The following is a 72,089-nucleotide window of genomic DNA, read 5'->3' as shown; positions in this document are numbered from 1 at the left end:
TTAAACTATCTCAATCTCTCTTAAACTCTCAATCTCTCTCAACTCTCAATTAATTTTGAAGTGTCATCCCTAAGTAGCAATTGCAATTGTGCAACAAGAAACTTTTAGTAGAAGAAAAAAATTTATATATCACATTCGTCAGTCGATAACATTAATTAGTTTAATTAAATTTATTAACTACTCACTTTTTTCATTAATTATTTATGCACATATATTAATTATTATTTTTTACTGATTGAATTTACACATTATTTAAATTAATTGTTAATTCTTATATATTGTTTTACTTGTATTATTATGGATCCTAATATGCCTAATGTTTATGTCGATGTTGATACATATACTACACCGCATGAATCTCTTGATTCTCCTTCTAATATCCCTCATCCAACAGTTGGATCATCATCTAGGAGCAGAAGTAGTAGTGTTTGGGAACATTTTGAAAAAATATCTATAAATAATCATGATGACACAATTACATTTAAAGCAAAATGTAAATATTGTGCACGTTTACTTAGTACTGCATCTATAGGGGGTACTAGTCATTTAAAAAGGCATTCTGACAAACATTTACAAAGTAAACAACTTGATATTCGAAGTCAAATGCAATTAGGGGTTTCATCAACTGGTAATTTGCAAACATTTTCATTTGATCCTATACGTGCACAAAATTCTGTAGTTGATTATATTATTAAAAAAGAACAACCTTCTAGTACTACTGAATGTCCTGATTTTGCCAAAATGATTCATGAAAGTTTTGCACTGTAATATCAAAGTTTTTCAAGAAATACTACTAGAAACAGAATTTTAAAGAAATTTAAGGATATTAAAAGTGAATTATTTTATATCTTTAAAAATTTGAATTGAAGAGTTTGTTTAACATCTGATCTGTGGTCAAATAATGGTTTTGAATATCAATGTATCACTGCACATTTTATTGATAATGATTGGAAATTAATAAAAGAATTATTTCATTTAAATTAGTTGAACTTCCATACACTGATCATTCGCTTGGTGTAGAAATAAGAAATGTATTATATGAGTGGGTTTTACAAAATAAAATATTTACGCTTAGTTTAAATAATACATCATATTATAATCAAACTGTGACCCATTTAAAATCAACTTTACAATTATTTGTTGATGGTGATTTATTTCATGTTCGTTATTGTGCCCATATTTTAAATTTGATTGTTAACGAAGCTATGCATGTATACGAAACTTCTGTACTTGTAATAAAAAATACAGTTGTTACTATTATGTCTTCTGGTAATCGAATTTCAGAATATTGAAAAATTTGTCAACGAGAAAATATGTCATTTAGAAAATTAATTTTAGATGTAGATACTAGGTGGAATTCAACATATAATATGTTAAAAATAGCTTATAAACAAAGAAGAACAATGAATTTATTTTTTGCAACAACATCAATAGGAGGAGTACTGACACCTACTGAACTTAATTGGCGTCAAGTAGTCTTATATAAAGATTTTTTAAAAGTTTTCGATATTTCAACAAACTTATTTTCTTATATATATATTCCTACTTCACCATTTGTTTTACATATGCTAGCAGAAATAATTAAAGTTTTCATAAAATATATGAGTAATGAACTTTATATAACCATTATTACTTCAATGAAAGAAAAATTTGATAAATATTTTCATCCTTTGCCTTATCTATTACGTTTAGCTATAATAATTGATCCTAGGTGTAAAGAAATTGGTTTACAAGAATTTTTAGAGCGTATTTTCGCTGATAAAATACAGTTTGCCCCTATTATGCAAACATGCAACAGATTATTTCTAGAATACAGGGCAGCTGCATCTGTAAATATACCTACACACATTACACTAGCAGTTCAATCTCGAGGAAGGAGATTAAGTATTTTCACAATAATAAAAAGTAAAAGAATATCTCAACATACAAGTGTAAGTAGTTCTGAATTACAGCGTTATTTGGAAAGCCCGTCAGTAGATGATTCTGATAATTTTGACATTTTGGAATGGTGGAAACAAAATGAATCTCTGTGGCCTGTGGTTTCACAGATGGCTCGTGATGTACTAATCGTTCTTATTTCTACAGTTGCGTCGGAAATAGCTTTTAGTGCAGGTGGACGGATGCTGAGTGATTACAGGAGCAAGCTTTCACCTGAAATGGTTGAGGCACTGATGATATCCAGAGATCATATGCATGCGCTTACAAAAAGACAAAATTTTAGTGAAAATGAGCGAATTCAATATGATTTGGATGACATATCATCCGGTAATGCGACTGAAATGTCTCTCTCCTTCGATGATTGATCAACAATTTATTTTTTACTATTTCATTTCATTTCGTTTTTTGTTTTTGTTTTTGTTTTTGTTTTTGTTTTTGTTTTTATTTTTTAGATTATTGAGGTGGAGTATAATGCAAATGATTGGTAGGCTAGTAGGTGCCAACCTAGTTGGGATGTACTAGACCTATAGTGATGCAATTGCTATACTATCATTAGTAATCTACACCTAATTTATTTAACAATATCAATTTTTGTAATATTTTATTTCATTTTGAAATAAAAATTATTCATTCAATAAATGTTATAAAAATAATTTAATATTGTAATATTGAAAGTTTCAATTTCATATATATAAAATTAATCATTTCGAAAGAAAAAAAAATTACATAATTGTATACTTTTTTAATTATAAGTTCATAATTAAAAAAAACATAAGTCATATGTAATTAAATTTAAATGTCATCATAAAACATTATATAACCAAACAAAATATCTCATTAATCGTAATTAAAATACTCTAGTATAATTTTTTTTATTTTTTTATTTCTAATATTAAAAAAAAAGCCCGACTAGGCCCGGCCCTATTATGAGTGGGCATAGGCCCCACTTTTTGGCCCATGAACCGGCTCGGCCCGCTAAAAAACATGAGTCCACAAAGCCTGAATGGGCCAGCCCGGGCCTGGGTCATTATTACACCCTTAGTTATATAATCCTTATGGTTCTTTCCTTTTTTGTACTTTTAACTCATCCATCTATTCAAATCGTTAATAAAATCTACCAAAACAAACAAACAACCCGTCAATTTTAAAGATGGGCGGGTTGGCAGGATAATGGCAGTGATGTGGTTTCGACTGCACCGTCGTGTATGGTGATGGCTCTAAGAGCATCTCCAATGCAATACTCTCACTAAGAGGATGAAAATAATATTTTTTATTCAAAAAGTAAATAAAGAGGAGATTACTATTCATTCAAACTCCAACCACAAATTTTCATTTCCTTCATTCAAACTCTATTCAAAAAGTAATTTTTATTCATTAATAAATATTTAATTTTAAAATTTTTGTAAAATATATTTAATATTATACTCATTTTAAAGATATGATTTTATACTTTTTAATGATGTCAATTTTATAAAAATTAAATTTATAAATTAAAAGTTATTTGTAATATAATAACAAATTTATAAATGAATAGTATTTTGGAGGATCCTTCATTTTTTCATCCTCCCTCCAAATATGGAGGATGAACTCATTCTCCTCCCAAATGGAGATAAATTTGAAGGGTGGGTTGGAGGAGCAAATCCTCCATATTTGAAGATATGGAGGATGGGTTGGAGATGCTCTAACAGTTGATAAACTGGGAGGGAGCTCCCTTCGTGTTGAGTAGCTTGCTGTTTTTTGTTTTTTTGGCTTCAGCCCCATTATTTTCAAAAAAAAAAAAAAAAAAATTATCAATCTGCCAAAGATAGGTTGGTTATTTATTTATTTATTTATTTGGATAAAACCAATACAAATGGACTCGCGCACACCTTACATGTTGGAGGGATTCTATTTACACCCAAAAAATCATTAAGTACTCTCAATTTTTAAGTGTATCTTATTTAATTATTAAAATTTTTTATTTTACTCTCATTACACCTTATTATTTTTTTCAAATTACCCTCGAGGTAAACCCAAATAATAAATAATAAACAAACTAAAAAAACTAAATTATTTCAAAAACTTTTCAATGCAAAAAATAATTCTCAAATATAAAAAAAAATTAAAAAAAAAAAACCAAACTTATAAGCACATAAGCATCATAAATACAGAAAAATTCAAACTTTTACATAAGCATTATAAAACTTTTCAATATAAAAAAAAAAAAAAAAACTTTTACATTATAAATTATCCATAAGAATACTCGTGGAAAAGTAAAAACCAATCTTATAAGCCCATACGAATTAGGCACTAATAAGAAAGAATAGTTCTCAAATAATGTATTATTTAAATGATAAAATAAGAATAACTCCAATAATACGCTATTATTAATCTAACTACTAAGCCCTTTAATTTTTTTTAAAAAAACGATATAGAAAATAATTGATCCTCTACAAAAATTGTAAAACCCCTTTTATATGAATACTTACTTCGCTTTTGATGGGTTGCTTAAAAAAAACTAATTTAATTATTACTCTCATATAATATTTGATTTTATTCAAACTTTCTTCTAGGGTTTAGGGTTTCAAAATAATAAAAAACAATGATATTGATGATGATCGTGAGTTTTGGTAGGGTAGATTAGAGTTTTGGGAGGAGGATGAAGAAGAAGAATAAATAACTTTGATCTCTAGAGACAGAAGACACAGAGATTTGAATAGAAATAACTGATTAATATATACCATAACAATAAAAAAATATTTTATTTTAAAATTTAATATGTGTAGCTTTTATTAATAAATTCATATTAAAATATAATAAAAATTAAAATTTATGAATTTAAATTGAACTTACTAAAACATATTTTGGCTTCGTATAGAAACCCGCCATGTTAGGCAGTGTTTGGGCTTGTGCTGGCCTAACTCGGCAGAAAAACTCCGAGTCATCAATTTCGGAGATTGGGCCGAGCCTGATTCCAACCCAGGGAATACGGGTCGGGGCAGGACAGGCCCCATTTGTTTAGATCCAAAATAGCAATTTCGTAATTCAATACAACCTCAAGGGTATTTATTTTATCAACCATGAAAAACCCTAACCCAACCCCAATAAATAGTTTTCCTCACTCTCGCGAATCGCCTCCTCCTCATTTTTATCTAGGGTTAGGGTTTTGCAGGTCGCCCAATCTCTCTAACAATGGCAGCTCCTCCGGTAGAGTCGGTCCAGTGCTTCGGCCGAAAGAAGACCGCCGTGGCCGTCACCTACTGCAAGCGTGGCCGTGGCCTGATCAAGATAAACGGCTGCCCCATCGAGCTGGTGGAGCCTGAGATCCTCCGCTACAAGGCCTACGAGCCCATCCTCCTCCTCGGCCGCCAACGCTTCGCCGGCGTCGACATGCGCATCCGCGTTAAGGGCGGTGGCCACACCTCCCAGATCTACGCCATCCGCCAGAGCATCGCCAAAGCACTCGTCGCTTTCTACCAGAAGTATGTTGATGAGCAGTCGAAGAAGGAGATCAAGGACATTCTCGTCAGGTACGATCGTACTCTCCTCGTCGCCGATCCTAGGCGCTGCGAGCCCAAGAAGTTTGGTGGTCGCGGTGCTCGTGCTAGGTTCCAGAAGTCTTACCGTTAAAAGACCGATATATCATCACTATGCTTTTTTTGGTTATTAGTCTGTTTTGGTGTTTATGTCTCTAGAGTGTTGTTTTTTGAGAATTTATAGTTATATTTCGCCAACTTGGTTGTTTTTGGATGATAAATTACATGCTTTTTAGTTTATTGAAACTTTGTTATTGAGAGTTTTAATTTGAATGTCAACTGTTTCGGTTGCTTTTCAGTTAATTGCATTTCTCGCTGGAAGATTGATTCTACTTGCATCCAGAAATGGGTAATATTGAATTTTTTGTGCTCTGAGATTCAAACTTGATTTAGTGAGATTTGAGGAGATAGTATACATGGCCTGGAAATTGGATTGTGTTGTCGTTGAATGGTTAACTCGCTAAGCATTCATTCTAGTGACTTATAATTGATATTCTCGTAGTTAATTGGTTCTAAAATTGCGGCAATTGAGAGCCTTTTCAAGGCAAAAGTTATATTTTTGAATTGAATTAACTTTGGGATTTTTACCCGTGTTGCCGACATTTCATGGTATCATCTTGTAAAGGGTTTCTCAGTGCCTGGGTTGTGTTTCTGGAGAGCGTAGGGTTATGTATTGAAGTGTTTAACAGATGTGGGTTCTGGGTTAGTTTAGTTGTTAAGTTATAGAATGTTATTTGAGAGGTTATCTCAAGCTCTTCACTTTAGTAAGTTGTTGAGATTGTGTCCTTGGTCTGACTGAGAGTGTGATTGCTTTGGTTTGTTTACCTCTCAATGATGTGCAACTGCTGCACACTCTTGCAGGATATACAATTTATAGGCAAAGTTGATGGCTTTCTGTTTTGGAGCTTGCTCTGTGTTCTGGAACTCATTTTATTATGTATGGGGATTTGTTCATTTGACCTATTGGCTTTCGATAACTCTTGTTATTATTATTATTATTATTATTATTATTATTATTATGTATTTTTAATGTTATCAGCATCATAATTTTGCATTGGAATATATGATGTTACTGGCTTGGTGTTATTTTCTGCTTGCTTTTTTGGCTTAAGAATATGGAAGTTTAATCAGGGATTTCATTGTAGATTGTTTAATTCTTCACTTCTATTCAGTGGGACATGCAGTATGTTGTGATGTCTTGTAGGTTACATTTGGTTTGTGTTTGCTTTCTAGGGTGATTTAATGGTTGTTTTGCGCAATGATCTATGCAAGTAGCTGATAGCTGCCCCCTGGAGTCCTTAATTCCAAGTATCTGTTTTTCCCTAGTGCAATTCTTAAATCTGTCCAATTTTGAAATAAAAATTTTGCATTAATTTTTTTTTATGAGCAAGCTTAGTTTGATTTGTAAGTGATCAATTTAAAAATTTGTGGTGAAGAGCCTTATGGTCCTTTAGATATTGATGATCTCAGCACGCTGGTAGGCTACTTATGAAGGGTGTAATTGTTAAAATAGTTTCTGGGGTTCTACAGAAATGTTTTGGCAGATCACCTCTTTCAAATGATGTTCATCTCAATCTGCAAACTACGAGCATCTCAAACCATCATTCTCTCTTCTTTTTCTTTTTTTTTTAATTAGGAATTATAAACTGCATTTATAAAGGAAATAAACAAAGTGTTTAACATACATAGGGCTAACAGACACAAGTAAAAGAGCATCTGCTAGAAAACAGAATCACGAAATTCATCAAATACCTGCAGGGGAACCAGAAATCACAAAATCCAGAATAGAACAAGAACAAAAGCTAGATTACTAGATCAGAAGATGTTGTCGCTGAGATTGAAGAAGGCTTGAGTTGTAACTATCTTCTATCCGTGGCACTCTCTTTTGCTTGCCATGAGCATAGATGTGCAAACATGAGAATGCATGTCTTCTGTAGATAACCATTCTGCATGACACTTAGAGTAGTGTTTGGGTGCTGGAATTCGCTTAGAACCTCCTACACAAAAGGTTATAATTTTCTCTGAAACCGGTGGCAGTACTTGCGCTCTCTTTCACTTTCCATGAGAATGCATGTCTTTTGTAGATACCCATTCTGCACGCCTCTTAGAGTAGTGTTTGGGTGCTAGGATTTGCTTACAAAAGGTCATAATTTTCTCTGAAACCGGTGTCAACGCTTGCTCTTTGTGATCGCTAATAATCTGGGGGTGTTGTAGTGGCATTGTAAACTCCTCCAATTGTGGTGGTGATGGGTCAATCATGTTGCCTTGGGAGGTATTCAACTCATCTTCCAGTTTATGAGGTTCTGCCATAGCATCTTGTATATCTGAGTTGGACAACTCTATCTTCCAGTTTATGAGGTTCTGCCATAGCATCTTGTATATCTGAGTTTGACCACTCTTTTTTCTTAAACCTTGACAATCAACAAGCTAGCCCAGTGTAGGAATTTTCCCATCTGTTTTAAGATTTTGGCAGAATTTGTGATCAATGAGCAGAGGAAGTTCCAAGCCATCATATAACCTTTTTCTTTCGAGGCTCTGTGCGAGTAAGTTCTTTGTGTGTACCCTTTTTCGTCCCACTGTTATGGCCTTCAAACAGGCCCTCACATGTTCCTTCCTTTGTGCCCTTTTCAGTCCCACTGTTACGAGTTGCACATGGACCCTCGCATGGTAATGGACCAACCTTTTCAGAAGTCTTGCCTATATCACAATCATTTGGAAAATATGATGGGAAGGTATGAACAACATTAGCGATACTATTATTCTCCAACCCGAAATCTGCACGACGGGGCATTGCCTTGCTTTGTTCAGTAGAGGAGAAGTTCTTGAACAGATCTTCCATCACTACATCTGAATCCCAATCTTTGATCATCTTCACAGCATTTGTCCAATCAAATTTTAAATCATCACACAAGGTATCTTGGTTTAAAGCAACTTCAAGTGAATCTATATATGAGAACATGTCGAATGGTGAGCTATCTTTTAATTTGTTTTGTTTTAAATATGAGTCCACTGCAAGAACCTTACCATCAATCTTGGAGAGCCAACTGGAGTTTTACCCTAAGTTGCATTCCGAGCTGTCTCCCTTTTTTTCTTGGATATTTACACCCTTCTATTTTGGTTTTTGCAATCGCTCCTTCCACCAAGGGAAGAAATTGCCTTCCCTCTGCTGCACTTAGACCCTTTGATGTCCTTGGACGACCAACTTATTGAGGAGAAACCCTTTTTTCAACATATTGCAAACCCAAAGGACCAAATATACAACAACAACAAAAACACAACAAACTACAAAGAACACACCACAACAAACAACAACCACAACTACTAAAGCCACCAAAGATTAAAGGCAATCACACAAAAAGCTAAATAGAATAAAATAAAAGGATAGAACTTTCTTTCCTCACAGAAAATCTGAGTCATGCTTCAGCAATGAAACTACCAAGGCGACGAAAAGAAAAACATATTATGGTGCCTGCTGAAGTCGCAACAAAGCAAGTGTCAAAAATCGCAAAGCCCTAATCGCTAATGTTTTATTATTCTCATTTTTTTCATTAAATTTGAGGGAATATTTGGTTAAAAGCTTACTTTGGTATGGAACACCCTAATCCTTGCTCTTTTTCTTACTTTTTTTTCTTCAAATCTTTTTGAAAAAATTCAGACTTACCCTACAAACTTGTTTTAATAATTTTTGATAAAAGAAAATCATTTTCAATCCTTACTCTTTTTAAAATTTTATCAAATCTAAGTAAAAATAGGACACTTAAAATTTTGGTTAAGTATTCGGTTCATCATTGATTTTGGGAAAAAGGTGGAGCTTATTTTTAATTTTTGTTTAATATCAAATTTGATAAAAGTTTGGAAATACTCCAAGGTAGAATGCATTGACCTTACACCCTACTCTTCCATTTTGGATGCTCAGGATGGGGTTCCAACTTTTCGAGTGTGAATAATAAAGACATGTTATGAAAATCCAGATGTGGAAGCTTAGTAGGGTGTACAGGCACTAATCAAAGTAGATCAAATCACACCTTGTAGGGATGGCAATGGATAACCTACCCTGTGGGTATTTATAGAGACCCAACCCAAATACATGGGTTTTCATCTCTTTTTCTTATCCATTGGGTAGGGTAAGTGATATTCTTTAAATATCCATAGGGGATGGGTTGGGGATGGGTACCCACTAATTTCCCTATATGTTTGTTTTTTTTTTTTTTTTTTTTTTTTAAAGATTCACAACCAAAACTAAATATACATTCAATCTTTTTTCTTTTATTTATTTATTTATTTTTTTAGGTTCACAACCATTTTTTTTTATTTTTTATTATTATTTTTTTTTAAGATCCACAACCAAAGCTAATTATACCTCCAATCTTTTTTTTTTTTAAGGTTCACAATCATTTTTTTTTTTAATTTTTAAGATTCACAACCAAAACTAAATATACATTATTTAATCTTTTTTCTTTTGTTTTTTTTTTTAAATTTTTTTTAAGGTTCACAACCATTTTTTTTTTTTTTTTTTTTTTAAGATTCACAACCAAAACTAAATATACATTCAATCTTATCTTATTTTATTTGGCTTAACAATAAAATCAAATACACATTAATTAACATTGTCACATTATTCTTGTCAAATTTTATGCATATCTAGAATTTTTTTAATTTATTTAAAAAAATTAAGGACACTGTTTAGTGTAGGTTTCGGTTTGCTTTTCTATGTTATTTTATTTTGTTGTGTATTGTAATTTTCAGAATGGTTTGCTTGTTCTGAAATTTCAATTAACGAGTATGAATCTATTTGTTTTATGTTATCACACAATTTATACAACATATATATATATATATATATATATATATATGAATGTATTTGAAAATAAGGAAATTGTAGAGAATCAAAACAAGCATGAGTCGTGATTGGTTAGAAATGATGGGTACAAAGATTTATTTGCTAGAAAAACAAAAAGGGGATAAAAAGTCTTACTAAATAATTTTTTTTAAATTAAAAGAATTTTTCTTAGTTATGAACAGATTTAACTGAAATCAGCTTGTTTCCCAATGTTATGCTTCATTTATTTAGATAGAAAATATTTTTTAATGAAAAATATTTTTTATAAAAAAAATTAAAAATATATTTTTTTATATTCGGTGGTGGTGGTGATGGAACGAAGGTGAAAGTAAAGATTATTACATAGTGGTGGGGTGATGGCGGCAGTGATGATGGTAGTAACTATGGTAATGGTAGTGTGACAGTGAAAATGAGAATAGTGGTGGTGGTGTTGTAAAATTAGTAAAAATTTAATTGAAAAAACATTTTTTGTTTTTTAAAAGTAACAAACAACAAAATTCGTGGGGGATTAAAGGAAGAAGATGGAGGATGGATTGTGTGTGGTAATGCATAGATATCTTAAAATGAGTGGTTCAGATTTGTTAAAGGTATAATTAGATTTTGGATAAATTAAAATGAATGGTTCAAATTTGCTAAGAGAAAGATGGTTTAATATCTAAAATGTCCGTGGTTAACAGATCAACAAACAATTCCTTGTTTATGTCCTGATACAATTTAATATGAGTCTTATAACATTTTCTTCAAACATGTTCTTTCACATTTTATTTCTTCAAACAGGCTCTTATAACATTGTAATCAGGTTCTTATAACATGTAGGGGAGAGAGTGAGAGAGAGTGAGAGATGGTTGTAATTTTTTTTTTAATCTTCCACGTTCTTCCACATTTTTTTTTTCAATTACTAAAACTTATTTGATTGTCACAAAATTATATATGTGATTATTATAAAACAAACTTTTTAATTAATTAATTAATGTGTATTTGATTTTGTTGTTGAACCAAATAAAATAAAATAAGATTGAATGTATATTTAGCTTTTGTTGTGAATCTTAAAAAAATAAAAAATAAATAAAAAAATAAGTTGTTAACATTAAATATATTAAAAAAGAAAGAAAAAAGATTGAAGGTATATTTAGCTAAAACCTTTATAAAAAAAAAAAAAAAAAGAAGGTTGTTAACATTAAATATATTAAAAAAGAAAGAAAAAAGATTGAAGGTATATTTAACTTTTGTTGTGAATCTTAAAAAAAAATAAAAAAAAATAAAAATAAAATAAATAAATAAATAAATAAATTTGCTAACATTAAATATATTAAAAAAGAAAGAAAAAAGATTGAAGGTAGTTTTTGTTGTAAACCTTAAAAAAAAAATGGTTGTTAACATTAAATATAAAAAATAAAAATAGGGATTAAAGTGGGTTGGGGAAAATCCATACCCATTAAAAAATAGAGAGGGTGGTACCCATGGGGAATGGGGCATGGGAAATGAAAAAAATTTATTATAGGGGAATGGGAATGGGGAATTAATATCCACCCCATTGGCCCCCGTTACCATTCCTAACACCTTGTTTCCCACCCAAATGGAGTCGACTTCCTCATTCTGTTTTCTTGTTAACAAATTGAAATTCATCTGTACGAAATGATAAGATTTACCACCTTTTTGTGACTTGTTTGGTATAACTTTTTTTTTTTTTTTAAGCAAAAATTAGTCCTTGTATGCTAAAGAGCTTTTTGTATGTTCAATGGAGCTTTATTTACGCAAATACAAGTATGCACACATCTATATATGGTTTCAAAAATTACATATGTGTATAGTTTTTTTCTTTTTAACCAAAATAATTGGCTTAGTAAAAAATTATGACTGGAAAAAATCTTTTGACAACCAAGTAATTGACAACTAGACCTAAAGAGGGAGGCATTGGAGAGCCACCTTTTTTTGGTATGTTTCCGGCGAGTTCTAAAAACACTTTCAAAGTATAAATTTGAGTTTTTTATGCTTAGGAAGAGAGATTTGAGAGTTTCTTCCCCAATTTTTGGCATAAATTTTTGGATTTTCTTACTATTGTGGATGTTCTTCTTCTTCAACTTTGGCTTCCAACGATAACCGAGTTCAGTGGCGACAATCGCTGAGTTAGGCAGCGGCAACAGGGATGCTGGTGGCAGCAAGTTTAGGCTTTATTTTGATGCAGATCTTACTTTTTTTAAATCACATATTTGAGAAGATTGGTGATTTTTTTAGAATGGTAGCTAATTTTTTGACAGATTTGTAGTTTGTTGTTTGTAGTTCGGTTTTTTGTTTGGAGCTTTGCTGTTTTTCTGAATATCATTTATTTTTATATTAATATAATTTTGCAATATAACTTTTCTCAAAACAAAAAGCAAAAAAAAAGCAATTGACAACTAAGTTTTTTCTTTTTCTTTTTTTAGTCAGATAAGAGAAGGAGATCTTAAGGCTTGAACTCGAGTGCGAGGGAATCTTAGGCTTTCGATGAAGTGCTAAGTTTGACTAACTTTAAGGTAATGTTTGATTTAATAGATTGAAAGTGGATTGAAAATTGGAATGAAATAATTATTCCTTAACCTCCTCATCATGAATGGCCATTTCTTTACAATAATAAAACGATAATTCCATTTACATGCATTTTTCATAACTTCTTTAGTAAAAAACCAAATGTCAAATTAGATATTCTGATAGAATTATTTCATTTTAACTCATTCCAATGAAGCAAACATAACACAAGGACCTAGAACTATTATACTACACCAATGACACTTCAACTGGGTAAAAAGCAGGCTTTTAAGCTTTTTATGTGACTTTTAAGCCCATGCCAAACAGGCCAGCCAAAACCAAGCTTTTAAGCCTTTGTTTGGCCATCTTCCAAACAAGCCTTTGCCAATTGGTTCCTACCCAGAACCATCTTCTTCCATGAACAATACCTCACTCCTGGCTACTCTATATATATATATATGTATGTATGTACATATCATCTGATTCATCTTTATACATGGCTATGTCATTGCTCTGTAAATTATTACCACTCTAAATACATAACCAAATGTGCTGGCATACACGTATATATACATCAACAGCACCAGCAACTTCACATAACTCTCTCTTTCTCTCTCTTCAAAAAAGGGGGAAAAAAAAAAGAAAAAAAAGCTAAAAATACTTACAATACTTATTTTCAAACAAGGCAGTAGTCACTGACAAGTAAAGTCCTGAATGGTGCCGGTTTTTATTGCATCATCATGCATACATTACGTGGCGAATGATTGAGATGTCTTCTTGATATTCCCTCTCTTCCTCCTCATCAGAAGCTTCCTCAGGAATCCAACCCCTCCTCTCCGTTTCTTGCTCGGAACGATCGCCAAAGACCCAACTGCGGCAGCAGTATGAGCTTCATGCTTTGAACCAATGCATGCTTCTGGGATACTTGGTTTCTTTGCTTCCACAGTGCTTCTTATAATTTCTTTTGTCTTTGGGGAATTCAGATCCCCTGTTTCAGCATCATCCACCGCTAGCATTCGATCACGCAGAGGCGACCATTGCCTTAACTTCTTATTGTTGGTGGTAGAAACAACCTTGTTGAAAACTGATGTTTCCCGTTGAGAAGCCAGTGCATTTAACTGTTTTCCTAGGTTTAAGATTGTTTCCTGGCACTCTGCTAACTTTGCAGAAGCAGCTGTGATCTCCCAGCCCTGTAAGTTAGACCAACAACTCTATTTAATATCGTGGTTAATTTTTATTGGTTCATAGAGTTGTCCATGTCAGCAAAAGTTTCAAGGAGATAGCAAATGGAGCACAAGAGGGGGTAGGTGATCTGGATTCATTAGGAGAGTTCTGATCTCTACAAAACAGAATGATGATAAGACTGAATAGACTTCTTTCTTCTTTTTTCTATTTCTTTTATTTTTTAATAAATTATAAGACTGGCTAGACTTTTCCCGCTTGATTTTTTCTATTATTTATTTGTCCTCCTACAATCTTTTCTTAAATAACATTTCCATTCCGATACAAATTTTTTAACCATAGTCAGCACCTTCTACTGATGGGATATTGACGTAACTAAGGTGTTTTTCAACAGCCAGCAGTCCTTGGATGGATCCATTGGATCTTAGAGTACTTCTAGGAAAGTGGAATGAATTTAACTTGTTTTTTTCACCTCTTATGTGGTTTCACACGACAACGTCACACATATACATATATATATATATATATATATAAGGAAAATAATATACAAATCCACTTTCTAGACCCAATGATGTGTAAGTAATTGGTTGATAATTAGAGAACACATAAGAGAGAGACTTGCCTCAGATATTCTAATAGATTGCCACATCATTGAGTTTGACAAGTAGATCTAACTCTTGGAATAGAATAGCAATGCCCTATGTATAATAAGGCCCCTCCCTATCCAGAAAATAATAGTGGCTCCCAATTTTTTTTCAAGATATGATGGGTGTTTCAAGTACAAGTGGCGTTTGTTGTTGATCCACATAGAAGGTGAAAAAAAGGTAAAATCTCTGCAGTGATAAATCGAAACCCTCGAATGTTAAGAATATCAAAAATAGATTTTACAGACTATGAAATGACACTTTCAAGTTTTTCCTACCCCGTTCTTATGGTGGCTGTAATGATATGCACTGGCCGCACCGGGGCAATGTACTTGTGCATAAATAACAAGTAAAACATATTGGACTATCACTTAATTCCTATGTAATCTCAAAACATATTATGAAGTTTAATTACATGTTATCTTAAGGATATCAAAGCACATCCAACCATCAAATTTTGAGGCCAAGGAGTAGAAAACTCAGGGTCATCTATACACAGGCTCATCACCACATTTGATCCCCCTACATTCTCATTGATCACATTCAGACTTGTGACATAGATTGGAACGAAAAAATAGCACCATGTGTGTGTCTCTTTTCTATGGTCCTCTACATTTTTTTTCTCTTTCTTTTTAAAAAAATAAAAAATAAAAAAATTCCTTTACTTATATTTTTTTTCTTTCCAAGTAAAAGTAACCGATTAAATAATAGACATTCATTTTTGCAGAAAAGTGTTGCTTTTAACAATAGAAAAGGAACTTACAGTTTGTAGTAGCCTCTCCTCCTGGTCTATATTGTCTTTCAGAACTTCCTTACTGGTAATACTGCACATATCACATGTTTCAGAAATCAAACACCTCTTACTGATGAAACAACATTCATGTTGATACTCTCTAAAAACAAGAGATTAAGGTTCCATTTAATTTGCTAGAATGATTTTGGACACGTATAAAATGGAATATTATTCCTTGACCTCCTAATGGAATACCATTCTCCTAATTTGGTGAATGGTGATTCCATTTGAAATGTACATTTCTTTCCTTTTTACTGAACCAAACATAGGAATGAGTATTATGATGAAATGATGATTCTATTCCACTCTTCATTCTACCAAACACTGCCTAAATAATAGGTACCTTTCCAGCTGGAGTTGTAGCTCAAGACATGTTGCTTTTAATTCTTCACAACATTGACATTTATCATCCAGTTCTACTTCGAGAGATGATAACTTATGAACAACCTCATTTAGTTTAACTTTGGTAACAGTAAGTTGGGTATCAAGATCTTCATTAATAAGCTTTTGACTTTCCATTTGATCCTCAACCATTCCTTTCGATTCTTTCAATGATTTTAGTTCCATTTGTAAGTTTCCAATACTTCGCTCCGATTCCCGAACTTGATTCATCAAGGCCTCGCTCTTATCATTTGCTGACCTAAGCCTTGCTTCTTGATCTTTCTGTGAAGACTCCATATTCTTCAACTCATCTTTTAGTCCCATATTTTCTTCCCACACATGCATTGAGTGCTCTTCAGACCTGTGAACCTTGTCTGATTCTGAAAATGGGCTGTCTACTCCACCAAGCTTGATTGCACTTGGTGATTTATCAAAATCCAAACGCTTCTTGATCTCGTCTCTCATAATCGAGACATCACTAGAGATAATGCAGTTGTTTATAATCCAGTCCAATGCAGATGTCAATTCTGCAGCAAAGTTTTCAAACTTGACCTTTCCATCCAACAGATCATCACAAGTGCGAACAAATTGTTGCAAAACAGTGCCCAGTTCACAACTTTTCCATCGGAAAACACAAACCAAATATTCCGATGGTGTTGGCAAAAGCTTGAAGGGATAGGTATTCCGATCTCTTTCCAAACAATTATCTAGAACATAACCATTCTTTAAACTCGCTGGATCAATCCTTCTGATAAGCTCGATAGTCTTACGGATTGAACTATTCATATTAGATTGACTATGCTGGTCGGTTGTTTCTTCCACCCAGGTCTCACTATGAGGAACTCCATCGAGTGAACCGACCTTTGAAGAAATATTTGGAGATTTCCAAGTGATGTAGCCACTAATGGGGATCGGGGCAGACGCTGCGGGACGATTTGAACTTTCTTCCTTGTTAGCTTCACTATCACAAGAATAATTCATATAACTCAAACCTATTCGAATATCCTCAAGAAGATCATCAAAACTTCTTTTTGACTTATGGTTTTGATCTAAGATCAACTTCAGAACATCCTGAAGCCAATCATACCCTTTTCGAGTTGATTCGTCTTTTGTTTGGATTTCCTGTTTGATGTCACTGGACTGACCTTGTACCACTGGAACAAGTTCCTTACCACTTGGATCTAAATGATATCCACCAGACTCGTCTGAGGAAATTGCTAACACATTACTTGCATCTAAAGAAGTGTAAGAATTTCCCATGGGCGTATCAACAGTAACTATCGCTAATTTCTCCATCTCAACAAAGTCATCCATTAAGCTCATGTCTGAAACTCCAAAAATTTTGTGAGCCAACTCTACAGACTTTTCACCTTTCGAATGTTCTCCAAGTTGAGCTTCAACTGTTGATAACTTGGAAGCTGTTTGAGCACAAACAATTTGTGAAAAATGGAGCTCATCTTCTTTCTTGGCTAGAATTTCTTTGAGAGTCTTGTTTTCTTCTTCCACATCATACAACCGCTCAATCAAGAAACTAATCTTCTTGTTGGGAATGTCGGGAGGGTTTGCTATGCCGCTGTCTCTCACAATCAAACTTCCTGTTATGGGATTCGACTTTCTCCTCATCTCTGATTGATTCTGTCCCAAAATTTCTACTTCACTCTTCATCTTTGCCAAAGCAGCGGGACCTGGCAATCGCTTCCGCACTAGCACTCGTAATCTCTGACACTCTGCTTCCAATTTCGAGATCTTCTTTTCACTTTCCATGTGTTGCTTGTGTGACACATCAGCAGCTAGACGGTTGAATTCAATCTCCTCATTTCGGATCTCAAGCTCCTTCTCAAGCGTGCGAAACTCATACTTGAGAAAATCGTTTTCTTTTTCTACGGAATCTAGTCTGGCCATCAGTGTATTGAACTCCACTTCTGCCTGAGACTTGTGTTTGCTTAGATCTTCCATCAGTTTCTCATTCACTAGGAAGGCCTTACTCAGACGACTGTTCTCAACAGTTAAGTTTGCAAGCATTTCACTTTTCTCAGTCAATTTTTCCTCTAATTTTTTCTGCGCCTTTTCAAATTCTTTTGATGTCTTCATAACAGCATCACGTATCCTTTGTTCCTGCTCTTCTCGAACCAAACTTAATTGATGCGTGGATTCCTTCAACGCAGTATTTAACTGAGTTAACCTTTCATTTGAAGATATTTTCTGCTGTAAAGCTTTGTCGAGTTCTTGTTTAAGTGACACTGCTGCTGCCTCTGCCTTCTCCCGGTCTGAAAGAGAATATTAATGGATATCCAATGGGGGGTAAAACGTGAGTACTCTTTTTAGGGTAAATTGCACTTTTCACCCTTATAGTTTGACTCAAATTTCACTTTAGTCCCTATTATTTCAATGTGAACAATGTTAACTCCAAATTTCGAGTCTAGTTTTAATTTAGTCATTCCATCTAAACTGGACATTAAAACTCACAATTTTGAGAGTACACTTTCGAGTCTGGTTTTAATTTGGTCCTTCCATCTAAATTGGACGTTAAACTCACAATTTTGAGAGTACACAACGGAAGGACCAAACTGAAACTGAACTCTATCTAGGGTTAACATTGTTCAAATTGGAACAATAAGGGGACTAAAGTGAAATTTTAGTCAAATTACAATGGTGAAAAGTAATTTTATTTTATTTTTATCAAGCAGACACGAAACGCCATTGATTAAAACAAACTAAAAAAGGTATGTCAGAAAATATGATATATAATAAATCACAAAAACGCATGTTAAGCATTGTTTATGGGAAGAAAGAAAACAGTAAATTACCTGCAATGGCTTCTTCTGCCATTTTTGCATGTCTCGCAAGAAGTTCATCTTTAGCGTTAACCTCACAGATAACTGATGCTAACTTCTCATTTAAATTTTCCAATGACCGCTCCAGACTAGCTTCTTTCTCAGTTGCAAGTATCTGTATTAGATGAATAAAATATTGCACCTTGTGTAAGTCAATAAAATGAAACATTAGTCATGCTCCAACTTAGATCTGCAACTCATATATATCAAACTCGAGCAATTTTACTATTTATTTACATCAAGACCTGCTGGTTGAAGTCTAACTATAATACTTCCAAACAAAAAAGTTTATTGCGTTCAAAGTGAACACTTCAAGCATAGAGCACACTATTACATCCAACAAAGAAGTAATTCCATTACCTCTTCTTCAATTCCTTGTGAAGAAAAATCTGATTTATTATTTGCTACAATTGTCTTCTCTGATGATCTTTTCCTCCAAAGCCATGTCTTGTTGTCCATGTTTCACTCTGGTTGCATAAAAATACAGAAATTTAAGAACCAGCTAAATGAATATAAAATGTATATATTATTAAAAACGAACTAACCAAGTGGGGCTATCCCAGTTGGCCAAAACCCTTGCTAAACCCAGGCCACAGCCTCCAATGTACCAAAAATTAAACAAAAAATATTATTCAAAAAGAACTTTAGAAGAACCATTCTACATCTATTCAATTTCCAAAGAGAAATAGGGTGAACATGAACCAAAGAACATAGTTTGCCTGTAACCGCTATAGGAACACAGTGAAGGCGAGACGTCTTGAAGCAAGAGTCCCACATTGCTTGAGTACAAAAGTAATGTGAAGGGGCACCCTCAGTTTTTGGGGTTGAGTTCTACCCAAACCGTGTAGCATGGTATCAAAGCTGGGGTACCCAACTAACCCAAGGATGGGTAGGGTGTGCGTCCCTAACCTACACTGGCAGGTGCTGCTAAGTCAGCACCCGACTCATGAAGGTGGGCATATAGCGGAGTCCAACATCGCTTGAGTACAATAGCGGCACGGCACCCTCACCTCAAAATCTAGCTTATAATGGTAAACTTTTAAGGTTGAGTCTGCATTAAATTGGAATATCAAAGAACTTGAACTTCACCCCGAACAGAGACAATTGCTAAGTTCACTCATTGTGATGTATTTAGGGAGACCATCATGAATTTTGGCCATAGAATTTGTGAAATGGATGAATTTGGCCATATCTTCAATTTGACTATCTGAACGAAGCTAAGTCCTTAATTTGATTGTCTGATGAATAATTAAACTAGAAACGCACAGTATGAAATAAATAATTAAATGGTTCCAGGGTTACTAAGTGAACCAAACACACTAGGTATTTGCACAAAAATTATCTTCAATTAATTGATTTTATCAGAAAATTATAATTAAAAATAGTTGGCATGTATAACTAAAAAGTAAAATTCCAACTCCACCACTTAAGTGATCCTCACAGTTAGCTAATCAGACACCTAATCTCACTTATCATAGCTAAAAAGTTAAACAAATTAGATTAAAAAACTAAGAGTTGTTAAGAAGATTATGCCAACCGATTGAAAAATAAACATGTAAAATTCAACAAAGAAAATAGCAAAAATCAAGTGGATGAAGAAGAATCTGAGCTACCAAGAAAGAACCCAGAAAGTGTTTTGCGAAATCGAAGGTGGGTTTTGAGTTTGACCCGTTACAGGGCTCACCTGGTTCAGCAAAACATGCAGCTGCTGCTGGTACTGTTCACGGGCCACCCGTCATTATCGCTGTCAAAGAGGAGAGAGGGAGAGAGAGAGAGAGAGAGAAAAGAAGACTAGGTTGAAAGACTCGAATGCAACGAAGATTTGACTTGACACGTTAGTGATGAATGTGAAAGAACAGATTAACAGAGACACAGAAGCAGAGAGAGAGAGAGAGACAGAGAGACAGAGAGAGAATTCTACGTACTGAATTTTAACTCCACCGACAAACAGCTGTGTAGTAAAAATCAGACATGGAACGAGCGAAGGCCAGAGTCATAAAGCAAAGGCGAAAGTAATAAAGTAGAGCGGTGATAAAAAGGGCAAATTATTTTTCAATTAACTATTATTTAATATATTTTTCAATCACTCAATATAATATTTTATATATTTATCTTCTTCATTAATTATAATATTATAAAGTACTACGTATTTGTATTTTAAAATTATTAAATAATTACACCATAAAAAATTGGTCATCCTACGTGTCGAGTGTATGATGAAAGGGTTGTTTATATCCATACTTCTTAAATTATTAAAGAATATTATTTTAATTTTTTAAATTATAAAAGTATAAAATGAATTTTTTAAATTATTAAAGAATATTATTTTAATTTTTTAAATTATAAAAGTATAAAATGAAAATTTTAAATTATTAAAAAATATTATTTTAATCATTTAAATTATAAAAATATACAAATAGACTCTAAATTATAAAAATGTAATAATTAAACCATCTAATGAAAGATATCAAAGTGAAACATATCAATAGTTTAAAGGATTTATTTATATAATTTTATAATTTATGAAACAAAATGATACTTCTTAATAAATTAAGAGATCCACATATACGTTTTTATAGGTCAAGAGTTAAAATAATATTTTTTAATAGTTTAAAAAATCTCTATGTAAATAACCCTTGATCAAATTAAAAATTAAATACAAAAAGTTGCATGTTGATTTTTAAATTTTTTTTTAATATAAAAATTTAAATGTTGAATAAAATAACTTGCTTAATATGTATAACATTAAATTTAAAATTTATTATTTTTAATTTTTTATATTATAATGGTGACTTAGAGCATCTCCAGCAATTCTCACCAAATTAATTACCCAAAATTTCACTTTATTAATTTAGCTAACCATTTTTTCAATACACATTCTAACAGTACTCTTTACTTTAACTATCCCCTTTAAAATATTATTTCTTTCAACTTTACTCATATATATATATATATATATATATATTAATATATAAATTTGTAACTAGTTTGATCATCATTGACACATAAGAAAAAAGTAATAAAAAAATATATAGCACAAGAACAGTTCCTCGCTTCAAGTAGCTAACAATTGTTGCTCGTATCAAATTGTTGAAGTATCTAATGAGGCTGTTAGAGGTCTCTTTTTATGCTTTGGCTTGCTACTTTGGTTGAAAATAGGATATAGCAAGACTCTTGGAGATGCTCTTAGTGATGATGGAGGCGTCACCATTAGTCATGACTATAATGACAATGATGGTAGCGATAGAGGAATAATGGTATAGTGATATAGAAATAAAAATGGATGGTGGTGGTGGTAGTGATGGAGGTGGTAGTAACTTTATAATGGTATATGTAGACGCTTATGCTTAGTATTTATAAATTCAGTCAGAATTAAATAAGTTTTATATTATTTCAAATTTGCTTAACTTTTAACTTACATTTTAAGATGTATTTAAATTTTTAAATAATATTAATTGTGATTATCAAATAGGTTTAATTAATTATCACTTAATACATTCAGTTCTAAGTACTGAATTATATTATCGAACACTACGTAAGTTATGATATTTATAATGTTAAAAACTTCAAATTTCATAACTAAATTATTTTCAGTCATAATTAAAATAAGTTATAATCAAATATCACATAAGGTCTAATTAAAAAAAGAAGAAGATTATAACCAAAATAATATTATAACTAATATCACAATAAATCATAACTAAAACCAAAGCATGTCATAACCAAAGATCACAAATGTCATAATCGGCAAAAAAATGAACGATTTTCATTCATAAGAAAAATTAAATTCGACAATCGTAACATTTTTATTATATTACATTTGTGTCTACAAAAATGAATTTTTTTTTTCTTAAATCATCTTTTTTTTTTAAAGATAAACGTGATAAATTACAATTATTAGATCGACTTAGACTTCGTTTGGAAAGTGGATTGACTTTTTGAGTTATAGTTTTTTTGGCTATTTTAGCTTGGGGTTAAAAAGTCTCGTTTGGGTTGAACTTTTTAACTTTTTCGCTTTTGTGAGAGAAAAAAAATAAAATAATTATCATTTTAAATGTGACATTTTATCTTATTGACTTTTTATTTATTTATATTTTTTTTGTGTGACTATTTTAGTCTAATAACCTCATGCCAAACTAAGGCTTAATTTTTTTTTATAGATAATATATACGAAGAGTTTTATAAAATAAATTATTCAAATTATCGAAATATAACATATAATTGATCTTACAGGCCTCTTAACTTCTTTCATATTCAAATCTAAACTTTACTGTCATATTTAGTTGAAGGATTAGAAAAAAAATTTAAAAACAAAAAGGAAAAAAATATGTGAAATTATATAAAATATAAGTATATTTTATTCATTTTTTATTTATATTTTTTATTATTCTTTTTAAATCTTTCAATCAAACACAATATAAAAGAAATTTAATTTTAATTTTATTTTTCGTCGACTGGTGGACTCCCGTCGACTGGTGGTCCAATCCGACCTGTTGTTACATTCACGTCCCCCACTTTGAAGGTCTATTTCCATTTTTTTGGCTTTTATATTATTTATGTTAAAAATTATATTAATTTAATAACCGACAATAGTGACCTGATTTTATCTTTTTTGTCTTCACATTTTGATTTTGATCATTATGAACCGCCACCATCCTTTTGTTGGCTAATACTTCAATTTTGTAGCATTTGTATAGAGGATTTAAGCCTCCGTTTGGAAAGTGGGTTGATTTTTTGACTTTTTGATTTTTTTAGCTATTTTAGTCTGGGCTAAAAAAATTAATTTGGGAAAGATTTTTTGGCTTTTTGGCTTTTTTGATTTTTTTTGTGAGAGAAAAATATAATGATTATGGGTTGGATGTGATGTTTTGTTTTTTGTGACTAAAATAGCCTATTTTGTCTTTTATGACTAAAATAATCAAAAAAATCCCGTTTAGCTCTTGCCAAACGGAGCCTAAGTATAGTGAGAATAGACGTCAAATATAAGTTTTAAAAATAAATCCTCTATTTTATGAATATTAATATAAGGTTCGTTTGAGAAGAATTTTTTTATTTTAATTTTTTAGCTAATTTAATTAAATTAGATCTGTTTAGAAAGAATTTTTTAATTTAATTTAAAATAAATAAATAAAATGATTATGATTTAGATATAATATTTTATCTTATTAATTTATTTTGTTTATTTTATCTTTTTATATTTTTTTAATCCTAATCCAAACCCAACTCAATTATCAAATAATAGCATAACATGCCATTAAAGATAGTGAATCAGCCTTATCTTATACATGAATGATCTATGGTAATGCTCTAGACTAATTTAGGAGTGGTTTGTGATGAGCTAAATAAGTGTATTTTTTATCTTTTTACGAAAAGATGTGTAAAAAAGTAAAGAAGTAATGTGATGAAAAAAAATAAAAAGATAAAAAGATGGATTATTTTGATGTTGCCAAACTTGACCTTAGTCTTATTAAATTAGATCCGTTGAGGAAGAATTTTTTGATTTTTTTAATTTTTTAAAAAAAATAAAAAATAAAAAAATTATTATTTAGATGTGACATTTTATTTTATTAATTTATTTTGTCAATTTTATTTTTTAAATAGCACAACATGTCATTAAAGTTCTCAAATCAACCTTATTTTATACATGAATAATCTACAGTAATGCTCTAGACTCTCAAGCCCCAGACCTTCACAGCATTTTTGAGAGAGAGAGAGAGAGGGAGAGGGAGGGGGAGGAAAGGGAAAAAAAATGAATAATCATCAATCAATTGGAGATCGTGAGAATTACCAAAAATAGGGCCCCAAGTATTTTTCAATGATCTATATAGAGAGGCCCAAACAATGAACCTAATGAAACTGTTGACAAGGGACGCGTGGAATGCTTGAGGATCAGGAGGCTGGATCGTAAGAGGGAAAGCAAAAAAAATATTAAAACAAGTCAGTCATGTCAATAATTCACAATTTTTTATACAATTAAAAAAAATATTTCAATTATATATATATATATATATTTATCTTTTAAAATGAAAATTTTATAGTGTACACTTTTTTAAGAGCGTATACTATAGACACTTTGTTATATATTTTTATAATATATATTATGTATTTTTTTTGTAAATGTTACATATTATTTTGATAATAATTATACATTTTTATGATAATGTTATGTATATCGTGATATTGTTACACATTTTGTGATTTTTGGATAATACAGTTTGCTCCAGTGAATGGATCAGACTGGTCCAAACTCCTCAAGCCCACGTCTAAATGATCAAGCCTCCCAGATGACCTGCAAACAAGTTCAACGGGGAACTGGGTAGTCCCCTAGTGAACCCTCCGACGAGTAAGTTAGGGAGAGAGGTAGAGTGTAGAAAGAGAGGTTAGAGATAGAAAAGTTTAACATTCTTCTTGTCTTCAACGTTTGCTTATATCATTTGGTAATCATTTCGCTGTCTCTTCCGACCTGCCCTCCTCGCCGAAAGTCTATGCTGTAACTTACCTTGTTCAGGGTAAGGGGGTCCTGTTCCGACAAAGAGGTGTTGTCGTAATAAATGCTATGATGGGCTGCATTAATGGTGATGTGCAGTGGCAATTACTTTGCAGATCTTTTTCTGCTGATGTGGCCTGTCCTTCACCTGCCGTATGTCTGAATGTCATTAGTTCTTTATGCCATGTTGGACTCCAGCTGTCCTGGACCTCACCAGCTGGGTTATGTATTGGACTCCAAGTGATGGGCTTGGATTGTTCATAGTGATTCGTGGCCTTTATGGGCTTATACACGTCAGTAGTCCCCCATTCTCGAGTGCAGCTTTAGTCCAACGAAGGGAATATTAATGAAGTAGATGAGGGTGTTAGGGATTGGCAGGATGGAGGTCGACCGGCAAAGGTGACCAAGGGGGTGAACCGACCGGAAGGTGGTCCAACCGTGCAGGGCGACTAAGTAAAAGGGCCAATCACGGGGAGGACCGACCGCAAAGGTTGGCCGAGTGAGAGGGTCGACCACGAGGAGGGCCGACCACAAAGGGGGGCCGACCGCGGAGGTTGGCCGAGTGAGAGGGTTGACCATGAGGAGGGCCGGGCGCGAAGGGTGAGGTGGAGGAGCGACGTGTCACGTGGTGATTTGAAGTGGAAAAGACAGGGTAAGGGGAGGAGACAGTGGATCGTGATCGTACACGTGGAAACATCCTGCCGGGGGGGGAGATTAGGCGCCAGATCAGAGATGAAACGATAGGTCATTATGGGTGTTAAAAAGACAGTTTTTGCGGATGATTTGAAAAGTTTTCAAACTGGCAAAAATTAATTGGGATCCTTGGAATACGGGCAAACCGTGGGCTTTTGGCATCATTCGATTCACCTACTTGTTTACAAAAAATCAAAACATTTTAAGTGTTAATTCCTTTGTTGCTCACGATACACCTCTGCAACACTTTTTCAATTTCCTTGCACCTGCATCCGAAGCGATTCGCAGACATACCATAGAGATGGCCCAAGAAGAAACTGCGAATGTCAAGGTGGATCCACTTGGTGATGATGATGCAGTGGAGTTGGCGCAGCAGTACCGAACGGAGAGAGTGGGGAGTTGGTGGGACGATCCCAAGGTTCCACCATGATAGCAGCTCCAAGGCCAATCAGTTAGGCAGAACCAGATCACTGGCACACAAAGGCAGACAGATCCATTCTTACACCGGCGGAGTTGGAGGGAATAAGGGGGAAGTACCAGATTCCTTTGGAAATAGGGTTGAGGCTGCCGACATCTACCGAGAGGACATCGGATGCACGGACAGGGGAATTTAGCTTGTACGAGGAGGCATTACGGGGAGGTGTGAGGCTACCGCTGTCTCAAGTTATGGTTGATGTGTTGAATAAACTAGATGCGGCGCCAGGTCAGTTGATGCCAAACGCCTGGAACATATTGATGGCGTGCGCGAGTTCCTGGCCGCAAGCAATGGGAGGGTTGGCCTTGACGGTAGATGAGTTCTTCTCGTGCTACAAGGCCTCCGACCAGCAGGACACTTGGGCTACACTGTAGGTGGTGGCTAGACGAGGCCTGGTGGCGGGTCTGCCATCTTCGGTAAAAGGCTGGAGGCCAAGGTTGTTCTTTGTGACGGCAAATGGCGGGGCGGGAGTTCGTACAACTTGGAAGGTGCCTACCAAATCGGTCGAGCCCAAGCTGGACAAGGCGACTGAGGACCGAATGAAGAGGGTGAGGGATTGGAGGGAGGAGAAAGGAGTAAGGTGGGACGAGCTTGTCCTACCGTCGGTTATGTTTGCCTTAAACTTGGGATCGCAGCCGTTGGGAGGGGGTTCAGAAAGGGAGGAGTTGAAGGTGCAGAGGAAAGCGGAGGAGGAGGAGAAAAGAAGGTTGTTCGCACGGGCGGACAAGTACAAGGAGTCCCAACTGGGGCCTGCCCCGAAGCCGGTCGCGAGAGAGCGGATCCGACCACGCCCCAAGCCGTTGGGGGAAAAAGACTTAGGCAGTTTTGTGCCCCGACCGCCCCCAGTGGATCCTGTGAAGGAAAAGGCGAACAAGGAGAGGGATGCTCTGAAGAAAAAGAAGAGAAGAGTGAGGAGGAGTCAAGAAGAGCCTGTCTTGAAGAGGATGAGGGAAGTGGTGGGTAAAGAGACCAGCATGGCGAAGGGGGCAGAGGGGGGGGGAAGTGAAGGAGACCCCAGGAAGAGTAATTGCCCCAGAAGTGGTAGACATTGCCTCAGAGGGCATGGAAGTAGTTCCAGTAGTGGCGGCGATCGCTGCGGGGGTCGCGAGGGTCGCCCCTAAAGTGCAAGTAGAAAGTGGGGCGACTGGCCTTGAGCCACGGGGGGAAAAACAGCCCCAGGGGGCTCCTGCACCCCATGGAGGGGGGGTCAGTCTGACTACTGCGCTCTACCATGCTCGTGCGGTGGCTGGGCGGCTGGAGGAAGAAGAAGGCCCAGCTAGGGCAAGGGTAGACCGCCTTGTGGGGATTGTAGAAGAGGCAGCCTTGCGCTCAGCAGCCAGATTCAATGAGGCTAAACTGCTGAGGGGGTTATGCTCCGCTCAAATGGAGGTAACCACCTTAGCAGGGGCTCTGCTGAGGAAGGCTAGGGCTGCAAAGCTCAAGGTAGATGAGGCCAAGACTCAGCTTGCCAAATTGAAGGAGAAGAGTGCAAGTTGGGAGAGTGCCCACGCTAATCTGCAAGCGGTCAAGGTGGAGCTGGAGAATACATGCCGCCAGGTTGTGTCGCTCGAGTTCCAACTGGCTGGCGAGCAGAAGAGGTTGGATGAGACCCAAAAAGCCTGCGCGGTCGCGGTCGAACGACATGAAGAGGCAATGATCAATAATGAAGAGCTGGTCAGGCAAAAGGATGAGGCAGATGTGAAGATTAGCGGTCTGCAGAAGGAGCTGGAGGTCGAGCGTGCAAAGGCACTGGAAGAGAGAGAGAGCCTTCAGAAGGAGTTAGAGGGAGAGAGAGCGAAGGCGACTATTGAGAGGGAGACCTTGAAGAAGGAGTTGGAGGCAGAGAAAGCCAAGGCGACTGCTGAAAGGATGTCCCTAAAGAAGGAGTGGGATGAAGAGAGGGCTAAGGCAGCCTCTGAAACGGCGACCCTGCAGAAGGAGCTGGAGGAAGAGAGGGCGAAGGCAGCCTCTGAAAGGGCGGCTTACCCCGATCTGTATGTGGCAGCAGTGGATCAATTCAAGGGGTCTGCTGAGTTTCAGATGGCAGTGGATGCCGCGGTCGCCAGCAGCTTGGCGAGGGAGGAGTCTGGGGGGGCGGGCCCATCGAGGACGACCGTTGGGGGCAGAACTGAAGCGGAAGTGATTGAGAGCTTCCAGCAGTCAGACTTCTATAAACATGAAATGGCTGAGTTCTGGGACAGTGGCTGGAAAATGTTCAAACGTAGGGCTGAAGAACTGTTCCCAGACTTAGACCTCAGTAGTGTAACAATTGGTGAAGATGATGTGGCCCAAACCCCCCTGGATGAGGGTATTGAAGAAGAAGACCTTGTCTCCAGTGAGGAGGAATGAGTGAAGTAAAGAAAGTTTGTACTTAAGAGAGTTTTTTTTTTTTTTAATGGCTGTAATGAACTCATGTACAAATTTCTAAATAAATAAAATTGCAATTATGTTTTCGTTTGATTGTCTGTTCTTGTACAGCTGAAATGAATGAGGCGTGGACGAAGCGGGTGTAGAACTTATTGTGAAGTGCAAAGTGAAGTGAAACTTGTAATAAGAACTAAATGTAAGAACTCCTCAGTGTAAAGTGAAGTTGAAGTTGTAATAAAAACTCAATGCAGAGTGAAGTTAAGAACTCCTCAATGCAGAGTAAAATTGAACTTGTAATAAAGACTCAATGCAGAGTAAAGTTAGGAACTCCTCAATGCACAGTGAAATTGAACTTGTAATAAAGACTCAATGCAGAGTAAAGTTAGGAACTCCTCAATGCACAGTGAAATTGAACTTGTAATAAAGACTCAATGCAGAGTAAAGTTAAGAACTCCTCAATGCAGAGTGAAATTGAAAACATAATAAAATTACAAGTTTGTGTTTGCCACACTGCTGAAGTAGATTAGTGGTTTATTGGAGTGAGGCTTGTCTTGTAAGGAAACAGGCTGACTTGTAATAGTTTGATTGAGAAGAAGATAACCTGACTTGTAAAGAAAACGTGTAAGAACGTCTTTGGAATTTGACTAAGCAAAGAGTGGTGTAAAGACTTGGACCTGGAATTGTGACCAAGTGTGTCTACTACTTCCACAAGCATGAAGTTTGCATAGATGGCTTTGACCGAGCCCTGCACGCATGCTCAGTTGGGGCTAAGCTATGATCAACTGACGTCGTAAGGAACTCAGTCTGAACCTGAAATTGTGGCGTTCGGTCTGGCTGAGACTTGTTATGCTTACGCTGGCTGAGGCTTGGTCTGGACGAGTGCTTCATGCTCAGTTTGGCTGAGGGTTTTTGATGCTCAGTCTGGCTGAGGGTTTTTGATGCTCAGTCTGGCTGAGGCTTTTTAGTGCTCAGCATGGCTGAGGCTTTATAATGCTTAGGCTGGCTGAGGTTTTTTGATGCTCAGTCTGGCTGAGGCTTTATGATGCTCAGCCTGGCTGAGGCTTTTTAGTGCTCGGTCTGGAGGAAGCTTTTTAATGTTCGTTCTGGCTGAGGCTTTATGATGCTCAGTCTAGCTGAGGCTTTATGATGCTCAGTCTGGCTGAGGCTTTTGATGAGTGCTGCAATCAAAACATCATTGAGACATCATACAGATAACTGAGATACATAATTGATGGCAGGGGAAGTGTAACCTAGTTAATTAAAAAGTTACATTGCGTAAGGAGATATCAAGAATGTGTAAATTTTTCGAAAAGAAAATACAATAACTGAGCGACACAAAAGTAGGAGCTTATTGAAAGTAACGTTTCAGGTGTTCGACGTTCCATGGATGGGGAAGGTCTCGACCTTCCATGTCTTGAAGTCGGTAGGTGCCCGGACGTGGTCTAGCTTTCACAACGTAAGGTCCCTCCCATTTGGCTGCCAGTTTACCCTCAGTCGGATTTTTGGTGGCAAGAGTTGCTTCTCTCAAGACAAGGTCCCCTACAGTGAACTCCCTTGGTCGGACTTTCCGGTTGTAGTGTGTTCTCATTTTCTGTTGGTATGAGGCCAGTCTGATAGCGGTGGTCTCTCTGAGTTCTTCGATTAGGTCCAGGTCTGCCCGACGGAGCTCTTCGGTTTGTGCTGGATCTGGATGTAAAACCCTGGGAGTAAACAGACCGACTTCTACTGGAATAACCGCCTCAGCGCCGTATGTTAAGCGGAAAGGGGTTTCCCCAGTGGGAGTTCGAGTTGTAGTTTGATAAGCCCAAAGTACATTCGGTAGTTCCTCAGCCCAAAGTCCCTTAGCAGCTTCAAGCTTAGTTTTGATGATCTTCAAGAGAGAACGATTGGTGACCTCGACTTGGCCATTGGCTTGGGGATGACCGGGGAAAGAGAAACATGGTTGAATCTGGAGGTCGACACAGAACTTCCTGTACTTGGCATTGTCAAATTATTTGTCGTTGTCGGAGACGATGGCTTGAGGGATGCCAAATCTGCAAACGATCGACTGCCAAATGAACTTGGTTGTGTTCCACTCGGTAATGGTGGCAAGGGGTTCTGCCTCTACCCACTTGGTGAAATAATCAATGGCGACCATCGCGAACTTGGTCTGACCTCGGCTGGTGGGAAGTGGACTGACCAAGTTGATCCTCCATTTGGCGAACGGATAAGGGCTGCAAAGTGTGATCAATTCTGTAGGAGGAGCATAGGGGATGTTGGCAAAACGTTGACACTTATTACATTTGAGCACGAAATCAATCGCATCTTGATTGAGAGTTGGCCAGAAATAACCAGTACGGAGTATTTTGTGGGCCAGAGACCTGCCGCCCGAATGATTACCACAAATTCCCTCATGGATTTTCCGCATTACATAGGTTGCTTGAGCCGAATTGAGGCATCGCAGGTATGGGCGTGAAAAACCACGTTTGTACAAGACGCCGCTAACCAGGATGTAATTGGACGACCGGGCCCTGACTTTGGCGGCTTACTATTGGTCATCTGGGAGTTCCCCTGTTGTCAAAAATAGGAAGATGTCGGACGCCCAAGGGATAGGTTCGTTTTGGAGGAACTGCACTTCTTGTAAGTCGGGTGAGATGACCGGGTGGGCTAGGTATTCGAGGCGGATACCGTGGCTAAGGTCGAATTGGTCTGCAGAGGCCAACTGAGCCATCTCATCTGCTTTGGAGTTTTCCGCCCGAGGTATGTGCTTGATGTGAAAGGTATTGAAGAGGTGAACAAGTGGGAGGGCCATATCCTTGTAAGCCCGCATTGTGTCCTCCTTGGCATCGAATTCCCCCGTAATCTGGCCAACGATGAGTTGGGAGTCGCTGAACACCTGGATGTGGCTGACTCCAATGTCCTTGGCGAGGCGGAGTCCTACTATCAATGCCTCATATTCGGCCTCATTGTTACTGGCATTGAACAAGAAACGGAGAGCACATTTGAAATAGCCACCCTCAGGGGCGGTGAGAATGAGGCCAGCCCCACTACCTTCCCTGCGGGATGATCCGTCCACGTTGAGAGTCCATGAATGCGAGTCTTCTAGCTCGGTAGGGGTTGGTGGGGGTGGGGATGTAGCGGTTGGGGTAGGATTAGTGAATTCCAGGATGAAATCAACGATAGCCTGTCCCTTAATTGCTGTTCGAGGCCGGTAGGAGATGTCAAACTGACTGAGTTCCACTGACCACTACATGAGTCTGCCGAAAAGTTCTGGTTGCTGCATGACCTTCTTCAAGGGTTGGTCGGTGAGAACCACTATAGAATGGGCCTGGAAGTAAGGACGAAGCCGTTTGGAAACAGTGACCAAGGCCAAGGACAATTTTTCTAGCAGCGGGTAATTCTGCTCTGCTTCCCGGAGAGCCCAACTGATGTAGTAGACTGGCCGTTGGACAGGGTCGTCCTCCCTGATAAGAGCTGCACTGACTGCGGTGCTTGAGACGGCTAAATAGAGGAAGAGGGGCTCGCCCGTAATTGCTTGTGAAAGGAGGGGGGGATTTGCCATGAACTGCTTCAATTGCTGAAAAACTTCTTTAGATTCAGTTGTCCATTCAAAAGTTTGCCGAAGAGCTTTGAAGAATGGTAGGCACTTATCTGTTGTGCGGGAAATGAAGCGGTTGAGGGCCGCAACTCGGCCAGTGAGCCTTTGAACCTCCTTAACCGTTCTGGGTGACTACATCTCAATCAAGGCCTTGATCTTTTCAGGGTTAGCTTCAATGCCCTGCTGACTGACCATAAAACCCAGAAACTTCCCAGATCCTACGCTAAAGGTGAACTTCTCTGGGTTGAGCTTCATTTGGTACTTGCGTAGGGTGGCGAAGGTCTCTCGCAGGTCGGACAAATGATCAATAGAGAGTTTGCTCTTGACTAGCATGCCGTTGACATAGACTTCCATATTCCGACCTATCTGATGATGGAAAACGGCATTGACCAACCGTTGGTAGGTGGCCCCAGCATTCTTCAGTCCGAATGACATCACGCAGTAGTGGTAGGTACCTCGGTCGGTAATGAAGAATGTATGTTCCCGATCGGACGGGTGCATCAGGATTTGGTTGTACCCAGAGAAAGCATCCATGAAGCTGAGCATTTGATGACCGGCCGTGGCGTCGACCAGCAGATCTATGCGGGGAAGAGGATAGCTGTCTTTGGAGCAAGCTCGGTTTAGGTCAAAGTAATCGACACAGAGTCGCCATTTGCCATTGTTTTTGCGGACTAGGACCACGTTTGACAACCATTTAGGGTAATCCACGTTTTTGATGAATTGGGCCTCAAGGAGCTTGTCAACCTCTACGGCTATAAGTGTATTGCGCTCTGGATGGAAGATGCGCTGCTTTTGGCGGTAAGGTCAAAAATGGGGTTCGATGCTGAGGCGGTGAGTTATGAAAGAGGGGTCGATACTCAGCATGTCTGAATGGGTCCAGGCAAACACATCATTATGCTCGATCAGAAGGGCGCTAAGGTCGGCCTTAGCTTGGGGGGATAGTTGGCTGTCGATCTTGGCAGTCTTCATAGGGTTGGTGGGATCGATGGGAACCTCAACGAGCTCCTCAACCAGTTCTCCTCTAACCAGCTCGTCCTCATCTCGGACGTCAAGCCTTCAATGATCATGGCATCCTTCAGCTTGACTTCCTTGAGTGAGGCGACATAACATTCCCTGGCTACAGTCTGCTCTCCCCTTATTGTCTTGACGCCCAGGTCGGTAGGGAACTTTATGGCGAGGTGGTAGGTTGAAGTGATAGCTTGGAAAGCGTTGAGGGCGGTGCGGCCAAGGATAATGTTGTAGGCAGAGGGACAGTCGACCACAAGGAAAGTGACCAACTTGGTAGTCTGCCGTGGGTATTCGCCGATGGTGAGGGAGAGATCGATGGAGCCGACGGAGGTCACCCGGTCGCCAGTGAAACCGACCAAAGGGGTTTGAAGGGGAGACAGGCTTTCCTCCCCAATCTTTAGCTGGCGGAAGCAGTTGAGAAATATGATGTCTGAAGAACTGCCGTTGTCGATGAGAACCCGTCTGACCTTATAGTTGGAGAGGAGGGCAGAAATGACGAGAGGGTCATCATGAGGATAACGGATGCCTGTGCAGTCGGCGTCTGTGAAGGTAATGGGCTTTTTCCACTGCTTGGGCTGTTTGAAGGGTCGGTCTACCGTGGCAACTGCTCTGTTCGAGCCTTGCCTTATCTTCCTGAGTTCTGCCCTCTGAGCGGAGCGGGATGGTCCGCCACAAGCAAGGCCACCTGAAATGACTCGGATTTCACCAACTAGCGGAGGGGGATTACCTGGCGGCCGAGGTTGTTGTGGGGGGGGGCGATCATGGCCTTGGTTAGGTTGGGTTGGCTGTCGGGGTGGGGTACGCCGACGGTTGTTTTTGAGGGGCTCGGTTCTTTGCCTCTGCTGAGGGCGGGTGTCCGTGAATCGGCTGAGACGCCCTTAGAGAATGAGGGTCTCGACCTGATCCTTGAGGTTGATGCAGTCATCAGTGTTATGGCCATGGCCCTAGTAGAAACGACAATATTTGGACTGGTCTTTCCGATTGGAAGGGGTTCGTGAGGGGTAAGGGCCATTTGAGGGGGTAGTCCCATTGGATCTGGTGAAGGACTTGTTCCATGGGAGAATTAAGGGGCGTGTACCGCTCGAACCGACCGAGCGATCGGGCGGGTGTCGACCAGTCAGTGCGAGGAGGTCGGTCGGTCGGTATAGTGGGGTGTTTGGCTGTTATTCTGGGTGTTTCTGGGTTCTGAGTCTTTTCTCTTTTCTCTGGGGTCGGGTTTTTAGATATTGGATCCTGTCGAGCGGCTAGTGAATCTTCGGCATTCATGTATTTCTGGGCTTTAGAGAGTAGGGCTGCCATGGAGGTCGGGGGGTTTTTGGAGAGGGAGAAAAGGAAGTCGGACAATCGTAGCCCGGCCATGAAAGCCGTGAGGATGACCTTGTCATCGTTTTCCGCTACTTGCAGGGCTTCGGTGTTGAAGCGGGTAATGAAACTGCGCAGCGACTCCCCCTCGGTCTGACGGATGTTGAGGAGTTGGGTTGCAGGGCGGCGTTGGCGCTGGGCTCCAATGAAATGGTAAGGAAGGAGTCGTTGAGATGCTGGAAAGTGGAGACAGAGTCTACTGGTAACTGGCTGAACCACAGTCGAGCTGACCCCTTCAGTGTCACGGGGAAAGCCCGACACATGATCTCGTCAGGGAAGGCATAGAGGATCATGAGGGTACGGTAAGTCTCCAGATGGTCGACTGGGTCCGTCGTACCGTCAAAAGAGTCAATGGTGGGCATCTTGAACTTGGCGGGCAGAGGTGTCACGACCCAAACCCAGCCCTATGGGTTTAGCACCGTAACCGGCCAGTAATCCGAGATTACCGAAGGCCTGCAGAACAGTAGTATAGTAAAACAGAGTACAGGGCCTGGCGGAAGCCAAAACAGTAAATAAATAATGTCCATTGAGCTGTGACAGTCTGTATGCCAAAAAGATTTTTCAAGCATTCACATATACAAACAGTACAGGCTATACAAAATTTACAGTCACACAGTACAGGGATCAAATCCCTTGATAACAGTACAGTTAGTAGCTGACAGTCTATACAGTAAACCAAACAGTACGGAGACAGACGGGGGAAAAACAAGACACCCCACAGCCATAGCATGGCAACTCGGAACCTCGCAGTGAGGCACAAAGGCTGGCTTGACAAAACTGGAGTCTAACCCGCGCTCCTAGCTCCGATCTGGTGGCTGAGCACCTACATATATATATAAACAGTGAGCTAAAGCCCAGTGAATAACATAATGTGTAAGGAGGTTAAGAATGAAATGTCCTTATAGTAATGAAATCAGTTCATTAAACAGTACTTCAGTCTTTCAGTCAGAACAGTTATTCAATCATATGTGGTACATCCATTAGCATAGTAGTAAACAGTAGGTCTTAAAGACCGAACAGTAATGATGGCCATCAATCAGTAAACAGTAGTGGTTCCACGAGGGAACCGACAGAGATCTCTGTAACAGTAACAGTCAGTAACAGTAGTTGCTAAGGATGCCACAATACATTCAGAATAGAGGACATACATTCATTCAATTAACAGTAACAGTTCAGAAAGCAGTGCAGTTCAATTGTTCAGAAGATAATCATTTTGAACATATCTTTACACAGTTGTTACTCATAGAGTTTGGGCTACAGTATGCTAGAGCGCGCCTCCCCAGTCGCCAACCCTACACAGTTAACAGATTGAACACACACTAAGCTACACAGTTGGGAGATAACATAATTTAACCCCTAATGCCTCGGTGTGTTCTACATCTATCCTCAACAAGATGTCTTAAACTAGGCCTAAGAATGCCTAGAATGGAATGAGGATGCAAAGATGTGATCAGAAGACTGTTTCAAGATTTTCAGAAAAACAGAGTCCCGCTCAAGCGCAGGTTTCCCCGCTCGAGCGGTCATGCGACAAAGGTACACGCTCGAGCGTCAACTTTCCCGCTCGAGCGTACTATAAAAGTACTGGATGGGTGAAATCTCCGCTCGACGCCCGCTCGAGCTTGAGACATGACTCCGCTCGAGCGCCCAATCCTCCGCTCGAGCGGACTGTAAAATAGTGCAGAGATACTGGATGCTCGGATTCCACGCTCGAGCGGCATTTCCCCCGCTCGAGCGGAAGTGCAGAATCAGGGAATTCCAGATTGCACCTCCAAGCTCAAACTCACATTCAAATGCATCAAAACCAATCCTCTTGGGCCCATTTCCTGGAAAACATTTATAAACACATAGAATATCCTAGTTCAAAGCTCAATTTTGAGAAATCAAGGCCCAAGGGTGTTTAATTCAAACTCAATTTCAAACCAACTTCATGAACAATATGAACATGCAAACATGCATGAATTCAAATCATTTGGAAGTTCCAATCTGATGCTCTAAGGAGCCAATTGATCCAAAAACAAGTTGAAAACATGGACCATTACAAAATTATGAACATGCATGTTCCATTTCACCATGGATTCAACTCAAAACTCATCAATTCAAACATGCATACATGAATTATGTTCTAATCCTACATGTATGAACTAAAACATGGCTTAACTCTACAAATGAAGCATGAATCATGCAAGAATCAAGTCTATGACAACAACAAGAAGATGAATGTCCTACCTTAGTCTTGTGTTCAAGGTTTAGGTGTCCAATTTGACAATTTGCACTTCAATTCCAAGCAATTCAAGCCAATTCACGAGAACAATTCAACTCTCTCCCTTCCTCTCTCTCTCTAAGGCCGGTTGAACAAGGAGAAGGAACTAATGAAATGTTTTGATTCATGATTCAAGCATGCAAGGGCTCTAATGTGTTATATTGAGTGGGCCACTAAGGGTGGCAATTTGGTAATAAGTCCAGTTCATGTAATTTAACACCATTAATCTAATTTAATCATACCTAATCAGTTTTCAGATAATTATGCCATAAAATCACATTAATTATGAGGATCCTAAAACATCAATCAATTCCCGGTTCGGCCGCCGACAAGGCCTTCAATTAGCAGTTTAAACGTAAAACACGAACAGATCAAATAATCAATCAAACAGATAGATGCACAATTAAACAGATAGACTCAGTCAATTAATTCTAGATTCCAGTCAGTCAGTTCAGTACTTTAATCAGTCCAATTATCAGTCATAATCAGTCATTAATCGGTAAACAGTATGAGGGTTGTTACAAGAGGTTTGTCCCGAATGGAGGCAACAAATGGTGAGCTTGCCGTGGTAGAGGGTTTATGCTGAATGTTCTGCATGACCCCTTGGAGCTGGAGCTTTATTGCTCGGAGTTCAGCGTCCCAGAGGGGAATGTGGTCACCATGGTCAGTCAATGGGGATTGGACGCTGCTGGCTTCCCCTTTAGGGGCTGGTGCCACGACCGAAGGGTGTGGGGGTGGAGGTGGTAGATTTATATACGGGGGAGGAGGTTGCAAACCTTCCAAGTTGGGTGGATAGGGTTGCGGAACAGTACGACTTGGGGCTCTTTCTTGGTTGGGTGGAATATCTGGAGGTGGTGGAGGAGGCATCGGAAGGTTTCTTTGGAGTAAAGCATTTATCAGGGCCTGGTTTTGTTCGGCCATGCGGTTAATGCTGTTGGTAAGCTCAATGATATACTGTGGTGGGTTGTTTGGATTAGGAGGGTCGGTTTGATGGTCAGCAGCATTATGGTGAGAAGTCATGGATCTAGTCGTGACCATACACTTGGATGGGTAGGATGAGAAGGTTGTTAGGACAGGGTCTCCAGCGACAATGAGCACAACTGGCGTCTGGATAAGAACGACTTCCCACAGATGGCGCCAACTGATAGTACAGTTTGCTCCAGTGAATGGATCAGACTGGCCCAAGCTCCTCAAGCCCACGTCCAAATGATCAAGTCCCCGGGATGACTGCAAACAAGTTTAACGGGAAACTGGGTAGTCCCCCAGTGAACCCTCCGACGAGCAAGTTAGGGAGAGAAGTAGAATGTAGAGAGAGAGCTTAGAGATAGAAAAGCTTAACCTTCTTCTTGTCTTCAACATTTGCTTATATCCTTTGGTAATCATTTCGCTGTCCCTTTCGACCTGCCCTCCTCGCCGAAAGTCTATGCTGTAGCTTACCTTGTTCAGGGTAAGGGGGTCCTGTTCCGACGGAGAGGTGGTGTCGTAATAAATGCTGTGACGGGCTGTATTAATGGTGATGTGCAGTGGCAATAACTTTGCAGATCTTTGTCTGTTGATGTGGCCCGTCCTTCACCTGCCGTGTGTCTGAATGTCATTGGCTCTTTATGCCATGTTGGACTCCAGCTGTCCTGGACCTCACCAGCTGGGTTATGCATTGGGCTCCAAGTGATGGGCTTGGATTGTTCATAGTGATTCGTGGCTTTTATGGGCTTATACACGTCAGATAATAATTACACATTTTTATGATAATGTTATGTATATTGTGATATTGTTACACATTTTGTGATTTTTGGATCATAAAATGTGTAATATTACCATAAAATGTAAAACACTATTACAAAATTCATAATTTAATTTCTGAATCATAAATTATTGTAACTCCTACTAAAAAAATATATAACATTTATCATAAAATTCGTAACAAGATGCACATGATATGTACCTTTTAAAGAGTGTGTATCATAACTTGACCCTTATAAAAAAGCCAAAAAGCCTCTAAAATAATCAATTAAATAATGTTATATACACCAATTGATATATCAATTAGTATACTAACAGATAATGTAACATTATTTTAGTGATTTTGGATATTTATAATTTATATAATGAATAGAGTCAATAATATTGTCATAACATATATTAGTACATTAATTAATACACTAATTAGTACATATAAAACCACCGTAACCAAGTACCAAGCAACTTAGATGTTTGAGAAGTTAGAAATAAGACACTTCTCTATTTTTTTTTTTTTTTTTTGGCTTTTTTTTTCTTTTTTTACGAATTTTTGTATTTCCTGTCTATTTTTTAACAATTATGTTAATTTTTTTTTACATTTCTTCCGTTTTGTATAGGCAAATCTAGAAAGTAATTTTTTTTGAATTTTTTTTTTAAAAAAAAAATTAAAAAGTCCATTATTTTTTGTTTATTTTTGTCTTTTCTAATTTTTTTTTAAAAAAAAATTAAAAATTAATTTTCCGGTTCATCTCAAGTAGAATTAAGAAGCCAAAGATTTTTTTGAATTTATATATATATATATTTATACTAAAAACGAAAATAAACCAACGAAAAAACAAACCATCAAATTTTATAGTCAAAAATCTGTTAAGTCAATATAATTTTTCAAAATTATTATTCATCATCCAAACAAAAATTGTTGGAAATTTCTGAAATCAACAACAATAAGTTAAATATATATATAAAAAAAAATTTACAACAAATCAACAAATTTCATTATAGAAATCAAAAAACTAAATGGCAAACCAAAAAATTTGACAAATTTAAAAAAATAAAAAATATCAAAAATCAACATATTTCATACTGTAAATGAAATCAAAATCCTTTTACACATTTCACAACACTGTTATACATTAGTTTACATATTTTTTTAATATTAACAACAATTTTGAAAGCTTCTAAAAATTGATTTTAGCATTTTCTAAATCAGAAAACCGAACTCAGTGAATTGTGAAGAGGCCACCTCAATTCTGCATGTGTCACCAAGTCACTATTTGGCATTCCTTATATTAGCATACTTTTTTATTTTTTTTATTTTTTTGATCATATCACTTCTCTACTTTTTGCACATCTTTGTATAAAAAGTCAAAAGTATATTTATTTAGATCATCCCAAACACCATTTAAATAATCGTTGTTTAGGTAAATTACATAAAATTCTCTTAAATTTCAACTCATTTGAATTTTGTTCATCTAAACTTCAAAATGCAATAGTTAACCAATTTGATTTGTTATTTTGTTACACTTAACACATTCCATTAGGATTCTTATAGCGATTTTGCTTTAGACTCGACCTGTTTATTATTTTGGATCTGAGTTTCCTTATCCTTAATAGTTGTCCATGTTCTTGCTTATCTTATTCCTTGTTGAATTGAGTTGTGTGAGCCTTGTGGTTGCATTTGAAACATGTTGGGAGTTCATTTTTCAAAGGAGTCTTGGCCCAGAATTTTGCTTGTTTACTCGAGCAAAGCTTCTTGTGCTCGAGTGGTCTTTTATAGTCTGCAAAACCACTAAGAGTTTGATATCTTCACTCGAGCAACTTTTCTTGCGTTCGAGCAACCATTCTTGCGCTCAAGCGGTGTCTTCGTTGTGTTTAGTCACTCAAGTGACCATTCTTGCACTCGAGAGGTTTGCATGTATATCAGTCTAAGAAAGCCACTTTTTAAATTGCTTTTTCATATCTTTCTCTCTCTAAACATTTCAAAACCCTAAATCTAGACCTTTTCTCTCTAAAACTCACCTTCAACCTCTACATACTCTCAATCTATTAGTTTCTACATCATTGTCCTTTGGAGAAAATGGTAGAGCTTACTTAGACCTCCTGTTTGTTTGGAGCAAAGTCGAATTTCGGTCTCGTCAAAATTTCTTCACTTTTTCCTTTGTCTTCTAGCTTTAAGATAAGCATTTCTCTACATTTTTGTATGGTTTTTAACCTAGTTGTTTGATTTTCTAAAGCAATATTGTGATTTAGGAATTTTGAACAAAATCTAGGGTTTTGGTTTAAAATCAAAATAGGGGTTTTCAAATGATTTCTTGAATATGATGGTGGGTTTGTAAATGTGGTTGAGTTGTGATAAAATGGTAGATTTTATCCTTGGAATTGAATTATAAAGAAAATGGGATTTTGCCCTAAAATATAAATATTTGATTTGGTAAAGAGGAAATGAGAATGATGTTGGGTTTTATGAAGTTGGAATGGTGATGATGATGATGGTGGTGGAGTTGGATATGCATTATTACTCCCATATTGAAATTTTGAAAAGTTTACCTTTATTGGAAATTATCTATTTGTTTAGAGATATCTGTTTTGGGTTATCGGTAGAAGATAGCTATGATTGTTGTAGAAATTGCATGAAAATTAAGAGAATTGATACTAATTTCGCATCCACTTGCATTAAGCATTGTTGCATACTTGACACATTGAAAATGTATATTGTTTTGATAAAAATAGGTGAATACCTTGGTAAATCTGTTTAGGGGGTGTGGTTGTGGTATTATTGTTGTCCCTTGTGTCCTTGGTAAAAATCCAGAAACTTGCGTGGTTAAGTGCCCAACCTTCCAGTTAATACCGGTAAAAATGGCAATTGCTAGTGCTTGTATAACCTACTGGCAGACATGTACCTAGAGATTCTCAGTGTTGTATCCACTGCCCTATTTTCTATTGTAAATGAGATGATTTCATGAATTAAGATATAATCTAGCATTGCATTGTTCTGAAAAGAGTTATAAAATGTTTTGGCATGAGCATTGTATATGCAATCACCTTACAACTTTGTTAAGATTCATACACTGTGTTAGAGTATCTCTACTGAGCTTTGGCTCACCCTATGTGGAAAACCATTTTTAGGTACTGATGATATGCCTCCGCCAAGGACTTAGCTTGGGAGGACTTGGAGCCGAAAGCTTCTTGTTTTTCTTTTGGTTGTATTTATTTTGTACAAGCCTAGGGCTTTATTTGTATTGAGTTTAAACTCACTTTTAGTGTAACCAAGCATCGTTTGGAAAGTTATAGACATTAGGGCATTTATACATCTGTATAACTTTTATTTCATACTAGTAACTTGTGGTACATGCTATAGATTCAATGTTAGGGCTTATGAATGTATAACTGCATGTGTTACTTTTTGTACAATGGGATCATATGAATGGATTGATATTATATTCAGAACTGTATTGTTATTTAATTAATATCGTGGGATGAGTTACAGTTATTATTTTCAGGGCGTTACAATCTTGTCTTAGGATTTAAATAGAATCAGGTCATGTGTGAAATACATGACACATTTATTGATTTTTTAAGACAATAGCTCCCATTATTAATTTTTTAGGATAATAATACCCTTATCCAGTGATTTCATTTGTATTTTGTCTCCCTTATCTTAGTAACAAAGTGTAAACGAAATCACCAAATAAGAACATTATTACCCTAAAAATTCAATAAATATGTCATGTGCTTTACATATCATTTGACTTCATATAAATTCCTAACATAATTGGTTAAATGTAACAAGATGATATTTTGAAGTGGTTAAATGTTGAGTTTTGAGGCCATTCATTCAATTTCCATTGCTCTGGAAACAACACCAGATTCTCTTGTATGGCATTTTGAATCGAAGGGTACCTATTCGATCAGGTTAGGATACAATATTGTAATGAAAAAGGTATGCAACTCTTTGTCTTACTTTTCATCTACCTCCTTTTAGCTCCCAAAACAGGTGTGGAAGATGATTTAGGCTTTAAATTTACCTCTAAAGCTCAAACACTATTGGTGGAGAGTGTGTAAAAATGTGATTTTTACAAAAGACAATATGTGCAAGTGAAGATGTGCTATGTCCTATTTGTGTCTTGTATGCCAGAGATATCCTGAAATAGTTGAACACCTTCTTTTCGGATGTGTATGAGTATGAGTAGTTTGGTTTGGTTGTGACTTAAAACTTGATGGAAATGAAGGACCTATGTTCTCGATTTTCAAATGCATGAGTGATATGTTGGGCTATTTCAAATCGAGCAAAGAATGGAAGTCTTTTTTCAATCTTATAGTTTGGATTGAATGGATTATTTAGAAGGACCGTAACAACTTCATCTTTAATCATATCAAAATTGAGCCCTTCTCAACTTTACATTGAGCTCGAGTGGCCAAATTGGAGTATGAGCCAGCGACTGGAGTAATAGAGGAGGTGCATTCTCAGCCTTGAGATAACTTCTAAAGCTTAATAACAAGCTCCTCATCCTGGGACTTATAAAATCAACTGCAATTTGGCCATACTAGTATGCATATTCTCACCCTTAATAACACAGCTGAGAATGCATTCTCAAGGCCCTTCTTGTGTTATTAAGCTGACTTCTACAGCCGGCGACTGGAGTGAGAATATTCAAGGGAGGACCAGGTAGCAAGCTCCTCATCTTGGGACTTATAAAATCAACTGCAATGTGGCGATCAAGAAGGGCCTTGAGATAACTTCTACAACTGTGTTATTAAGGGATTCTGAGGGGAGATTTATCAATGGGCATACTAGCAATTGCAGGATTTCATCCCCAATTCAAGGAGAAAATTTAGCCTGTAGATATGCGTGTCTACTAGCAAGAGCTTGCAACCTCAACTTGGTGGAGATTGAATGGGATAACAAGACAGTGATTCACTTATGTGATTCCGAAGCTGTCCCTCTATGAAATGTGGGGCTATCTTCACTAACATAAAGCATTTAACGAATCAATGGAACATTTTTTTTTGCTGGGATCCAAGAATAGCTAACCATACAACCCATTGGGTTGTCCAAGCCTCTCTTCAGGGCCTCCTTCCTCTTGACTAGGTTCTTAACCCTCATTTTGCTCTTGTTAGTGTAGGACAATCTTCACTGTATTCGAAGAATTAAAGAAATGAGAGAAACTGTTTGATTACAAAAATCAAAACAATGTATAAAAATAAAAAAATAAAAATAGATTTTTATTTTGTTACAAAAACAAAATCAAAATCTAGAACAGGAAAAATAATTAAACAGAAAAGTAATCAAGGCACTTACCTTATTATTTTCTCAAACAAATTTTTGATCAAGTTCAGTGTTTAACACTGTGTCCTTAAGACAGATTCGTCCTCTCCACGGTGCTTTTAGATTGTAGACGTCTATCTCCCAAGATAAAATGATCAACAGTGAATAGCAGCAGCACTACAAACTATTCGCACAACGAACACACTTTTTGTTTATACTCTTTCTCACAAGAAAAATTAATGCAGCAAGATGCAGAGAGCAATAGCAAATTTTATGATGAAAATTTTCAAAAATGAAATCCAAATGAGGGACTTGTCTATTTATAGGTGTAATTGTGGCTGTACAGATTTGAATCCAACAGGTATGGTACCTGTTCAGACAGATAAAAACCTATATTGTTTGAATTGAATAGGTAAGGCACAGTTTCAACAGATACAGAACTGTTTGGGTTTGAATTTGAACATATTTGAATTCGGACAGATATAGAACCCGTACAGAAAATTTGAAGAGGTGTAAACCAAAATTTTGAATTTTGAAATAAAAAAAAAAATTGGACAGATTTTTATTTTTCAAAAAATAAAAACAAATTCAAATGTTTTTAGCCTAAAAAGATAAGTATTGGGCCGAACAAACCCAACCTAACCGCACACCACGCCCAGCCCGACCGACCGGACGGCCCGCGCGCATGTGTTTATTTTGGGTCCAATAGGTTTAGCCCACTTTGCCCATAACCTCACCCTTCTACAAAACTTGGATACCCCTTGGGGCTCTCCCCAAGTTACAAACTCATGCCTTATAAACCCAAAAAAATTTGTCCACCAAACCAATGTGAGACAAACCTTTAATTCAAATATTAAGGAAATTTCACCAATGTACCATTTCCATGGAGGTTACTTTGGCTTCAATTTTCTATTTACCTGATAATGGTTTTGAATAACCAAATATGCTACATGAATCACAACGCGACATAGAACGCGTTACTACTAAAATCCGTCAATTTTGACGCATGAGTCTTACCTAAAAATTAGACTAAAATTTTGAGAAAATTTGATTTTTCCAAAACCATTTCTAACAGTTAGTCTGCTCCAAGAACTTTAGTTTGCTTTTTGATTCTGCTGTGTCTGTGTTTTGTGGGGCTTTGTAAGACTTTCCTTGCTCAAAAAAAAAAAAAAAAAAAAAACCTTTAAAGAGTTTACGTAGGAGTGATAAAGGGACTAAACATTTTGAGCTTGATTTGTATTTGTCTCATTAAAAGTTTTCACATTTACTTTATTAAGTAAATAAGTTAAACTTAAACACAATTAGAATTAGTCAAAATTTTCAAAATAAACTTAAATAGTCAATTATTCGTTCAACTTGATTCGATAAGACTAAAATTATATAAATATATCAAACCATTCGAGTTTAGCTTGACAAAAAACTTGTCTGAGATTGACTCTAAAATTCAATAAACTAAACTCTAATAAATTTTAAAATTCATTCAAATTTTCAATCAAATTTAAATTAATTCAACTCGTTTATCACCTTAATTTTTCTAGAGAACAAGCCAAGGTATGGCAACAAATGAAAACTGAAGCCATGCGAATAAAAAGTTCGTGAATGGCACGCTCTGTGGCAAAAGAGAAACACGTGCTCATCACGTGCACTAAGGGGTGCTTTTTGGCAGTCTTTTTAGGTTCCGTTTATTTTCAGAGATAAAATGAAGATGATTCATAGTGAGACTATAGATAGTAAGGAATTGTTAAATTATTCTTATATAAAATAATAAAATAAATAAAAAAATATAAAAAATTAAACATTATATTTAAAAAAAATTACCAATATATAAAAAAAAAAAAAAAAAAAATTTCTAATCCCCTCGCTATTTTTCTGATACCATCTCTACCTCCTCCTTACCAATCCCCCTTCCAAGAGAACTACTAATGTGATGCCCGAAAGTTTTAAACTTAACATTTCAATAAATAGAACTCAGAAATTAATAATAATAATAATAATAATAATAATAATAAGTATATATATATATATACATGTAGTGACAATGATAATAATAAATAAATGCATAATTTAGGAGATTGAGAATTTTATGGTTAAAGAAACACGTTGTGAAATACTACATATTAAATATTTTAATAAGTGGTAAGTGGTGATTTATAGTTGGATAGTGAGATTTTAGACGTGAACCTAACTTATCATTATACGTAAATTTTAGGAATCATTGTGGATTACCAAAGAGGATAGCAACCCTTTCAAACTTATAATTCAATTCAAACTTATAATTCAATTCGCAAGGCTTTACTTGGTACAAGATAACGGTTGAATAAAAAAAAAAAAAGGGGGATAAGACTCTTTGATTAGGATAAGTTTCAAGGGTCAAAGTTTATGAGTCAAGGTAAAGGGAGTAAATCAGAGGAAAATTAAAAAATGTTGCCACGTATACGACTATGGCTTGGGCCTCACACATTGTTAGGCATAAACAGGGAAGTGAAGGTCATTGGTGAAGCACAGAAACAAGGTGAGTGTATGAAGCGTAACGTAGCGAGGTTCTGAAGTGCAAGGAAAATAGCGATAAATTTATACGAGAGGTGAGTTATACTATACATTGAGTTATCAAAAAGTATTTTACTTATGTTTTAACTTATCAAAATCTATATAATTTATGTTTTATTAATATATTAATAAAAGTTATGTTTTATAAAAGTTTCAGCTACGTGGTTTTATTTTTGAACCCTATTTGCTTAAAAGTGAAATCCATGGATATATTTGTTTTACTTTTAAAGAATATTTGGCTATGACCTTATATGAAAATATGTTTTTTGAGTACCACTACGGGAGTCCCACGCCTTGGGAGATTTAAAATAACCATTGGCTAGTGTTTAACCACTTTGTGGTCCAGTGTTGTCATGGATCCATTGACCAGTGTAGTGCTTGTCACTTAGTGATGTACCGTGGTTATAGTGATTATTTCAGTTTCTGACACTTAATTAATTTGTGTATTCAACTCAACTCAATTTATAATGTTTTAGCTTAAATAAATATCCATGGCCATTTTGTGCCCTCATAGTATAATATTTCTTACTCTGCTATGTGCTTATAGCTGTTACCCCTTTCAGGTGACGAGGTTTAGCGGGATCAAGATGGAAAATGAATCGCTATGTTATTTTGTTTTTTTTAAGATTTCTATCTTTATTATTAAACTCTTGTAATACAGTGAAGCCCAAATAACTATGTTTTATTTCATTTTAAATAAACAGTTGATACTCAGTTATTTATTTTAATTTATCCGCTTGCGCTGTGACTACAGAATTATCCGAATTATTTTATTTTTATCTTGTTACGATGCTGAGCCTTTGAGTACCGGGTGCGTGACAACTAATACCAAGGAACTAATAGTCCCCTCCTTATCTCTCAAAACAAATACCCCATTAATAATATTAAAAAATTAATAATTTCAATTCCCTTCCTATAACCCCAAACAAGCAGAACCTTATAGACCAAATGGTCGAGAATCAAATATTGTGTAATAATTTTATCTTTAGAGATTGTTACTCCTTTATTATTAAAAGCAACATCTTTGTCTTACATTTGGTTGGGCGCCGCTCTTTTGGTGGAGATCAACCACGTGAGCTCATTTTTTAAGTTCCCTTTCCATCTAAATTGTTGATATTTTAAGATTCGTCGAGTATGTAAAAAATTAAATCAATCATGTAATTTTTATTATCCGATCAACTTAATTTTTTACATCAATGATATAATCAATGAATTTTAAAATGTAAATTATTTAAATTATCAAAACAGAACCTAAAAGTAAGCCCACGTCACCGACTAAATAGTCTATTCTTAAACTCCAACTAGAGACAAGTTAGACCCCTAGTTAAATATAATATTTTTTTCCCCAAACTTTTTGCAAGAAAGGTATCAAATTTCCTGTGCCGTTTGGTAACACTTAACATTTTTAGTTTTTTGTTTATATTTACAAAATTTAAAAAACTTAAATAAAAATTTGTTTAATAAAATTTTTGATTTATAAATCAGTGGTCTTAATTTATAAATTTGGCAAAAAAATGAAAACACAAAAAATGTGTTTCCGTTTTAAGTTTTGAGTTTTTTTTTTTTTACCACCCAACACTAGTCACCACCCGCCACCATTTTCCACCACCGTCTTCCGCCACCACCACCCACTATCCACCCCCCACCACCACTCACCATCCACCTGCCACCACCACCCACCAACCGCCACCACCAACAACCCACCACCCACCTGCCACCTACTCACCACCACCACTCACCCCTCGCCACCACCACCACTACCCGCTACTACCATCCACCGCCTGCCACCTACTTGCCATCACCACTCACCACCCACCTGCCACCACTAGCCACCCACCACCACCACCCACCTGTCACCTACCCGCCATCACCACCCACCTACCACCACCACCCACCACCACCACCACCACCCACTCGCTACCACCTACCACCCGCCACCGTCACCCACGCACCCATCGCCGCCACCACCACCCGCCACCACCCGCCACCCGCCGCCACCACCATCACCCACTCTCTACCACCCGCCACCGTCACCCATCCACCATCACCACCCACCACCACTAGTCATCCGCCACCTACCTGCCACCACCACCACCACCACCGCCACCACCCACTCACTATCACCCACCACCAGCCATCGTCACCCACCCACACACCATCACCACCCACCACCCACCCGTCACCACCCGCCATCCGTCACCCACCTGCCACCACCACCCACCACCCGCCGCCACCACCACCACCACCCACTCGCTACCACCCACTATCTGCCACCGTCACCCACCCACCCACCACCACCACCTGCCATCCGCCACCCACCTACCACTACCACTCACTTGCTACCATCCACCACCCGCCACCTTCACCCACCCACCCACCTACTACCACCACCACCCACTCACTACCACTCACTACCTGCCACCGTCACCCACCCACTCACCCACTACCACCACCACCACCCACCACCTACCCGCCACCACCACCCGCTATCCGCCACCCACCTGCCACCACCACCCATATGCCACCACCACCCACTCGCTACCACCCACCACCCGCCACAGTCACCCATCCGCCACCACCTACCACCACTAGCTACCCACCACCCACCGTCACCACTTTCCACTACCGTCTTCCGCCGCCACTTGTCATTTCTCACTCTTTTTTATATTTTAAAATTTTTTTAAACATTTTGTCAATTACCAAGCGCGTTTGTAGTTTATGTTTTTCTAAAAATAAACAAAAAATAAACAAAAATCAATTTATAAAATTTTTGTAAATATAAATTGAAAACGTAAACGTTACTAAACACATCCTTAGCTTTCTTTTCTTTCCTTGTCTTTTTCCTTCTTTATTTTTATTTTTATTTTTATCCTCCTATTCCATTTCATTTCGTTTCTTTATGTGATAAGTGAAAGTACACGATAAAAAATAAAAAATAAAAAATAAAAAGTAAATTACAATCACCTTTTTTAAATTTGAAGAAAATATTATCAGTCTACATTTTTTACATAATTATATTAACTTCTTTTAAAATTTTAATTCATATAATACTTAATTATTTTTAATTAGTAATTTATTAGTCATATGAAAAAAAATGATATTATCATCTCTTTCTTATTAAAATATACATTTATCTTTATTTATTTTAGAGAAACTCCAATCATACTCTTCATTTTTCATTAATTAAATTATAAAAATAATATATTTTTTATTTTGCCTAATTCTTTTTTTTTTTTTTATCTATATACTCTAATACTATTTTTTATTTTATTTATTTATACATACAAACTATTTAAAGATTCCCCAAGACTCTTCAAATGTGTACTTGAAGAATTTTGTTAAAATAACAATTATAATAGCTAGTCCGTTAGAATAACTAAAATATGGTGATACTAGCTATAATAGTTAATAAACCTAATTTAAAGAGTTTCTTGGATATGCTCTTAGAGCATCCACACCAGCATCTTCAAATTTTTAGTCAAATTATAACTAAAAAAGCTATTTTACTATTTCAGCTAGTCACATCTTTAGTACCTACTGTATCAAACTATCTATTCTAACTTAATTTTATTAAAATATTATTTTCTTATTGTGTTTGTTATTCTTTTTTTTTTTTTTAAATTGATGAGTTACCAACCAAACAATTCTTTAAAAAAAGAAAAAAAAATTGGTCGTTGACCGGTTGACTGGCCGGACTTCTGGATGGACATCCGGTAACACTAATCTTCATATTGTAGCGATGAACAGTACCTCGCTTGTTGTAGCGAGATACTGTAGCAATCATAAATTAGCGAGATACTGTAGCGAGATTGATGGACGTCCATTTTTTTATGAACAGTATCACTAATTTAGCCAAAAAAAGATTTTAGCTAGTTTAATGCGAATGCTCTTAGTGTCTTTCTACCGTTGACATTACTTTAGATCATTTTAATCATGCTAAAAGGGAGATTAATATAATTATATTAAAAATATAAGACTTATTGGATTTTTTTAAACCTCAAGAGAAGTTGGTGTAATTTACCCAAAGAAAAAACAAAAAATTATCCATGTGTCCTATTTTATTAAAAAAATTATTATTTGTTAGGTCCCTTTGTTGCCAAATCCGCGAACAAACTCTGTTTTATAGAGTTGTAATTTTTCCTTGTTTTTTGGTATTCCTGCTCGAACGAGACCATTTGCGCTCGAGCATAATGTGTACTATCTCAGTAGTTGGGCGTGTCTGCAAAAATACTGGGAAGTGTGATTTCACGCTCGAGCGTGGGTTCCAACGCTCGAGCGGAAACCTGTTTATTTGTACGCGTGTTTTAGTGACTCCGCTCGAGGGAAATGTTATGCACTCGAGCAGAGTACGTGGGCCCCTATTTTCTATATATATGTGTGTTTAAGTCTTCTTTTAGGATTAAGTCTCCTTGATCTGTTTTGGGAGCTCAAGGGTTTTGTTTTGGGGTTTGTTTTGCTAGTTTTCCTTGATGTTTTGATTGAGTATTAAATCATGTTTTGACAATCAAGGAGGTTGATTGCTCATATTCAAGAGTGTTCTTCTTCGGTGGAATCCGGAGATTCAAGCGTGGAGTATCAAAGGAGTTTGATACTGTGCATGGTCGTTGATTTGACAATAGAAGTTGTGGATTCAACTTCAATCTAATCAATTCCGAGACGAAGGTTGCGGTGAAAGATATATGCAGAAGATTTGAAGACAAATTGGAAGCGTTTGGGTAATTTGTTTATTGTCTTTGTAATCTTTCTTTCTTCAGTAGCGGATTGATTAGTGGCGTTTCGCCCGTGGTTTTTTATCACAATTGAAGGTGCTTCAATTGTGATTTTTTCACGTAAAAATCGTTTGTGTATATTTTTTTTTTCGAAAACAACAATCTAAATCACTTTTGTAAGTGCTTGACGATTTAGATTGTGAGTTTTAATTGATTAGGAATTGAAATAATTAAATCTTGATCAAATCATGAATCACTTAGGTTTTACAATTGGTATTCTCTTTGTTTTTATCAAAACTATAGGAGTGTGATTGGTGATATGGATTCAATTTGTGAAGGTAACTCGACCCATAGACCTCCGTTACTTGATGGTACAAACTATTCTTATTGGAAAGCTCATATGAAAGCGTTTTTAAAATCTATCGATGAGCAAGTTTGGCACTGTGTGATCTATGGGTGGAGTGAACCTATTATCACCATTGATGGTGTTGATATTCTCAAACCCCTTGATAAATGGGACGCATTCGATTACCAAAACTCGAGTTGGAATAGTAAGGCTCTCAATTCCTTTTTTTGCTCCGTCACACCTGAAGAGTTTCGTCGTATTTGCACATGTGAGGTAGTAAAAGACGCTTGAGACATTCTTGAAATGATTCACGAGGGTACTATTTTTGTTAAAAGGTCAAAACTTCAACGTCTCACCTCTGCCTTTGAAACCCTTTTTATGCGTGATGATGAGACGTTTGATGATTTCTATGCTAAACTTAGTGACATCGTGAATTCCTGTTTCACACTTGGTGAAAAAATCCCTGAAGCTAAGGTTATTGAAAAAATTTTGAGGTCTTGAGCCAAGAGGTTCCAATCAAAAGTGACAGCTATTAAACAGGCTCAGAATGTTGATACTCTCAAGTTTGATCAGTTGGTTATGAAGCCCACCAGATTTCTAAGAAAAAACAAAAAAGATAGTGTGGCTTTCACTAGTGCTCATGAGACTGCAAAAACTCCTGAGACTGAGTTTGATCTAGAGTTCGAGATGACGGTTATGTTTACTAAACAGTTCAAAAAAAATTTAAAGAAAAAGAAGCCTAATTTCAGAGACCCTATTTCAAAAGACAAAAGTAATGATAAACCCAAAACTTTTCCACCAAAACTTGTTCCAAAAACTGAAAAGAATATGGTAAAAGGGCAAGGGGTCAAGTGTTATGAATGTCAAGGGTTTGGACATATTGCTCTTGAATGCCCATTGAAAAAGAATCAAAAGAAAGTCTATACAATGACTAGGGATGATGAAAGCGAGTCGGAGCAAGAACCCGAAGAACTGAATCTGGTGAAGACGGGGATAGTGCTTTCATGGCATTCTAGTCCACTTTCACTCAACCTCCTTCGAAGCCAGTGGAATTTGCTCATGGTCAAAATTTGCATCGTGTTCCCACCTTTGATGAAAGTAATTACTTGTATTGGAAGATCAAAATGAGGGCATTTCTGAGAGCTTTCGACCCTAAAGGCTGGCAAGCTATTGAAGAGGATGTTAAAAGAATTGACAATCCGAGCAATCAGAGAGTTCTGATTACTATTGTGAAGCAATTTCTGTTAAAGAACAGCAATGGGTTGCTCACTGCACAAAGGCCAAAGATGCATGGGACATTCTGAGCCAATTTCATAAAAGATGAGAGTCATCTTCACCACCATCTATCACCTTTCCTGCCTTAGTTGCTCGACTGGATAAGGTCTAGGAGAAAGAGGAGCAAAAAGAAGATGATGAAACATCAGAAGACAACGATGAGATTGATAGTGATGATCTACAACAAGCTTACGAAAAGCTTTACGATGAATCTCTGAATTTGTCCAAGATCAATGACAAACTCACTCTCAAGCTCAAAGCATGTGAAAGCGAGAATGTCAAGCTAAAATGAGAACTTGTAACAGCAAAGCAAAATGTCATCAACATCTCTAGCGACAGGCAAGACCTATGTGGGAAACTTCTATCTTGTAAGATTGAAAAGAATGAACTCCTGAAAATATATTCCACATATGAAGAGAAGATTGAAAGCCTTGAGATGTCACAAGCTACATTGGAAGAGATGGTTTATCATAAAGATGAAGAACTCAGAATTGTTAGAGCCACAATTGCCATATGGAACAAAGGTTCCAAGTCATTAGAAACATCCTCAGGTCTCAACAAATGGGTTGTGACAAAAGTAGGCTAGGCTATAGTAATACGACAGCTCACAAGGGACATGCCTTTACATCTCATGATCTGAAGACTCAAGCAAAGGGAAAGCTGAAGGTGCACCAGGGTGATCCCTCTCTTCATCTACCTAACGGGGGTAAGATCAACAAAAGGGAGGTAAAACCTATTTTTGTTTGCCATCATTGTGGTAGGTATGGCCACATTTGTCCTTATTGCTTTGAATTGTTTGGTAAGGTGTCTCAAAAGGGTAGAAATTCTAATACTTTTTGGGTTAGAAGACAACCTTACATGTTTAGGCGGAACACCAAGATACATGAGGGTGTTCACAACGCTAAGACATTTACCAAGACTGCCAGTCCTAATTTTGTTAAGACCAAAAAGATATGGGTGAGAAAAGATGACTTGACTTATTTAGTTGTTCACACTTCTCTAAAAGCCCGTGACTCACACATGTGGTACCTTGATAGTGGGTGCTCTCGTCATATGTCAGCTGACAAATCCTACTTCACCTCCCTTGAAAAATATGAAGGTGAAATTGTTACCTTTGGAGATGGTGGCACTTCTAGAGTCATTAGTAAGGGCTCTATAAGTGTGGCTGGTCTTCCCAAGCTTGAAAATGCATTACTTGTTGATGGCCTTAAAGCAAATCTTTTAAGCATCAATCAAATGTGTGATTCCCACCATGAAGTATTGATTTCAAAAAATAAATGTGAAATTTTGGATGAAAAGGGAAATACTGTCATGCATGGGGTTCGCATATCTGATAACTTTTACGAGATTGTTACTACTAATGATCTTACTTTTCACTCAGCCATCGTAAGTAACATTGATCTATGGTATCAAAGATTAGGTCACATGAATTTCAAAGACCTAACTAAGATAGTCAACAAAGAGGTTGTGAGATGCATATCTAAACTGGGTAAGAATCTGAACCATATGTGTAGACCATGTTAACTTGGAAAGCAAACCCGTATCCCTCATAAAAAGGTGAACAACTTTACAACCAAACGTCCTCTTGAATTGGTTCATATGGATCTAATAGGACCTACGCGTTCTGAAAGCATTGGAGGCAAAAGATACATTTTTTTAACTGTTGATGATTTTACTCATTTTTCATTTGTAAATTTTTTAAGAGAAATCTGATGCATTTGATGCTTTCCAGGCCTTAGTCCTTAAAATCCAAAATGAACAGGGGTGTTTCCATTGGGCGTGTCATAAGAATCCGAACTGATCATGGTCGTGAGTTTGAAAACAGTTCGTTTTTGGATTTTTGTGATATGCATGGAATTAAGCATGAATTTTTTGCACCTATTACTCCATAACAAAATGGAGTTGTTGAGAGGAAGAACAGGGTTGTTCAAGAGATGGCTAGGGTCATGCTCCTTAGTAAGAAAGTTCCTTCAAAGTTTTGGGCTGAAGCCCTAAATACTGCTGTTTATGTCATAAATCGTGTGTATTTAAGGCCCGGCACTTTACAAACTCTATATGAATTGTGGAAAGGATTGAAATCTAATCTAAAATACTTTAAAACTTTTGGGAGTAAGTTTCAAAGATAGAGAGCCTTTGGGCAAATTTGACTACCGAAATGATGAAGGTATTTTTCTAGGGCATTCAACCATTAGTAGGGCTTTTCGAGTCTATAACCTACGAACTTCATCTTTAATGGAATTGATCAATGTGGTCAAAGATGACACAGGTTCTCCTACTTCAGCGACAAATAAGGAAGAAAATGATGAGTCTCCAATCCTGGATATTGAACCACAAAGTCAAAGAGAAGCTGAGGTCCAAGCACAAGAAATTGAAACATCACCAACTTCTCAAGTAAGTCAGAGTCCAAAAAGTGCATAGAGAGACACCACTTCTGATGCTTCTGTCACCACTAGTCCTGAGTTTAAACTATCAGCAAGGGTGAAACTGAATCATCCAGCTCAACAGGTGATTGGAAGTGTCTCAGATCGAATGAAAACCTGAAGACAAATTCGGGATAAGGTATCTCATATGTGTTATGTTTCATTAATTGAACCTAAGAATATAAAAGAGACCTTACTATATGATAGTTGGGTCAATGCTATGCATGAAGAATTAGGTCAATTTGAACGTAACAATGTTTGGACTCTAGTTCCCAGACCTAGAGACATGAATGTGATAGGTACCAAGTGGATTTTTAAGAATAAATCTGATGAGAATGGTATTGTGGTTAGAAATAAAGTTAGGTTGGTTGCTCAAGGCTACACACATGTAGAGGGTGTTGACTATGATAAGACGTTTGCCCTAGTTGCACATCTCAAATCTATTCGTATTTTACTTGGTGTTGCATGCTTTCTTGGTTTCAAATTGTTGCAAATGGATGTGAAAAGTGCCTTTCTGAATGGGTACTTGAAAGAGAAGGCTTATGTTGAGCAACCAAAAGGGTTTGACGATCCTAAATGTCTAAACCATGTCTACAAGTTAGATAAAGCTTCGTATAGGTTGAAACAAGCCCCTTGGGCTTGGTATGATAGACTTGTTACCTTTTTTCTTGATAATGACTTTCAAAAGGGTAGTGTGGATAAGACTTTATTTGTGAAACATAGTAAGTCTCATATTCTTGTTGCTCATATTTATGTTGATGATATTGTGTTTGGATCCACTACTAATCATGTTGTGAAATATTTTTCGGATTGCATGACATATGAGGTGGAGATGAGCATAATGTCTTATTTCTTAGGTCTTCAAATTAAACAGTCTCCTTTGGGTATGTTTGTTTCTCAAACTAAGTATGCCAAAAATCTTGTGTCAAAGTTTGGACCCGAATCAGCCAAACATGCACATACTCCCATGAGCACCAATCTTCACCATTCCAAAGATTCATCTGGTACTGATGTTGATCCTACCCTTTATAAGAGTATGATAGGGAGTCTTCTTTACCTCACAGCCAGTCATCCTAACATTGAATTTAGTGTAGGTGTCTGTGCCAGTTACCAAGCCAGTCCTAAAGAGTCTCATCTTCTTGTGGTCAAACACATCATTAAATATGTTAATGGGACACTGGGGTATGGGGTTTGGTTTTCTACCAATACTACAGCTGAAATTACTGGTTTTTCTGATGTCGACTGGGTAGGGTGTGCTGATGATAGGAAGAGTACATCCGGGGGGTGTTTTTACCTTGGGAATAATTTGGTTGCCTGGCATAGCAAAAAGTAAAATGCCATCTCTCTTTCGACTGCTGAGGCTGAGTACGTTGCTGCAGGGAGTTATTGTGCACAAATGTTGTAGATGAAACAAATGTTTCATGATTATGGAATAGACCAGAACACTCTCACTCTTTTCTGTGATAACACAAGTGCCATTAATATTTCAAAAAATCCTGTCTAACACTCTCGCACCAAACACATTGACATTCGTCATTATTTTATTCGAGAGTTAGTGGAAGAAGGCCTTGTTGTTCTTGAACATGTTCCCACTGAGCATCAAAAAGCTGATATTTTTATAAAACCCCTTGATTTTCTTAGGTTTGAGTTCCTTAGAAAGACCTTGGGTGTAGTGCTCTGTTACTAGGGATGGCAATTTGAACCTGGCCCGACGGGGACTCGATCCCCCGACCTCGATTAGAATGGTTTTTTTCCTGAAAAATACCCCTATGGGGACGGAGATGGTATTCAAAATTAAATCTTTAATCAATTTCGGGCTGGGGACGGTGATCAGTGTTCAAGCCCCGGCCCGTCCCCGTTCCCGTCCCCATCCCCGAATTTCCCGAAGTAAAATTATTATTTTACCCCTCTTTATATATATATATATATATAAACCTACCCTTTCACTCACACAGTACTGTGCACCTCACACACACACTCATCACTGCCTCTCATCTCTCTCTCTCTCTCAAACCCTCCGCCAATCTCCATCCTACCATCACCGCCGATCTCCTTCCTCCCATTATCGCCGAGATCTGACTTCACTTTCCCCGACCTCCGTCACTATCTCCGACCGCCGATTGAGCCACCACAAGTTCACCGTCTCTTTTTCTTCTCCAATGGCAGTGAGGCCAAGCTTGCCAAATCACCGCCACCATCACCACTGTTTGCGGCAGTTAGAGTGACACCATCCGACCAAGCTTCGCTGATCCAACAATGACACCATCCAGCGGTGTGTGTATATATATATATATATATATATATATTAGATTTGAGCACTTTCCCTCTCTCTCTCTCTCTCTCTCTCTCTCTCTTTCTCTCTCTATTTGTATTATATATATATATATATATATTAGATTTGAGCATCACATCTCTCTCTCTCTCTCTCTCTCTATGTTTTTGTTGATGATGATGAACAGATCTGTTAGATCTGAATTTTTTTATTTTTTTTACATTTGAGCTCATCAGATCTGTTAATGGTGATGAACAGATCTGTTAGATCTGATTTTTTTTTTTGAGCTCATCAAATCTGTTAATGGTGAACAAATCTGTTGTATCTAATTTTTTTTGGCCGGGGAATTATCGGGGTTGGGAAAACCTGATCCTCATTAGGGGGCAGGGGTGGATATAGGTTCCCCGTCGGGGATCGGGGCCGGGGACGAGAGAATTTCCACCATCGGGGATCAGGGATGGGGAGTGTGATCCCCGGCCTCACCCCGCCCCGTTGTCATTCCTATTAGTTACTAGGGTGTTACCTGTTCTTGAGGGGGTGTGAGCGATTGATTTTATGTGTACTTGGATGCTTTAATCTCATTTTCATTGATTCCTGTCATCTCTGTATTTAGACTTATATGAACACCTCTCATGTTGCTTGTAAGATTTCATTTTTCTTTGTTCATAGCTCATGTTGAATGCCCATGCTCATTGACTTCATGAACTCATTTTGTACACGTTCTTGAGATAAATTGTTGCAGGGGTTTCCGCACAAGTGATCAAAGTTCTCTATAGACCACTAACTCTGTAACTTTTACATTATTAAAGGAATTGACCTATACTGGCATATCATGGGTGATGTTGAGTCTCTTAACCATCTACCATTGTTTTTCACTTCCACGGTTCCTCCCTCAGTTCATTGCAGTCTAGGCATTAGGAAAAGGCTGCCTCAGAGGCACCAACCAGGCCATCCTTTCTGATTTCATGCTTCTCTGGTTTGGTCTCCATACTCTTAAGCGTGCAAGCCACCGGTGAGTGCCCATAGAAAAGAAAAGTCACATAATAAAATAAAAAAATGGGACTCATTGATTGAAGGGGAGCCTCCATATTTACTCAACAAATACCCTTGGATTCCTAGTGGTTTGACTTTTCTCTAAGATGGTTAGTTACTCTTGCCGGAGGTCCAGCCATTCGATCACTATGAGGATTAACTCTAACTGCGTGGCCTCTCAAGGACGGCACACACACATTTTCAGTATGTGAGCTCACGTGTTTGTTTTTGAGTTGTGCATTTTCTTGTTGTTTGTGCTCATTGATCAATTTTTATCGGATTTGCTTATGATTTTGTATTCGTTAATGTCAAAATTTTGCGAGTTTGCAGGTGTCATGGTTTGTGGATTACCTCATTTTAGTGTCACATACTTGCAATTGTGCTCATCTCTTTTTGTTTCAGGTCTCTCTTAGTCGTATGAGATGTTTTTAAACTGCTCAGAAAGGTGTTTTTGGTCTTTGTTGTTTTTTCTAATCCGCTCAAGTGGATCTCTTTACGCTCAAGCGCGGTTTTACCTCATCTAGCACTTTTGCAGCAAGCGCGAGATTCTGAGAGCAGCTATTTAACGTTCGAGCGTTCTTTTCTTCGCTCGAGTGGTCGGACACGCATAAGTGAACCCGCTCGAGCGTTGTGTATCCCGCTCGAGTGGACTGCCCTAAGTATAAAATCCTTCATCGCCGTTTGATTCGCACTTTTTTTTTCATATCTTGCGAAGTGTTTCTCTCTCTCACCTAGGGTTTTTGGTTACAACTCTCTTGGGCTTTGCTTCGGACCTCCTCCTTTAATTTCGTTCACTATTTCAACCCTGGTAAGTCTTTCCTTTCCTTTCTCTTTATTTTGTCTTTCGTTCGGCGCTTATGGAGGTTGTTTTTGGGTGTTTGATTTTTGGCTTTGTTTCTGCTTAGGTCTTTCTTCTTACACTTGATTCACACACTGTCACAGAGTATTATTAGTCTTAATGGTGAGTTTGGTCATATTTTATCTGTGATACACTTGTTTTCTTCTCTATCTCTTTGCACAGTTTGTTTGTTGTCATGTGTGCCTCTTTGATTCTCTGAGTTATTGTGTTAATTTTGTTTTTTTATGGATCATGATCTGTAGACTTATGCTCTGTAGAGTTATACATATTACAATTTGGTTTACATCTTTGTTATTACTCTTATTTCAGTGCATTATTGTCTACTGGATCTATTGGGTTACTAATGGTTTTTGTGGTTGTCTAACTGTTTTGTTTTTGTTTTTTTTTTTTTTGGCTTTGGTTGTGGGGTTGTCCTGTTTGGGCATTAGTTGTTTTGACTTTGGAATCACTATATCTGCTCCCAAACGTCGAAAGTCCACTGTGTCATGTCCTTCGTATAACCCTAATAGATTTCTTTCTGCCCAAAAAGCCAAGACATTTAGAGAGTCCTTCGCGTCTAGGACAGTTCATCTCGAACGTCATGTCCATCCAGATACGTTCGAGTCCATTCCCATTGTCCTTTGTTCGATCCATTAGAAGGTGACTTAGTTTTGTCCTTCTTTGGCCGCCAAAACCTAGACTGGGTCTGTGAGTTTTACTGTAATATTGAGGGTATAGACGATATTGATCCTTCTTTCCGGGCGTGGGTCTATTCTAAGTCCATCTCTGTTTCACCTGATCTTATTAGAGAGCTCATTAGCATTCACCGTGTTTTTCCAAAGCTTTATCCTTTTCCTGCTCGCCCTACTTGTGATTTTGATAAGGTGGCTGGTGTCTTATGTGGTGCTCCTCTTAACTGGATCAAGGGAGCTTTGATTAAATAGTTTGAACTCCTTCCCGAGTTTCGACTATTTAATCTTATTGTTTGTGCTAATATCATTGTCACCACTCACTCTTCTGAAATCAATCAAGAACAAGGGTTTGTTCTTTTATGTATTGCTCATCATCTCTCCATCAATCTAACCACCTTCATTCTTCGTAAGATGATTGCAGTTTTTGGCAACAAGCGATTAGGTCTACCTTATGGTTGTTTAATCAACCGTCTCTTGTCCCGGCTTGAAGTTCCAGTCTTGGAGGACAACGAGTATACCTCCTCTATTAAACCCTTCACTAAGAAGACTATTTCTTAGAGTCATGCACATGTCAAGGGGGAGTCTTCTAGGATTGGTCCTTCTACAGGTACAACGGATGTTCTAGCCAAGGAGGCGGAGATTGATCCAGCGACAGCCTGTGCAGAGGAGGCTGATGTTCTCCCTCGGACTTTTCGTGGCCAGCTTCACCATTTTGAGGAGGCTGTGACTTAGTGGTTAGATCTCCTAGGTGCTCGTCTTAATGCCTTTGATGGCTGTCTTGGACATTTAGAGCAGTTCGCCGCCCAGACTACTACTCAGCTTGCTCACATTATATCCTTACTTCAGCTACAGTGGCCTCATCCTCCTCCAACGGATTCTTGATTAAGATCTTTGTTTCTTGGACTGTTTTTTTACTGGTCTCCCGGCCAAAAAGGGGAAGGATTTTTTGTGGTGGTATATTGTGGTACAGTTTGGTATTTTTGTTTTTTTTGGATATAACTGCTACATTTTGGGTATAACTTGCTAGAGTTGTTGGTTTTGTGGGCTTAATTTATCTCATATACATTGGTTGTCTTCTTATGGAGTTGCACAGTTTTGTTTTTGTTTTTTTTTTTTTGGTGTGTTGCTCGCTGTTTCACAGGTGGATGATTGATGGATTGTCCTATTGGTGGATTGTTCTAAATTATTGTTAACTCAACCGTTTGTATGGTTACAGCTTTGTTTTGTTTTTTCATGTCCGATAGGTTGTGTTCGTGAGGTTGTCTAGTGCGTGTGTTTTTAGGAAAATTGTTAAAAGAGTTTTGTCCGGGAATTGAAAAAGAGGGAGTGTAGACACCCCATTTTTGTCCGACCTTAAGACTCAGATGTCATCGATTGAGCGCTCGGTGATAGTGTATGTTTGTGCTTGTTTCGAGTTTTCAGAGTTTTCGACTGAGTGCCTTGCCTTCGGGCCTCTAAACTCTTTGTATTTTGGCTCAATTTGTGGACCAAGCTTTGTTTTCCTTGCCTGGAGGGAGGGAGAGGTCTTTTAGACCACCTTTTTGTGGTTGTAGACCACTTTTCCCCTTTGAAGACTAGTTTTTGATTTTCGGAGCCTTCGGCCGCACGCTTTGTCTCGGGATCGCTCAACGTTATCCGTTTGGCTTGGTTTTCGGACCACGCCTTGTTGTCTCTGCCTAGAGGGACACTGTGGTCCTGGAGACCACTTTTGGTGCCCGTAGACTAGTTTTCGAGGATCCTGACTGTGCGTCTTGCTTCTTGGACTCTCGTCTTACATCCTTTTTGGTTTGTTTTTGGTACAAACCTTGTTTTCCTTGTTTGGAAGGTGGTACAAGGGTGGGAGACCAGTTCTTCCCCTTGGAGACCACTTTCCTTTCTGCCAGCCAGTTTTCTAGTCGGGCAACTAGTTTTTTTGGTCTTTGGGCCACATTTTTTGGTCTGCCACCACACCACTGTCTTGCTTTCATGATGCAGACCACCTCTCCCCTGTGGCCGACCACTTTTTACCCTGGCCGACCACTTCCACTGGTCGGCCGACCAATGTAAGTAGCTGGCAACTTTCCAGCTCATTCCTGGAGATATTTTCTTTCTAGCTATAACAGCTGGAGTATGGAGGGATGGCTTTAGACCTTAAGCTTGTTCAACAAGCTTACACTTTGGTTCTCTATATAAGAGAACCTCCCCCCTCCTTCTCCAAGTTCAGAATTTTGTGCTTGAGAGATATAGATACACATTTGTCTCTATCTTGCTCTTTGCTTCACATTTGTGTTTCAAAAGTGCTTTTTTATCACACTTTAACACACAAACACATAGTGAAACACCATACTCTTGGAGCTGAGGTCCCTTGAAGTTGTTTTTGAAGTTTTTGGATTGGTTTTGGTCAGAAAAAGCTGCTAGAGCTGTTGCTCTAGAGTTGTTCTACAAGAGTGAGAAACTAACCTCTTAAACCCTTATTTTTGCTTAAGCGTTTGGCCCTACTTGCATGTTGTCTTAGACCTAACTTTAAACTACAAAAAGTTCTGTTTTTCAGTCCTTAACATGTTTGTTTGAGGCCTTGTTGGTGTTGGGGGTAGTCTACCCCCTCTTGTGCCTTGTTAGGCCTTGTTTTGAACCTTCCTTTTAAGCTATTGGGACCACTTCTTTTTGGCCTTCTTAACATTGAAATCCAAAGGATTTTTAGTGGCGGAAAGGTGGTTTTGAGGTCCCAAATAGGAGAGGGTCATCCCCTTTCCTTGTGTCTTGAATGCTTGCCTTATTAGCCTCATGTTTGAGCATGTTTGTTAAGCTTGTGTTGGCTTGTTCTTAGCATGTATTTGGGGTTATTCTGACATGGCATACCACTGTTTTGACTTGGTTTTGTCATCCCTTGCATGCCTTATACACTTGTAGTGTAAATTTGGCGGACTAGTCTTGTATGCCTCATGAAGTAGCATGTCTTTCTAGCTTATTTTGGGGCCATCTCAGTAGGTTTTTGGTGTTTTTTTAACATGCCTTAGATCTGTTTTGGGTTGGTTTAATAGCCTCTTGCATAGTGCAATTCCATTCGATAGCCTAATGTGTATCATGCTTTTAGACCATCATTATAACATGATTTTGGCTTAACTTTAAGAAGCTTTTGTTCATGTTTTAGCATGCTCTAGCTCTGATTTGTATTGTTTTGGTCATGCATGCCATGCTTTGTATAACTATAGTGTATTCTAGCTTGTTAGCTTTGTGTATCGAGCCCACTAGCATGCATTGCTTGGGCTATTTTAATGATTTGGCATCATTTGGTATGAGATTTCAGTCCATCTAGTGTGGTCATACACTTGCATTTGTCACTTTTCAATGCATTGGAGGGTTGGTCCTTTATGCCTTAAACATGAGCCATTGTGTATGCCTTCATGCCTAAGCTTGCGAGCTATCATTTCAATGTGTTTTTGGGGTTATTTTTCCATAATATAACTCTGATTTTTATTGGCAAAGCCATTTCATGCTTGGTCTTGGTAGGTGTAGTGTAACTCTTCCTTTTGGCCTTGCATATTCCATGCTTCATGCCCTTCTTTCTAGCTTGTTGTGGCTTCTTTCCATACATGTTTTAGCATCATTTTTACATGTTCTAGGACTATTTTGGGTTGCCTTGACCATATGCTTCATGTTTTGCATATTTGTAGTACAAATGCCTATGCTAGTTTTAAGCTTTGGGCACCATAGCATGCTTCATTTGTATCATGTGCATGACTTGGCATCATTTCTTACTTAATTTTAGAGCTTATAGTGTTGTTATACTCCCATGTTTATCACTTCTTGAGCACTCTTGAGAGTTGTGCTTTTAGGCCTAGTTGATGGGCCAATGCATATGCATGCTTTGTTTTGCATTTCATGCCATCATTTTAGCATTATGGCCACTCATTTGGGCATGATTGAGGTCTGTCCATTTTTGGTTTAAGTCTATTGAGCATGTTTGTTTTCATGTTATTTGCATGCTTATGTTACTTTGCATTGAGTATGCATGACATTAGCATTCATAGGTTGTTTATGTTGCATTGCATTGTGTATGCATGTCATTAGTATCGATAGGTTGCTTATGTTGCTTTGCATTGAGCATGCATGCCATTAGCATTGATAGCATGCTCATGTTACATTGCATTGTGTATGCTTTGTTGTTGTTTGCACTGTGTATGCCATGTTGTTGTTTGCATTGTGTATGCCATGTTACATTGCATTGAGTATGCCATGTTGTTGCTTGCATTGTGTTTGGATTGGGTGTTAGTCCAAACACGAGAAACGAGGGATGTTTCATGCTTGAAGTGATGAAATGTGCCTCAATTCTCGGTCGCCGACCCTCTTGATCAAACATGATAGAGTTTAAGGCTTTATATGTTATGTGTGCATTCATTTCACATTGATTTGTGCAATCTTGGCTTCTCGGCCATCATGCATCGAGATGCGTGATTGGTGGCCCGAGGGTCGAGAACCACACTCCCTTGAGCTCATGAAATGATAGGAAGAGTGGTTGTGCACACATACCTTACAAATACATTGCCATGCCCTTTCTTACTCTCTGTTGCAGCAAACTGGAGAAATGCAGCAACAATTGGTCGGCCGACCAGAAAAATTAGCTGGCCGACCACTTTTTCTGGTCTGCAGCAATGGCAAGTGGTCGGTAGGTGGTCTACAACATCAACAACTAGTCGGCCATGCTCCTAGAGGTTCCCATGGTGGAGTAAACACTATCTGGAGCTTGGTGCAAGGTTCTGAAAACAATTGAAAACAGAGGCAAATTGAGGCATCGCGATGGATTTCCGAACGAGGCGACCGAGCACACATACGCGTCTCGCCCCGAGGGCTTATCTTTACTGCTTTATTTAGCCTCTTTACTTAGCTGCTTTGCTTAGTTAGCTATTTGGTTTTGTACTTAATTAGTTAATGCGCTTAAGTATTCAATTTGTGTTGTAATAACTTAATTAGTTAACTTGTTAGTTAATTAGTTTTGTGATGTAATAATTAGTTTAATTAGTTTAGATTAGCTAGTTAGCTTCTTATTCGAATCCTCCGTCGAGAGAGCCAACTGTTGTAATAAGCGTGCGTGTGTGTGATGCATGTCTTCCAACCCCCATTTCTTTCTCCCTTTTACTTAACCACTTACGATGGTTAGTTTTAGGGCATGTTTCAATTAGCATACTTATGCTTCACATGCGTGCATCTATTCATCTGTATTACATGCACCGGGCTCGACGCATCATACTAACTACATTGTATTCAAAATATTTGCTTGAACACATGTTCAACAGCATGTATCAATTGCTGCATTTCACATGACATCTTAAAATAGCCGAGCCTATCTTAGTTGCATTTTTGCATGTGTTGCATTAGCTATCTTAACATTAAATAAGATCATGCATGATTTTTAACTAGTTCTTTGTTTTGGCTCAGTGTACACTGTGAGTGTTTATGCTTTAGCATACTGCATGAAATGTGTATGTCGCCATGATAGCATGCTTGCCATTAGGCTAACTGCTTAAGTGATTAACTGCATGAATGCTTGTGGATAAAGGTTGGATTGCTTGAATTGGAACAATTTATCGAAATGCGAGTTTTAAGCCCACTTGAGGGTAGCAAAATCTACGACTTAGCCTACTTGCGAGTAGCACCTCTAAACCGTTTTCAAACAAACGAACATGAAATGTTTTGTTCCAACTTAGGCAATCTAGTCTATACTTGTATGCTGTGCGCATCACATAGTAATTCTAGGTTAATAACCGGGATAAGAACACATGTGTTTTCAAAAACAACTTATCATGCTTAGTAAAGGTCGATCTTTTGATCGGGCGAGTAGGGGTGCTCATTGCATGACCTTCCCCTCTCATACCCAAGTTCCCAAGCTGAGGCAACTTTGGTAATGACGGACACGTGGCCTTAGGCACGAGTCAGGGTTTCCCAAATTTTTCAAAAATAAAATATTTAGGTGGCGACTCTGTATCTGGCAAAGTAGTCCACGTTTGACACTTCTTTATTAAAATCGATTTTTCAAAACGATTTGTCGGATTTGGACTCTTTGGTGATTTATCAGTCTTGGATTGCACTTTGAGAGATTAGATTCAAAACCGTGACATGAGCCCGAATTGTAGTAGCTAAGAACAAAACGATTTCGCGCCCTTGCGCGCAGAGAGCGGAGTTCTCGGGGCAGTCTACAGGGAGATTGTTAGGTCCTTTTATTGCCAAATTTGTGAACAAGCTCTATTTTATAGAGTTATAATTTTTCCTTGTTTTTTGGTATTCCCGCTTGAGCAGGACCATTTGCACTCGAGCGGAATATGCACTATCTCAATAGTTGGGCGTGTCTACAAAAATACTGGGAAGTGTGATTTCGTGCTCGAGCGTGGGTTCCAGCGCTCGAGTGGAAACCTATTTATTCACACGCGTGTTTTAGTGATTCCGCTCGAGCGGAATGTTCTGCGCTCGAGTGGAGTACGAGGCCCCTATTTTCTATATATTTGTGTTTAAGTCTTATTTTAGGATTAAGTCTCCTAGATCTGTTTTGGGAGCTCTAGGGTTTTGTTTTGGTGCTTGTTTTTCTTGTTTTCCTTAATGTTTTGATTGAGTATTAAACTCATGTTTTGACAAGCACACATCAAGGAGCTTGATTGTTCATATTCAAAAGTATTCTTCTTTGGTGGAATCCGGATATTCGAGCGTGGTCATTGATTCGACAATAGAAGTTGTGGATTCAACTTCAATCTAATCAATTCCGAGACGAAGGTTGTGGTGAAAGATATACAACAGATTTGAAGATAAATTGGAAGCATTTGGGTAATTTGTTTGTTATCTTTGTAATCTTTCTTTCTTCAGTAGTGGATTGATTAGTGGCGTTTCGCCCGTGGTTTTTTATCACAATTGAAGGTGCTTCAATTGTGATTTTTTCACATAAAAATCGTTTGTGTCAATTTATTGTTTTTCGAAAATAACAATCTAAATCACTTTCGTAAGTGCTTGATGATTTAGATTGTGAGTTTTAATTGATTGGGAATTGGAATAATTAAATCTTGATCTAATCACAAATCACTTAGGTTTTGCATTATTCAATCATGCCAAACTTATTTTTTTTATAAATTATTTTTAAAAAGTTTAATTCTTTATAATGGTATATTTTTTCCTCCTAATTTTCCGTTTCTTATTTAATATGAATGGAAATTTTACAAATAATTTTAATTTATTTAGATTTTTATAATTAAAAATATTTTTAATTTTTGAAATTAAATTTCATGAACAAAACTATAAGTGTAAATTCCTCAATCATCTAATGTATTGAGAATATATGAATTTGCAAAGGTAACTCTAAAAATTAATAAATTTTATCTTTTTTAATTATTTACCCTTTTTCATATTTTGAAAAAATAAACAAAAGTGATGAATTTAATGTCACATTGTTTATGATTTTATTTAATATATAATATTCTAGTAAGTTCTTTCAAGCGTTAATAAATATAAGATTCCTCAATCATCTAATGTATTAAGAATATATGAATTCGCAATAATATTATTTTTCATAGCTCTAAAAATTAATAAATTTTGTCTTTTTGAATTGTTTATCTTTTTTTTTCAAATTTTGAAAAAAAAAATAATGAATTTGATGTCACATTTATGATTTTATTTAATATATAATATTCTAGTAAGTTCTTTCAAGCGTTGAGATTCAATAAGGGTATTTTCGTCCAAACAAAACACAGCGCACTCTTAGAAGGGAGCTTCTATATGCACACACCATATCCCCTCTTCCCGCACACTTAATGAGAGAGTGTGTTGGGAAGTTGTGTGTGAAGGATGAGTATAGAGAGAGAATAGTGTGTGTAAATAGATGCTCCCCTCTTAGAAGACTTATACTAGAAGTACTATTTTTGTGTCACGAAGAGTTAAAAATAAAATGTCATTTTTAAAAGTAAAATGTCATTTTTAAAAGTAAATAAAATGTCACGAAGTACACTAGCAAAAATATTATAATGGAGGAGCTGAAAATAAAATGTCATTTTTAAAAGTAAATTATATTGACAAGTACCCGTAATACCCCAGTGTTGGAGGTAGTTATAGAGATGAACGTGTATGTGATGGTAAATATAATTAAACAAAAAATTTTAATATTAAAAGACAAAATGATCTCTATTAACATTGCAACTAAACAAAATACTAATAATGATGATTAGTGTAATTTAAAAAATTATGAAAATTATTATTTGTATTTTCAACATACAATATGAATGGTCATTTTTTATTTTATTTTTTTGTGGTAAAGATGGCATAGCATAAATAAAGTTAAGCGTTTACAAGTTTAGGGTAGAAGAACCCTTTAACATCATCAAAGAGTTTTAAAGAGATACATTATGGGGGAGAAGAGAAAAACTTAAAGTTTGTTTCGCTAAGAAGACCTTTGTTGGCAAGGATGTTTGCACATTTGTTTCCTTTGCGAAAGATATGCTCAATCTGAGGTGAGTTTAGTTGGTCTAAAAGGTGCCTACGATAAAAAATGATATTATTATAATTATGGAGGCTAGTGTCTTTGTTAGTGAAAGTGTCCAACACATAGCGAGAATCAATTTCAATAAGCAAGGGAGTCAAATGGAGATTGTGGGCAAGTTGTAAGCCATCTCTAAGAACCCACAGCTCAGCTGCTAGGCAAAATGCGACACCAATATTTTAGTGAAGCCTACTATCCATTGACTTAGATCATTGCAAATGAGACCTCCTCCAGTGACAACACCAGGGTTGCTCTTTGATGCTTCGTTAGTGTGAAGTTTAAAGTGGCCCAGAGGAGGTTTATCCTAGCTAACAAGTTTGGTGATGTGGTTAGCCAAAGTATGGGTAATAGGGTTAGAGATAAAGTGCTAGTTGGTTGCATGGTTGACTATCCAAGAGGTGAGGAGAAGTGAGTTAAAAGGAAAAAGTTGTGAAGATGGTTGGAAGATTTTTTAGTTTTTTTTTTTCCCCCAAATATACCAGCAGGTGAAGGAAAAGATAGTGGGCTAGGGGATTGAAGATTGGTGGAGGTCAGAGGAAATGCAATTGGTATGTGAAGAATTGTTGAGTTTGAATATATTTTCATAATATCCTCTGCTCACTTACAATGATATATATATATATATATATATACATATCAAATACAATGCTAACAATCCCAACTAACTAACCATCTCTAACTAACTTTGTTATAACTAACCACTTCTAACTAACTCTGTTACAACATGATCTGCTAGATTATGAGCTGCTGCAGATGGATTGTGATCTGCTGGATTATGAGCTGCTGCAGATGGTTCGCTATCATCCCCTGTCAAGCGAATGGGCGAAGGGGAGACCATGAGCTTGTGAGTCAGATAGGAGAAGCAAGCAGTGGAAAGGGACTTGGTGAAAATGTCAGCTAATTGGTCTATTGTGGAAACATACTTGAGAAGGAGTTAGTGGGCTGCAACTTTGTCGCAAAGAAAATGGCAGTCGACTTCGATGTGTTTGGATCTGCTATGAAACATCGGATTGGTAGCCAAGGATATAGAGGACAGGTTATCACACCATAAGATGGTAGGAGAGGTGTGAGGAATAGAGAAATCAACAAGCAACATTTGAAGCCAAGTTAACTCTGCTACAGTATGAGCTAAAGAGCGGTATTCTGCTTTGGTAGAAAAGCGAGATACTGTTGATTGCTTTTTGGAAGACCATGAAATTAGATTATTACCCAAGTAAACACAATAGCCAGAAGTAGAACGTCTGTCAGCTGGATCCCCAGCCCAATTGGAATCACTATATGCTTGTAAACCAAAATGACTAGGAGTAAAATGAAGACCATGGGCCAATGTGCCTTTCACATATCTTAGGATGCGTTTAACGGATGAGAAATGACCCACTGTGGGGGAGTGCATGAATTGACAAGCTTAATTCACAGCATAAGACAACTCGGGTCTGGTGATTATAAGATATTGAAAGGCCCCAACAATGCTACGATAAAGAAAAGGTTGGGAGCATGGCAGAGAATCAGCAGCTTCATTTAGTAGTTTGACAGATATAGGTGTGGCACAAGGTTTGCAATCAACCATGCCTGCTTTGATAAAGAGTTCTTTAGCATACTTATGCTGAGAGAGGAAGAAACCATGAGAGGTAGGTTGAACCGAAATCCCAAGGAAGTAAGAAATATTGCCTAACTCCTTCATAGAGAAAGGAAGGTGCATATGAGCCAACAAAGTTTGAATCTAAGACTGATTATTGCCTTTTAAAAGAATGTCGTCCACATATATCAAAAAGTAAGTAATAGAGGTGGAAGTTTTGCGAACAAATAATGAAGAATCACACTTGCTTTGAATAAACTCTTCGGAGAGAAGAAAAGAAGAAAATGTGGAGAACCAAGCTCGGGGAGCTTGTTTGAGACCATAGAGAGCCTTGTGGAGCTTACAAACTAAAGAAACATTTTGTGGATCAACAAACCCCGGTGGCTGGTCCATATACACCTCCTCCTGAAGCTGGCCATGTAAGAATGCATTGCTAATGTCCAATTGTTTGAGAGGCCGTTGATAATGTAAGGCCAAACAAAGTAAGATATGAATGGTTGGTTGTTTGGCAACTGGACTGAAGGTGTCCTGAAAATCCACACACTGTTGTTGAAGAAATCCCTTAGCCACAAGGCGAGCTTTGTGCTGGGTAATAGTACCATCCGAGTTGTGTTTGATTTTAAAAACCCACTTGCAGCCAATAAAATGTTTAGAGGATAGAAAAGGAACAAGAGACCAGGTACCCTGTTGCTGAAGAGCAGTGTATTCATCCATCATGGCTTGGAACCAAACCGGAGAAGAAAGAGCATGTGTATAGGAAGTGGGCTCGGTGAAAGAATTGGCAGGAAGAGAATGAGAAAAAAGAGAGGTAGACAAACAGAAAGGCTTGCTTTTGGATTTGGCTTGCATGGGGTGAGTATTAGTAAAAGGAGGAGGGAGAGGTAAAACAACCTCGATAGAACCAATTGGAATAGAAGGAGAAGAGGTAAGCTGAGAGGGAAGATGAGAAGCAGACTGTGGGACAGCAGATTTAGGTGTAGAATGAGGCTGAGCAGGAGGCCGAAACACAGCAGATAGAAGTGAGGCAGACTGGGAAATAACAGGGTTAGCAGAAGTAGGCTGAGCAAGAGGCCGAAATATAGCAGATGGAAGTGAGGCAGACTGAGAAACAACAGGTTGAGCAATAGCAGCAGGTCGGTGGATAGGGGAAGGATACCAGAAAAAGTGTTGTAAACTGGACAAAGAAGGGGGATAAGTAAGCGCAGTAGAAGAAGCAGCAAAAGGGAAAATATGTTCTTGAAATCAAACATGTCTAGAAAGCAAAATAGAACCTGTGACAGAATTGAGACAACGATAACCTTTAACAGAGGGATGATAACCAAGAAAAATGCAAGGAGTAGATTTGAGAGCTAATTTATGAGAGAAGTATGGCTTCATCCAAGGAAAACAGAGGCATCCAAACACTTTCAGATGCGTGTAGTCATGTTTGGTTTTAAAAAGAAGTTCAAAAGGAGAGCAGTTCGACCGAGAAGCACTAGGAAGTCTATTGATGAGGTATGTGGCAGTAGCTATGGCATCAAACTAGTAGGTAAGAGGTAAAGAAAAATGATGAAGAAGAGAGATAGCTGTTTCACTGATGTGCAAATGCTTCCTTTCTACAACTCCATTATGAGATAGAGTATGAGGACAAGAGTGTTGATGAAGTATGCCATGAAGATTCATAAAGTTGGACGTGGAATGATTAGCAAATTCACCGCCACCATCAGTTCGTAAAATTTTAAGAGGAAGACCAAATTGTTTTTTAACAAAAGCCTTAAAAATCATGAATTTGGAAAATACCTCACTTTTATTAAAAAGAGGATAAATCCATATGAATCGACTGAAATCATCAACAAACAGTACATAATATTTGTAACCAGTAGAGGAGCCATGAAACGGACCCCAAACATCACTATGAATCAAAAACAATGGATTATTAACAGTAGAATTTGAAAGTTTAAATAGAAGTCTATGACATTTGGAAACAGAACAATCAATACAACTGAAGTCATTTTTATTGAAAACAATTGACAATTGAGACTTAAGTG

At 37.4% G+C, this 72,089-nt stretch overlaps 2 protein-coding genes and 1 long non-coding RNA gene across 6 annotated transcripts; 2 read left to right on the top strand and 1 right to left on the bottom strand.

The window, feature by feature from the left end:
• Positions 1 to 5,034: 5,034 nt before the first annotated feature.
• LOC114265741 (small ribosomal subunit protein uS9) lies at positions 5,035 to 5,756 on the top strand. The gene has a single exon (XM_028206561.2). The coding sequence runs from the start codon at positions 5,110 to 5,112 to the stop codon at positions 5,545 to 5,547; it is 438 nt and encodes a 145-aa protein (XP_028062362.1). The 5' UTR covers positions 5,035 to 5,109; the 3' UTR covers positions 5,548 to 5,756.
• A 7,455-nt stretch (positions 5,757 to 13,211) lies between these two features.
• LOC114265742 (filament-like plant protein 7) lies at positions 13,212 to 20,662 on the bottom strand. 4 transcript variants are annotated; one of them, XM_028206562.2, is made up of 6 exons: positions 20,317 to 20,662; positions 18,993 to 19,099; positions 18,606 to 18,747; positions 15,761 to 18,065; positions 15,388 to 15,448; positions 13,212 to 13,988 (listed from the first exon to the last, which is right to left on the bottom strand). In XM_028206562.2, exons 2-6 carry the CDS (start codon positions 19,089 to 19,091, stop codon positions 13,548 to 13,550), a joined length of 3,048 nt encoding a protein of 1,015 aa, XP_028062363.2. In that variant the 5' UTR covers positions 19,092 to 19,099; positions 20,317 to 20,662; the 3' UTR covers positions 13,212 to 13,547. The 4 variants fall into 4 exon arrangements, with proteins under 4 accessions (XP_028062363.2, XP_028062365.2, XP_028062367.2 ...); XM_028206564.2 differs by having other exon boundaries at positions 20,246 to 20,318; XM_028206566.2 differs by lacking the exon at positions 20,317 to 20,662 and adding an exon at positions 19,178 to 20,257.
• Positions 20,663 to 46,365: 25,703 nt separating this feature from the next.
• Positions 46,366 to 47,141, top strand: LOC145821057 (uncharacterized). Its single transcript, XR_014363097.1, has 2 exons — positions 46,366 to 46,446; positions 46,975 to 47,141. It is a non-coding gene; the product is annotated as an uncharacterized LOC145821057 (long non-coding RNA).
• Positions 47,142 to 72,089: the final 24,948 nt, after the last annotated feature.

The sequence above is a fragment of the Camellia sinensis genome, chromosome 3 (assembly GCF_055761805.1).
Source record: "Camellia sinensis isolate YWXY chromosome 3, ASM5576180v1, whole genome shotgun sequence".
Lineage (NCBI taxonomy): Eukaryota > Viridiplantae > Streptophyta > Magnoliopsida > Ericales > Theaceae > Camellia > Camellia sinensis.
This window is presented reverse-complemented; position numbering and strand designations above follow the sequence as displayed.

Coding starts and splice junctions, on each gene's coding strand:
- LOC114265741 (XM_028206561.2), top strand. CDS start 5,110: ATGGCAGCTCCTCCGGTAGAGTCGGTCCAGTGCTTCGGCCGAAAGAAG.
- LOC114265742 (XM_028206562.2), bottom strand. CDS start 19,091: ATGGACAACAAGACATGGCTTTGGAGGAAAAGATCATCAGAGAAGACA. Junction 18,066..18,605: donor GGCAGAAGAAGCCATTGCAG/GTAATTTACTGT, acceptor ATTCTCTTTCAG/ACCGGGAGAAGGCAGAGGCA. Junction 15,449..15,760: donor CTACAACTCCAGCTGGAAAG/GTACCTATTATT, acceptor TGATATGTGCAG/TATTACCAGTAAGGAAGTTC.